This window comes from Neodiprion pinetum, chromosome 1 (genome assembly GCF_021155775.2).
Source record: "Neodiprion pinetum isolate iyNeoPine1 chromosome 1, iyNeoPine1.2, whole genome shotgun sequence".
Lineage (NCBI taxonomy): Eukaryota > Metazoa > Arthropoda > Insecta > Hymenoptera > Diprionidae > Neodiprion > Neodiprion pinetum.
Window position 1 is genome coordinate 16,972,300 of NC_060232.1, and position 72,089 is coordinate 17,044,388.

Genomic DNA, 72,089 nt, shown 5'->3' on the forward strand with positions numbered 1-72,089 from the left:
TGTGATTATCTCGTCAACAAAGAATTTATAACCTGACTGTCAGCTCCTTGGAGCGAGGATCGTAAGTAGTAAAAATTTTGGATATCAGACAAAGACGTGCACTCATCGGTAAGTGCTTGAAACGCATCGTAAAATGACAACCACTGGGCGTAGCTGCCATCAAACTTTGGAAGATTTAACGATGGTAACTTAATGTTAGATATGCTCGGTTGTTCCGCTTCGTCGTGTGCTGGTAGTCGATTCCTTGCACTCGGATTGTTTGCAATCAGAGGTGGTGCTGAGATGCGTTTCGCTGCAGCTGTAGCTCGATAGTAGGACGTCGCGAAAGCTTCACGCTCTCTTAGCTATTCGTTTTCGTCGAGGCCGTCGGTATCCTCGATTTTTGACTGAATTTTTTCGTACGAATCCCATAATTCTTTAAGTTTTTGCTGTCTCGTGTCAACTTCTTCTAGGTTGATTGCCTCGGCTTCAAAACCTGCGAAGAAATTTTGAATGCGCGTAACCTGACCTTTGATAATACGGCGATCTTTTTTTGGTGCCGCCAATGCCGCCTCCGTCGTCTTGAATCTTTTTTAACTTACAAAAGAAAAAGAAAAAAAGTAAGTAATGCACACTGAATGCGTATCCCTCGATGACAGTGATGTATCGGTGTATGTCACGATCGACAACTGTGTTGATGTGACAACAGACTCGTGATTCTCGATACTTCATCTTAAATGTTGCGATTAAAAATTTCGTATAAATCCGGCTCGAAGGACCATAATGTTTTGGCTTGGAATATTAGGTCGATGTGAGAATTCATAAGACTGATTTAAACACTTTGATATTAACTTTTTTTAAAAAATACAAACTGAAAAATGAAAAAGCGACGCGGGACAGGTTGTGCTCGTCGCCATGTTATTCAAATACTACTTTGTCCGTGGCGCGGCGCTCTCGACTTTCGCAACATTGAACAGAATGTTCAGAAGTTGCTGAATGGTTGAAAGTAAAAGCAGATGAATTTGTGGTTCATTTCGAACACGATATAGAAAATTATGAAATTCAAAATGTGTACAATTCCAATTAAAGCGGATTCCAGCTGAAAGTGCATTCAGGAAGAACTTTGGCTATCGGAGGAGAAAAGCATCTGCAGTATGTCAGGGTAGTTCCGTCCAATATTTTTTTTCGATAAAATCCAGAAATACGTAAATTTTCTTTTGTGCACATACGCAACACACATTTTTTAAATTTTTGGATTTCGATTGGATCATTTTTCACGTAAGCGCAAGATGAACAGCGTTCAAGGGTTGTTACCCCCTGCAATATTTTTTTGCGGAAAAATCCAAATATATGTCGTATTTCCATCGTGCTCATACGCATTGTATATTTTTTCAGATTTTCAGACTTGAATTCGACGATTTTGTGCATACGCGCAAGATAAACAGTGTTCGGGGGTAGTTACCCCAGTCAATATTTTTTTTTGGAAAAATCGAAAACACACGTGAATTTTATTTTGTATTCACACTCGCAATATATATTTTTTTAGATTTTTAGACTTGAGTTTGACAATTTTTCGCATAAATGTAATTATATTTGGGGCTGGCCCAAGCCCTTAGTCTTCATTCTCAACATTTCAACGTTACTTGCCACTCCAGACCCACATTGAATCGACGAGGAAATAACTAGGAATTTGAATGACACCATATTTTTTTGAGTTGAATTAATTGAATTTATTCATGTAATTCGACTTCATTTTTCTATTCCAAATAATAATCATTATTTTTCCTCAAATTTAGATAGATTTATTAAATTGAAATTGCTTCATTTGAATTCAGGTATTTGGGAATTTCCTTCTTCTCGATTTGAAATTACTTTTTTATTTGAATTTAATTATTTTTCTCGAAACATAAAATTTTGGCATGAATCTGAAGTAATTCAAAGTAACTTGACTTATTACAACTCTTTCTAATTCAGTTATATCTCAAATAATTCTCATGATTTCAGTTATCATTTTTAGTGATTCAGTGAATTCTCATTTATTCAGTTATTTTGTGTTAACTCAGGTGAATCGTAATTGATTTACAAACCTATTGACACGTCAATTCAGCGAGTTGTTTATCTCTCGCATTATTAAAAAATCGGATGTCAATGATGAATTTAAAACTAGTGGAAAAATTATGTTGCAAAGACACAAAAAATGTTCGGAAAGCATAATTCTGAAGATCTCAAGCCAGATTGATTGTATGAGTAATTATGAACCCTAACGGCATATCAATCGTCTAAAATCTCTAGTTTTATGCATACATCGATGATTGGAAGTGTTTTGTAACATTAAATCTTAAATCCGCTGATTTATTTCGAGATTTATTTTTATTTTCACTCGTAGATGTGTGTTTCGTAGTATTGTGTAGCTGGGCATTCGCTTATTTTCACACACGCAAGTGTGCGTCCGTGGGTGTGCGGCCGGCAGCGTGTGCCGCGGCAACAATACCGAGGTCAGCGCTCGAGAAAGGGTACAACAGGGAGAGAGGGGGGGTGCCGATATTTAATTCGTAAACGAATAATAATAATTCACCCAGATGAACAAAACAGCAATTTCCGTGGCGGCAAATCCAGATGAAATGGTGCACTCTGATTGGCCTAACGCTATCGCTTATAATTCAAAAACAATGCGTCGCACGAGCTTGCGGCAAAGAAATTCTCGGTTGGATTCCGTATATATTTAGACATCCTGTATATATTTAGAGCAGACACACTGTTACAACTTATTTCCTAACCTCAAGGTGGCAAAATTCGTGCAGTGTTTATGTTTACATGTGTAACACGTTTTGTTATTAATGTGCTGTGTTATTTAATTTATTATGTTTATTGAAATGGGTGTATCAAATTTCGTTGAATAAAAATAAGCTGAAAGATTAGTGAATGACATTAGCTTGCTCAAAGAAGAAAACGTCGAATCGTACGATGAAAACTCGAAATTGAAATGTTGATAAAGATTGTGACACAAATCACAACTGTTCTCACACGGAAAGCACGGCACAAAATGCTTTACACAAGCACTGATAAAATAAAAATTCTCTCTTTAACCTCCAATATACTATCATTTAAGTGCGTCACTTTTCATTCTACTGCGCAAGCGTAGATCGGTCACTAATTTTATTACTATATTTACGATCTTTCCGACCCATGCGATGCTAGTGGCAGAGCAGAGAACTAATTGAAGGGCGGGTTTTTGAGGACGCCGTTACTACTTATTCTCCTATGCTGTATCGACTTCTTCACTCTAGTCTCCCTGGACGAAATCACGAACAGCGCATTACGCAACATCTAGCGGTAATCTTCGACAACCAATGACCACGTCGTAACCGATATTCGCCACAGGAGGATGACCGAATTATGGTGGGGGTCAAAGAACCAATCAAAGGAAAGAAGAATCCCCTCACGACAGCGGCGAGATCGGCGAGCCGAAGTCCGACCTCCGTCTGTTCTACGCTTGACCCGCTAGGAGACAGCTACGACCACAATCATCCTGTCGTTTCGAGCTACCGATCCTTCCTCCTTTTACCGCTATCGCTATCATTCATCACTCCTCTATCGTTTTGCCTACCGCTAGCTTCTTTCCTTTCCTGTACATCTATTGAAAAAATTGTTTTTTATGCTTTGTACTCTTTTGCATTGCGCACGCTAGCGTGCGCGTCGAGGTTGGGCAACATGTCGCTCTGTGGCGCTGTAGCGCTGTAGCGTTATGGTGTTCTCGATTGTCGCGTCAACCGGATGTCAAGTTATTTGTAGACACCCAAGAGAGAACACACACGAGAGATTTTTATTCAATATACATTCATTCTATATCGTATAAAGGAAGTTTCTTGTAATCCTTAAGCATCCCATTCCACACTGTGTTAATACAAAAATTATTAACGAACATTTGTTTTGTGTTTCAAAACATTCTACTATCTTCCATCCTTCACGTTTTCTTCTGTTATCTTTACGTTATTTCTGAACTAATGTCAGTGATGTATGCCTAAAGTCGCTCGTTAAGGTAAGGCTTCTGCCGTTGTATTGTATCGTTACGAAGCTGCTCATAATTTCTATTTTCTTTCTGATTGTGTTTATCTTTTCTTGGTTGCATCGTGTGATGCCGATTTTGTGTGAATCATGGTCCACGGCTTAGAGTTGCGGTAAGCCGCTGTGTGACTGCATGATTTCAGTAATTGATAAATTTCGTGTCTGCCGAATGATTAATTGTTTCGTATTTATGAATTTCTCTGATTATTCATGAATTTCTATTAGTCTGCTTCTGTATTTTCTAACGTATTTTGAGCCCTATTGGCTTTATCTTCCGTTTCATAACACCGGCCCACGTAAAAAAAATGTGGTCTGTACATTCAAACAGTCCCACCTACCTTCATGTATTTTAACGCGCTGAATCCGAATCTGAGGTCCGTTTGGTCCGTATACCCTCAAAATTTTGAGAAAAGTGCGAAAAACCGTAGAAAATGGAAAAAACTGTAGTTTTGATGATAAAAAAAATTTCTAAATATAAATCATATAAGTTTTACATGTGATTCGATCCGCTGAGTATGAATCTGAAGTTTATTTTGCCTGTAGGCTTTCAAAAATATAAATAAATCGCAAAAAATCCCTAAAAATTGCTATAAATTGTATTTACAGTAATAAAAAAATTGATCAAACATGATTAAATTTATTTCTCACGTTACGTGGGGGTGGACGTGTGCATAGTGGTGGTGGTCAATGATTGATGAATAATTCAAGATGCTCCCACGTAACAACAATGAATAACAATTAAAACTATGAAAGACTTACCTCTCGATAAGCCAGTAATGTGGGTACGTTGTTGCCTAGTCCAATGCAGGTCTGTGAGAGTTGTTTAAATGGTTGAGGGTAATTTATAATGGAATGGGATAGGTTATCATTCAAAATAAATGGTTGAATATGATTTTGATTGATAGAAGATAACCTATATTCTTCAAACGATTATTATGAAATGCACGAATGATTAAACATAGACAACGTCGACGGACGAATTCATATTTAAATACAGAGAGGTTAAAGAACTAGTTGAATTCAACCGTTTACGCTTCTTTCAAAACATAGGGTTATTTCAATGATATTTGAATAATAATAACTAAACATGATGCTTGTTAAAAACATCTATCCTGAACGACAGTTACTTCTACTTCTGGTCGGTTGTTATTAAGATGGATTTTTTTAGATTAAATGTAACTTATGTTTAGATTCCAATTTTACGCTATGGATCAGTCGATCCGTAGAATCAAATGCGTTACTGAGCTCGGATTTGTGCCTGCAAAAATATGGTTTGGGGGCCGAGCTCAAGTTGGGGAATGTTTCTCTAAATAGCCAAGGTTATTATCGACAGCTAGGCGCCAATTCTATCTTGCTCAATTTTTTTATGGAACTCTATGAGAAAATTTATATTGATACTCTCGAAAAAAAATAATGAACGTTCGACAGTGGCTAGTGAAGTTTGCCACTCGTTTCTGTTTAATAAGACGTTATGCAAAATTTGGAATGATGTTAAAGAAGACTACTCGAATTACCTTATCTTTGGATGCGAAGTTCGGCGAATTGAGAGCCGTCGGTCGTGTAGGTCGGTGTCCGTAGAATTCTGGGGCAAACCCACATAGCACAAGTACATCCTTAGGATATCTCGTGGACATCAGACTGGGATATTCTGGATATCCAGGGATCATCCCACGATATCCCACAATATCCCGTGGATGTCCTAGGGATATAAAAATGTCCGATCCTACAATATCTTCAGGATGTCCACGGTGGATAACTCACGACCTCCTGACAATATCTATAGGACGTCATAGGGATATCCTTTTAATGACCTTCCCGGAGCATCTGGGATTGGTTTGATTTGATATTTTCGGTAATAATTGTTACATCCTTTTTTCACTGGTATCTTTCTGGTGTAAAAAAGCCATGTAAAAAAGCAATGAAATTAAGCTCTGGTAGAAATTATGTTTCGACCCAGAAGCGGTCTCTTGTTAATATATAGGGACGAGGATAGCTAAAATTATTATTCATTGGTTTCAGCAAAAATAACAGAATACGATCATGTAATAAATGTATTATTTTTCGCATGTATCACTGTTATTCTTGCTGAAACCAATAGATAAAAATTTCAGCTTTCAGAGCACCCTTCAGGGCCGAGACGTAACTACATGTACTGAAGTATAATTTCGATTATTGTGGCAGTTTCACACAAAACGAATATCAGCACATTTTCGGTATCACATATAACAATGTCTTCACGGAAAAATTTGATCAGACTTTCCAATTTTGGGCCTTCGTCAAGTCAATTTTTGACGTCATGGGTTTTTCGACACATGCAATGTTTCAAATATTATAGCATTTTGCGGTAAACGCGTGAATACTTATTTTGAATTGGTTGAGAAGCCAGGCTTCTTATTCGAATTGTTTTCGCAAACAATGATAATTTTTCAGGGTGAGTATTTTATGTGAAATGAAAGACAAGTTAATTATATAAATGTAATTATATTTACTATTTATTCAAACAGCCTAATAAGAGTTCTGTACTGAAGCATTTATTGCACATATGAATCACTAATTGCTACTGTCATTAAAATTAATTGGCAATTGGTTTAAGAGCAAACAAACTTTACGTGGTAGGTGCATAAATATACATATATTCAGTCAAGTTGCATAAATTTGAAAAATGTGATTCCATATAGATCCTTTTTGTAACAAGATGAAGTACAGCAAATGACTTCATTAAACTATTTTGATCATAATCTTTTTTTATGACACGATATTTGGAATTTGAAACATTTTATAAAAATGTCAATTCATTTTTTTTATAAAACTCCAGCTATAAATAGTTGTCATTACGGTAAAAATATGAAATCGATGACGCCATGAACCTCCTTAAAAGAAGACTCTGCTGAAACTTGGTTGAAAATGGCAAAAAAATTAATTTCATTACCAAAAAGTATCGAATCTCGAAATCGATCCCTAAAAATATAGTCGTGGACATTATGTATAATGGATACGTACTTTTTAGAGATAAAATTAATTTTTAGCCGTTGATAATCAAGTTTAAGAAGGGTCTTCTTTTAACATCAACCCAAGATGTTCTCATTTGTCAGATCATCGCCCGCTGGAAAGTAATTCAAAATAAATTACCAATAGTCATATAAGAGACGTAAGCAAACTATGAGCGACATTCAATGTATTCTCGGTCTAACCTATTGATACTACATTCCAGTTGATAGACATCATTGCACAGGTTCTTGCATTGTACCTTCCATGCCTTTCATTTCAATACCAGTAAAATTAATTTTCAAATTAATTCATTAATTTGTAATGCTTCACATCAAATCTGACTTTTTACATCGACTTTTACAATGCAATATTGCTACACCCGATAGGATTTGAGTGGAATGAAACAATAGAAATACTACATAGGACATCGGAATATATAAAAACGTACGATAATAAATAAAAAGCTACGAATGATACGGTTAACAATATCATTGTAGAACGATCATTAATCTAATAATCAAAGCACGGTGGAATGTAGTGCACAGAGCATTTCCAACCTACTTTCAACGATAAATAGTGAAACAAAATTGAATACTAGTAACATAATGAGAATGCAGCCAATACCTAATAACTATACCAAAAAAATACTAACACATTACCAAAATAAAAACATACCATCTTGTTTAATCAACACAGAAATATGGGAAATAGTACGGAATCGTCCATAAGGAACTTCAATAATATACTTACGATTAGTTTGGCTACATCATGTAGTACGTAGAGTCAGTCATTATCTCATAGTATTATTTGAAACATAAAACTTGCTTTGCTTGCAATGTATTGCAATAAATAATATAGTATTTGAACCGCTGTTTAAAGCGCTGTCGAACTTAAAGGATAATAATACTTAAAAGGCATTAGCTTTATTTCCATCCAACCAGCAGACGGATAGAAATGTGCCACTTAATTTTATAATCACAGTCGCAGAAGCATCAGATATTTTCATCATGTAATGCCAATTTAGGCAGTCATTTGGTATGTGCGTGTATTTCTAAAAAAAAATATAGTGATGCATTATCGTTATAATTGTATTAAGCTATACATGAAGTCGCTAAAAAAAAAAAAATGTTGCCGCCTATTTAATTTTTTCAACAGATAGATTCTATTCAATTCTTAGTACCGATTGGTTCAAAATTTTTGAAATATGAAAGATTTGAAAGATTTTTTCTCATTTAGAAGTACTGTGTAATGATGTAGCTGTACAATACATTTATAATGTGATAAGATTATAAGGGTAAACAATGTATACATTGAGCGTAGAACGATACATAGTCAAAAGCGCTGCTTGGTAGAGCCAATATGTGTATAGGACTTAGGACTAGATTGATTCTTTAAAATGGGTTTATCCAAATCAATGGCTTCTAATAAGAAACAATTATCTCATGCATTAGGATAAAAGAACACGTATCATCTGCGTAAAAGGATAAGAAATACGTGGTATCTTATCGGTAGGTCCGAAGTACGTGTTTCTTATTAGCACACATTGCAATAATGTCCTAGTTACTGAAAGTACGAAATCCAATGTTTTAAAATAAAAGACGAATAACCTACGTTAACGTTCCCCTTCTGAACAACCGAACTTTTGTATAAACGGGTCCGTTGTTGATTCTCAAGCTGGTAAGAGAAGCTAAGACAACACAAGGACTCTGATTAATATCTGAATCATTCCCTACTAAAACATCTCACTATAGGCAAGTTTTGAGAAAATAATAATTTTGTAGTAAGAACAAGAAAACGTACTAGTTGGAATAATCAGTCCCTTCAGCTACTCCAGGAACGTTAAGTTCTACTTCGGCATCTGGTTCTCTGGCGGAGTTTTCTTCTGCATCTGTGTGCAAAGATAGGGGCCTGAAAGTGTATACATTATGAGATTTACAATTCAATTTGGAACAGATATTTCTGAGAACATTCTGCTCGACATAATGCAATTATTTGTTTGTTTCATATTGATAGGAACAAACATGACTAAATAAATCTAATATTCACGGTTTCTCTCGTGACAATCGTTCCTTCGCGTGCCGTAACCAATCTTTAATGACTTTCGCAATCATATCTTCTGTGACCAAATTTGTGGTCGATGCTTTCCCGACAACATCTACAATAACGTTAGAATGTAAATAAGTTATGGACATTTTACCAACGTGCATGATAAATGTTACAATTAATTTAATATGGTATGAATCAGTTTACCTAGAATAACACGACACAAATGAAGTGTTGAAAAAATTCTTTTTCCTTTTGACCCGACCCAGCTAAATTTCTCAGCTACATAATTGCTGAAAGGCCGTTCCATCAATCTAGTGGTAGTGTTTTTGTAATGCTGTCATCTGGAAAATGTTCAATACAATTGATCAAATTGAAATGAATAATACCAAATTTTCCACTAAATCAAAACTCACAATTCACAATATTTTTGAATTAACGTTTTCAGTCACAAGTCATTTGTCTTTACTGTTATAGGGATCTGGTATAACTGATTTTTCAATAACAAATGAGAAAAATGAGTAGACTCGAGAAGAATGTGAGTGTAAACGTAATGTTACTAAAAAGGAAACAGAAGAGCTGAGAAGTCAACAAAGAGAAAGTGATCAAAAAGCAATAACCTGCAAGTTGTCATTTCAGAAAAAGGTATTTGAACGGTTATTTTGGTATCTCGAAATTCTTTGAACTGCAAAAGATTATTTGGCAGCTTTAAATGTACATAATCATATCCTTTGGAATTGATTGTGAAAGGTCTATTTCAAAATGATTGAACTACTCCATCGCTTGTGCATGAAACTTGATTCCACTTTAGAAAATTCTGTGCTCAATAGTGTAAATACTAACGAAGTGTCCTCTACAGAAATGCTCAAACGAACCTCCTCAGCTAATAGTTTACATCGGAGGTGCCTTTGTGCTTCACCTGTTATACTTCGGGACATGTATGAAACAGATATAGTAAGGGGAGACCTCACTTAATGTCAATATTAATCTTTTTTACAATATTCTTGCGTAAATATTTCATCTTTGACTACTTGTGTGGAACTTTTGAAGTCAATATGTGTGTAAATTTCAGATCATCTGGTTAAGGCAATGCTATGCTTGATTAAATTACTATTACTGCAGGTTATTGGGTTACTCTTGAATAGAGCAATAAAATAGAATTTTTATTTACCATCTAACACCTTGGTTGTTACAGAATGGTGCTTGCTGTATGAATTCATGAAAATCTGCCAAAAAAATTGCTTTTTTTTACCATGTTACCAACAAAACAAGCAATTTCTTTCAAATTTCAATTGCTTTCTATAGCAAACGCCATTACAATAGTTGTAAATTGTTGAATGCCAGAAGGAAAATCTATTTTGGTATATTTGGAATAAAAAACTATATACTCACCAATTTTTGTTTCATCGCATTGTTCGTTAATTCTTTTTCTACTCTTTGCAACATTTTTACATGGCAAATTGGGAAAAGATTCATGACTTCAAGTTCGGGGTTATCAGCTCCTTGATTCGCATCCGGAATATTATCAGTACATTTTATACCATCTAGCTTCTTACTCATCACCTCCACAACATCAATAACATTATTGATTTTGGCTTTCAGCATAGTGAAAGAGCGTATGACAAAGCGTTGATAAGTTCTGAAATCTGGAAAAAAAAGTTGATGTCTCAAGATATGGAATTACTTAACGTATTTCATTTTTTACCTTCATTGTCAAGAGATATAGTAGGTTCATTCATATTTGTCTTCCGCATACAGCTTTCCAAATCTGGATCAACATTTTTGGGTTGTATTACTTTCTTGGCTGGCATTTCCCTATGTGCGTGTGTAACTTGTGGATTACTGTTATGTTGTTTAGGATTGATTGACGCTGTATTGTTAGTATGTGGAAGAGTTGCCGTTGCAAGTGTGTTTGTAGCAAGTGAACATTCTGATTCAGCATCGTCTTCTGAGTGCTCTTGGATATTAAGATATTTGCCAGTCTGCTTGGGGCAATGGATTTCCGCATCCTCGAAATCTGAGTTGTTATTGTTCAATGGCTCGTGACATCCCATTTTCCTTGAAGTGACAGCTGATGCTTTGCTGTTTTTTATCGGTTTTTGCGGTGGAATGAATGGTTCACTCACATAGGGCTTAGGAAGAGGAGGAATTTTGGATCGACTGTTATTTTCCATACCCGACTCCTCATCATCGCTATCAGAATATACTAAGCGAGCATGTGTTCTTCGTCTCAATTTTGGACATGTATCATCAACATCCGAATTGAGATCGGAAAATATTTCCGCATCTTTTAAAATTTTTGTTCCTTTCTCATAGTTATCTAAAATTTTGTAAATATATTTGAGGTAAAAAAATTCATCATTGGCAATTACTGAATTACATTACAATTCTTTTTCACAATACACGACTTAAATACAGCTTGTTCATTCAGTTAAGGAAGATGGCTACGTGAGAGAAAGTGACGTCATATCAGAAATGGATCCGAAGCTCAAAATATTAATGTCTAGAATAGCAGTCTAGTAACGAAAGCGGTCAAACAAATGTTTATAATATGATATTGAGGATTTCAGATTACTCATAATTTCTCGTAACCTTATTGGTTAATGTCCACCTAAACCGAACGGACAAACTATAATGTTTTATCTGTACCCAACTCGTTCAAAAAGAAAACGATGGTAGACTGAATACTAATTCTGGTCATCGTAGTACATAGTTGAGCCTATACCACGGGTGTGAAGAAAAATTAACTTACAAGTTTTGGCCAGTATACGTTTTACTTTGAACAACTTCCACGAATCTTTAATCGGTTCCAATACTTGCACAGCCTTGTAATATCGATTCATCGTTGTAAAATTAGGCCAGTAAGCTTCCATGGTCTCTTCAATTAGCCAATTACTCGCTATCAATTGAATTCCATCCTCGAACTCTACAATGACATAATTTTTGGATTGCGCCATGGCTTTGCTTAAATTACACTGTAAAGAAATACTCTAGGTAATCAACATTTTCAAATAATAGTTACAGTTTTTCAACAAGATAATTTCAGCACTGTAAGCAAATCCTGATCATGATTTTTGTAACAAATATAGAACCACCTACACAACTATACTAATATGGGTGTATTGAAACGTGCATACGTCTTCAATGCTGAATATACACATTCAATAAAGCTTTTCGATTTTAAATTCTGCAAGTGGTTTGCTACTTTGCCAATAACTGGAAATGAAAAATGATACTTCGTTCTGCTAGCAATGCTTGAGTCTGAAATGGGAGTTCTCACAAGTTCTCAAATTTATCTACGCGAATACTATACAAACCAGTGAACAAAGAACTTTAAGAAGAGAAACAGGCAACACAACAATCTGTAGAACATTATAAAATCTCGAAACCTCTGAAATGACTATGAATTGAGAAAAAATAATAATTTTTTTCATAAAAAGTAATAAAACTGGGTTAAAACATGACTTTTTAGCTTCAAGAAGTGTCTCTACGTTTTACCCGAAAGAATGCATACTTTTTGAGGTATATGAATTTGAAAATTGCTTGGAGTTATTTTGATCTCGTGTGCACTTTATGTAATTCTACGAAGGTGTGCCCTCGAGGGGTCAAAAAGACACAGAATAATGCGGAACACAATTCGCAACACCTCGTATCAAGTTTTTTTCGTATAGGTACTTCAATTCTTCGAAACAAAACTACTATTCACACGGTTCGACACTCTATTCGAGTTACGCAAAAATTTCCCGTGACTTGGCACTCACGCGTGCGCGAAGTAGAAACCACGCTATCGGTGTTACTTACTCTTAATGAGCCAAACTATGGCTATGACCGTAATACCTCGTAAATTTTCACGTGAGATTTAGCGTGATTCTACCTCGGCTACCTGCCCGTTTATGTTAGCCAAATATGGTTACGGAATCGTCTTAATAGCCCGAAATATGAGACATCTAGATGTTTTGCACTGATGCGTCGCCATATTCCATTTTCGTTAATGTGATTTTTCTGTGTATATCAAGAATATCGCACAAATCGTGTAGCTTACAAGAAGAAAAATAGGAGTTAGAATGTTATTGCACTTACCCTGCATAGGTAGAAACAGCCCACGTGTCTTCTCGTTCACAAAACAGTTTGAATCGCTCGTCAACACCGTGACTGTTACAACGTGCCGAGCACGTGCCGAGTTTCGTTAGCTCTTGCACCAGTTACAGGTTAATACCGGCCGGCTAACTGCCACGCATGATTTTTGCGCATATGAGGGGGGGCCCTGTTGCGCTCACGATGACGCGCTAGGGCCGTATGCGATGATAATGTGTACAAGGTCCCTCAGCGCAGGTATGTACCTAACGTGGGTACATCCATTTTATATTCCATTTTATTTTATTATTCATTATTAACATATTGATTGATGATTTCCTTCTTCTAATTCTTCTTCTTTTTCTTCTTTTGATTATCATTATCATTATCATTATCATTATTATCATTATTTTTTGTTTTCAAATTAATTAAGTTCTACATGTAGCATCGGAAAAACCGCGAAGTTGTTGGATCCATATGTCAATCTCACGTACTTTTGGCGAACATCTTCTAAAGGCCATGTTTTCAACTCTGACAGTTTTCCAACTGACCATATGTCAAGTGATGAAGAGTCGCATGGTTCAGTGTAAAAATTGTTTTTTTCCTCATACTCATTTCCTGTTAAAACAAGTATGCCTTTACGTGAGTCATACACAATATTTTTCACCAAAATTATTTCCCCATTCACTAAACCGCAACAGTTGTCCGCCAAGCTGTCCACTTTTAATTTAAAGTCTAAATAGTTAACAATCTTATATTGTGGATTCTCACAGCCGTCTGGCAATGGCCCATCGTAATGAGAAGACTGTGTGAGTACTTCGAATTTACAACTTCGTTTTTTTGATGTGGTACTTTCTGAGCTGTTTTCTATTTCAACATAGCGCCTAAAAATTTGTTGCAACGGTTTATCACTTTTCCTTAGTAGTCTCTTTAAAGTTTGCATATAATTCTCAAACTTGAAGGCACTGAAGCTATCCAAAATACCCAAATTCTTAACATCTTGTACAATGTGGATGAGGCCGTGAATATTGTGACTTGCGCTGTGCCTTCCATAAAGTATCATAAATGATGTAACGAAATGTTTGAGTAGGTCGTGAGCATAGTTGAAAAGTGAAGTTGTATTGGTGCTGCACAAAATTCTTATTGCAACGTGAAGTGTCAAAAAATTCATGTAAACATCATATGGCAATACATCTTTCAGAACAATTGGACCAGTATATAACAAGAGCTGTCTATATTCTGTGGCTTTCCACTGTTTCACAAAATCAAGAGACCGTGGCTTCCGTGCAAATTCTAAAGGGATAAGCCCCTTGAGTTTTTCTAAAGCATTTGAAATTGAAAAAACATTGCGATGTGGCAAACGGTATTTTAGGTCCCCAAATAACCACAAGTAAAGAAGCTTTCGCACAACTCCCAAGCAGACTAGATGCATATAGTCCAATGGTACATTTTTGATGATGTCAAAACGTGGAATTTCTTCAAGGCAACAATCTCCTGCATGATAATCATCGTCCGTTTTGTTTCTAAAATCTGTATCGGTTCTTTCCCGTGCAGTTAATTCTGGAAAGCAGATGCGTCCATTGGCATAGGTACCTTCAATTGTACATTTTGTGCAACTAGAATACACAGTACATCCTTTGACATTCAAAACAAACGACTTCGCTGGAGCATCGCATACAAAGAATTTTATACTGCACGTGTACAACGTATCCTGAAACGATAATCCATTTTCACATAGGTCTTTAGCTTCTTGTATAAAATCTCGCATAAAGTCGCCGGCGACACCAGGCTTTTCATTGCCATAATATGCTCCAATCATAAATACATCATTAAACCCAACGATTGATCCCAGAATCGGCCATAGAGAACCCCTGGACGACTTTGATATGGGGAGACCATCAATACCAATGGCTAACTCAATATCGGTATCTATTTCACTTGAATACTTGACAAGTAATTGATTCAATCCACGAGCAAGGCCTAGATGAATATATTTTCCTGGGTGAACATCCGTTGTAATCGTAGACCTTGGTGTTTTTAGTAGAGTTCTGGGATCAGATGGTAAGTGCGAATGACATGGATGCTGCCTTAGCTTCTTCAATAACGACGATATAGCCACATGTGGAATTCTGTTGCATACCGCCCACTGAGCAAGAAAAGATTGCAGGTTGTAATCCTCAGACGTAGGTACAGGAGGCTTTTCAACATATACTGACTCATTGTCAGCAGTAGCTAACTCGCTGCTCTCCGATGAGTCAGATGAATACCAAACTTCTGGTTCGTTATATGGCTCTTCAGCCACAATGGATTCATCTGGATGTGTGGCGTTTTCATGATTTTATCAGAGATATAACAAGATTCTCTTACATTTTCACTGAATATATTCTTCTCAGCGCAGCTTGCAAAATCTGATGTTTCTGACAACACGGAAGCATTATTATCAGAAGAAGATATCAGTCGCATTTAATCCATATTCGCATCATTACGTTGGAAAATGTTTAGGTACTCTAGTGAACTTTCCTCATTGACCTGCCGCCGGAGTTGACGCTCAGATATTTTCCGGACAGGCTTCAAAGTTTTTTCTTTGGGCATGTTTTTAGAGATATTGTATCGACTGGAAACGGAGCACAAAATTCGCGACGATTATGCCAATCTTTTCTCAAATTGTTAGTGTAACGGAAAACGTAACCGCTATTCATGAAGTTCAAGTTTTTATTTCAAATTCTGGATCACTATTCACTTTACTGGTAAACGTTATTATATGAAATTTGTTGAAGATTTTGATATTTTTTTCAAAATTCTCTTCGAGAATTCGGAAAACTTATGTGCCTGAAGTTCTGAAATTTCATGTCAACGTAAACTGTTCTGTGCCTTCTATGCTGTGAGATTCCCGGTTTTTCCGTGGAAAAGTTCCCACAAATGGAACCTCGAATATAGCAACATTAAGGATTGGTTGTTATAATCAAATTCAAATTTGGGGAACTTTTGTTGAACAACTAATCATATTATAATATGAAAGCCTGTTGACATTTTCGATCAAATTCAGAACTTGAAGCACATGAAAAATTTTGAGATCTGAGAATTTTTTATATTATTTGGAAAAAAAACATACCAAACCACAGCTATATAAATGCTGGAATGAAATTTCAGCAGTAAGTAGGGAGTTTAGAAGAATTTAATATGATAGTAAATTTTTTGTTTGAGAGAAACACGAAATTTGTCTGAGAATTTCAGAACTTAAATTCACCTTGAATTTTTTTTATACTTTATATTATCGTTATTATATTATTGTCACTATTACTATTGATGTTACTGCTGTTTATTGTTATATATTATATTATGTATTATATATTATATGTAATTTATAGATCTTTGATGTTATGCGATCAAATTATTAGTTGCACGTAAAGACTGATGTGAAAACGGAATATAGGTTAGGTCGGATCTGCTACAACGGTGTTGCGCACATATTCGGCGCATCCTGTATATATTTAATATTACGAGACAGCAAAGCGCGCAACATGTGATGTGCCTCAACCAAAATACCATTGCGGTCGATAATTTTCAAAGTTTTTCCGGCTTTATAAATGAGATACTCCCACATTATTTTCTCGTAGTAGTCTGATGCAACATAATTCACTACAAAGATATCGTCAGAAGATATCATCAGGATATTCTAAGGATGTCCTATTTGTGTCAAAAAACCAACCAACTCATGAAATCTTGTGAGATATCCCTGGGAGCTCCAGAGGACGTCCAAGACATTCCCGGAATATTCGGGACCTCCTGAGGATATCCGGGATATCTTAAGGACATTTGGGATATGTTTGGGATATCCCGTGGACGTCCTGTGTTATGTGGGAAGCCTCACCTCGAGATCGAAAGGGCTGATGAATACGAACTTCGATGAACGTCAGGCACTTAGTCTTTGTGAATTTCGAACGGTACTCTACTATCGAAAGCTACTGTTTAAAAATGTCGATTTGGTTTACTCACGGTTTATATAAATAATGAAAATGATTCTAACAATGATGAGACAGGCTATTCTTTTTTTGTTTTTTTTTTTAACGGCACATTAGCTAGTTTTACTCTCTTGAAAGCCCTTCACCTGGCGCGGCTTGGGTCAGAGCTGCCGGGGCTCAAGAATCGATTTAACAATAAATTTCATTAATTATAACAATCCTCAGAATATTTGGGCGCCAGTTGTTTTAACGATAAACAACAACGATCGATTAAATCTTAGGGAGTGAAAGTGAGTTGGAGGACCCAGTGTATAGAAAGAATGAAGGAGGAAAACTCAATAGACAGGATCAAATAATTCTTACTTACAGTTTCGTTATACTTGTACGTTTCTCGTACTTTCAATCTTAGTCCGGGCTTCTCGGGGATCGACTCTTTTAATATTCTTCGTTACATGATGTCAATAATCGATGTTACGATACTAATCGGACGCAGCACAGATACAATTACAAATATCGTTAAAGCTCGTTCTTCGAGGGTTCGGCACAGAGTGCCCGAGTTAACCCCCACTCTTTCCGCGTGGGTCACCGATACGCTTATTCGGAACGGTACCGATTGGTTTACTTATTCTCCCAGCTCAAATTCGGTCACGTAAGTATGAATTTATAATCGATCCTTATTTCCTAAGATTCCCGAGGAACCCCGAGTAATGTGCTCCGACGGTAAGCCCAATAATCGACATCTCCTGTCACATCCCCCCTTTTGATCTTAACGTTGATGGACAATTACCTGTATTTCATCCCACCTCTTGTATGACCTTGTAAGTTATTTCTTCTTACTGAAAATAATGAACAACAAAAAAAAAGCAAAAATCTGTATGTAAGTTTGATATTTTCATTCTTCATTCTCTCATGGGATGTGGACGAGTTGGATTTAGGCACGCAATTTTTAATTTTAGTCAAGTTCGACTTTTATTTATTTTACCTTAATTCAATAAACATAACTGCTCTAAAGTCGTTCCGAAAGCAAGAAATTGAAAATCTTAGAAAACAAAACAGACATAAAAGAAAAAAAATCGAATGATAATCGATACATAAGAAAAATAACGTTTTTACGATTAAAAAAAAGAGAAAAAAACCTGCCAGGTCGTTCACACGCTGGGTTTCTTGTATTTTGATGGAACGAGGACCGTGTATTCCACGTTATCGTCGAGTTCTGGACGATCTTCCATAACATTGTCGAGATGTCGATACGTGGGTCGCCAGTATAGGGCTTCCACAGCCAGTTGGCGTTTTTCCTTCGAAAGTTATTGAGGAGTCGGTATTCGAGGGCTCGCGATTACCGGCTCTGCCTCCAAAGCGTTTTCGCGTAAGAGGAAGGCCCGTATCTTGTTTAGTGGATCGTTGGGTTCAGAGAATTTCATCTTGATTCTCTTCTTCAATGTCGAATCTCCCTCTCCGAGTAGTGCTCGGTGATCTTCCGGGACTCTCCAAGTGGGCCATGTGGCATAATTAAGTATCAGCCAGTCGACGATGCGTTAGTATCGAATGTTACAGTCCGGTCACTCCGGGCAGAAAAGTGACAGGTCTCTAGATCATCCCACGCATCTCTCCAGCATCTTCTCATGTTTGACGTCATGGGGGTATATGCAGTCTTGAGTATCGAATCCCTCGGCTCCGCATATATGGCAGAATCCCGGTCTGTATGGGAGCTGACACTTCCACAAGTGGTGAGTCTCCGATCGACAGTTAAAGCAAACCGATTACATGTTGTTTTCCTACCTGAGTGATGTAGGTTTGTGTACCACGATCGACTTTCCGAGCGGTAATTTTGTCGACGAGGATTTGTCTCTCCTCATGACCAGCTTGGCCAATTGTTCTTGGGTGAGGAATCGACAGTCAGTGTAGAATAGTCGATTTCTTCTCCCTCTTTCTTGTGGCTGGATGATGTTCAATTCTTCCAGGACTTCGTAAAACGACGGCAGTATCGTTGTGGGGGCTGGTTTGACCATTACTGACGGCGCAAGCAGTGCCCTTGGGTTGTCAGTCGAGAGCCTGTCTCTTGACAAGGCCGCTGATTTCTCCTTCGGATGGTTGGCACTTTTGTTACGTCGACGCAATCGATTTTCCTTCTCGATGTCCTCTGGAGTACAGATGGTGTAGGTCGACGTAAGTTCTGGCGGCAAGAGATTTTTGATCTGCTCGAGGATCTTTCCTACCTCAAAGGCGGTGTCTGGAGTCTTTTAGGTTTTGGGGATTGCTCCGGTCGATCGAATGGCTCCTTGTTGAAGAGGGCTAAGCTTCAATTCGTCCCTCCTCGCTAGGGCGCACAGTTTCTCGAATGGAGACCCTGACGATTCCTCGACGGAGAGCTTGCTGCGTGACGTTGTATGTTCTGCCGATTGAGAAACATCGTCTCACTCGTTCGATGTCGCTCCTTCCTTTTCTATCGCGTCGAGTGCGGGGTCATTTACTGACCAACTCTCCGACGTATTGCCGCTCTGGAGACCTTTGATTTTGCGGCTCACTTCCTCCAGTTGAGCTTGGATCGCCAGCTTCTGTTGTAGGAGTTCGTCCAACTTCTCGCTCGACCCTTGCGTGATTTCGGAGTTCTCCGGTGACAATAACATCGTTTCCCTCGATGACTGTTGTTTCTTCGTTAGTTTCGTTCTGTAAGGTAATTTTTCAAATTTTCCTTAAGCTCCGTCGCAGTGTTTTTAAGTCGGATATATAATATTTTCCAAGCTTTTTATTTTTATTATCAACCAGTTCGACAGTCATTGGACCAAGAATCTTTTTTACTCTAGCTGGACCTGGATAACGGTGCGTCAGCTTGGCATTGTAACCCTCTGTCTTGTTACTTAATTTTTTATTCGGGAGAAATACTTCTGTTCCTTCTTTTATATCGACCTGAAGAATTTTATCTTCGTTTCGCCTGGTAAGTCTACTGTTGAGATATTTTTTGAGATAGATTTCAATTTTATGTCGAAACTCGTCGATTTTATTCATACGTTCAAAGTAGTATAGATATGACAGTTCTAGATCAAAACATAGCGGCGTGCCGGCTCCCCCCCTCCGCCCTCCCGGGCAGCCGGTATGTTACCCCCACTATAGCAAGCCTTTCCCAATGACGTCAGGTTTTTTCCGGATGTGACGTAACCGGCTGACGTGCCCACGGCGGCCATTTTGAAAATGGCGGTCATTTCGACAGCGGGCATTTTGACGGCGGCCATTTTGATTTTTTTGATGGCGGCAATTTTGATTTTTTGATGGCGACCATTCTGACGGCGGCCATTTTTGATTTTTTGATGGCGGCCATTTTGATTTTTGCTTAGTCAGACGAGCGGCCATTCACACAGCGGCCATTTTGATTTTTGCTTAGCCGGATGAGCAGCCATTTTGATTTAGCCGGGTGAGTAGCCATTTTGATTTTTGCTTAGCCGGATGAGCAGCCATTTTGATTTTTGCTTAGCCGGATGAGCAGCCATTTTGATTTTTCATCGTCCGACAGTTTGATAATATGATTTTCGCTATGACGTCATCAGCATAATCTACCGATTTTGCCGTCTGACGAGCAGCCATTCAGACAGCGGCCATTTTGAATTTTGCTCAGTCGGATGAGCAGCCATTTTGATTTTTCATCGTCCGACAGTTTGATAATATGATTTTCGCTATGACGTCACCAGTATAATCGACCGATTTTACCGTCTGACGGTGGCCATTTTGATTTTTGCTCAGTCGGATGGGCGGCCATTTTGATTTTTATCGTCAGACAGTTTGATAATGTGATTTATTTCTTGGTCGGACGAATAGCCATTTTGATTTTTCGCCGTTACCCGTAAACTTTCGCGCTAATAGTTTGCCTCGGGCGAAAAATAATATTTTCCACGTACTTCGAATACATTCTTGTGTGTTAATCGACCGGTTGGCGACATCGCAATTAGATAGGCCAGGAATGTTCACTACAATTAGATAGGTCGGGGAATGTTGACGACAATCCGTAAACTTTCACTCGCGCTAATAGTTTGCTTTGACTATCACTCCCCCAAATTCTTACCTTACCCAAGTGCAACACGATTGTCATATGCACGCAAAGAATTGGCACATTTGCGAAAAACCGTTTACCCCTGAGGAGAAAAAGTGCCACGACCACTGTCACTTCACGGGTAAATATCGTGCTCCTGCTCATAATCGGTGTAATTTGAATTTCAGAGAGACGCACACAATTCCAATAGTTTTCCACAATTTGTCCGGTTACGATTCTCACTTTTGATAAAATCCCTCGCGTCAACTTTTCCCTGTGAAATTACCCTTCTATAATTCTTGTGAGACGAAAGCGCTAAAATCATCATGATACGTAATAACCAGTTTACCGGCGAAGAAATAATTATAGGATTCAGCGATGCGACTTCGGAGTTTTCGCTCCAAGATCTTCGGCGACTCGTTGAATGTGTCCGGAGAGCTCGTGCGTAACCGCGCAGACAGCACAGGGTATATGTTCAGGACATAACATTAATCTTGCATTTTCAAAAATGGGGGAAATGAGGTGATCGCGATCTTTTCGGACATCGAACCAGATGACGATGAACGCGAAGCCAATTGGATCGAGCGTCGTCAGATCAGCGAGGAATAAGATACGTCCCGACGCACAGTGGTCCGAAAGCCCGAATTCTTGGCCAAAACTAATAACTCAAATATTTCTCAGTGAAAATTGCTAGTATTACTATACCTATAGTTTTTTGGCTTGCTGGTTTCGAAAATGAATGCAAAAATGCGAAATTCAAAATGGCGGCCCCAAAATGGCGGATGTTTTTCGCGAAAAATGATACCAATTCGCTGAAATTCATACTAGTAATGTTTTTGGGGTCGCTGATTCCGAAAAAAAGAACAAAAATGCAAAATTCAAAATGGCGGCCCCAAAATGGCGGATGTTTTTCGCGAAAAATGATACCAATTCGCTGAAATTCATACTAGTAATGTTTTTGGGGTCGCTGATTCCGAAAAAAAGAACAAAAATGCAAAATTCAAAATGGCGGCCCCAAAATGGCGGATGTTTTTCGCGAAAAATGATACCAATTCGCTGAAATTCATACTAGTAATGTTTTTGGGGTCGCTGATTCCGAAAAAAAGAACAAAAATGCAAAATTCAGAATGGCGGCCCCAAAATGGCGGATGTTTTTCGCGAAAAATGATACCAATTCGCTGAAATTCATACTAGTAATGTTTTTGGGGTCGCTGATTCCGAAAAAAAGAACAAAAATGCAAAATTCGAAATGGCGGCCCCAAAATGGCGGATGTTTTTCGCGAAAAATGATACCAATTCGCTGAAATTCATACTAGTAATGTTTTTGGGGTCGCCGATCCCGAAAACGAATGCAAAAATGCGAAATTAAAAATGGTGGACCGAAAATGGCGGGAATATTCCGTGAAAAATGATACAACTTTGTTGAAAGTGATATTTTGTAAATTAATTTCTTTAATTCTTACAGATTTTTTTCTTGTTTTGTAGAATCCTCACTTTCATTTGCAGTTGCTTCTTGATCCAGAAAGATGACCTATTTTTGTGAATAATTAAATTAGTTACTTCATATGCTGTTACACTTAGGTACATTACTTTGTATATAATCAATATTTACCGTAACGCTTATCGACTGATCCAACCAGCTTTTGTTATTTTTCAGAAAACGATTCTTAATGCGGCAAGCATTTTGCCATTTTATTTTGAAATTGCAAATAACTTTTTTTAACGCCTGTCGCGAACGATCTTCGATGCGAAAAAAATGTGGTGCTTTATTGAGCAGTTTAACGCCCAAATTTTCGATAAGGTCATCGAGATTTTCGTCCCATTCCTCATGCACGGCATCAAACAGTTGCTGTCGTGTCCACTGCATAACCTCCATCTTGGATCCTATCATTGAAAATGCAAATATTTTACTTACTTTTGATAATTTATAAATTAGAATTATTCACTTTCGTGATAATATTCAGTAGTGCGAGTCCAATGAAATTCAAATTGGACACTATGTACATTACATCAGATACATTTGTAACAGTCCTCAGGTATATGTAAACAAAAGAAAAAGTCTGCATCGCCGCGCTACACTAATCCCACGAGGCGGGACACGAGGCTCCGACCGAGTCGACAAAACACTGCTTCAAAGAATGCTTATTTTTGACCAATGGAGCAAAAACGAGCAGGCGATGCCAACGGTTTCACATTCTCTATACTTTTTCACACTAGGAATCGTTGAGATCTCCGCAGGATCTCCGGGGATCATAACTAATTCTCTACAGATAGTAATGCAATTCAATGAAATAGGTTATTTTGCAGCACTCGTATTGCATCATTAATATCATCGCCATAAATTCCGAAACTTGGTTCTTTCACAAAATTTATGTAATTCACTTACCTTGAGGAATAATATCCATTTTGGTTGACTCGATTTTGATGCAAATTGAAAAAACTATAGCCTTTTTTATCCCGCGCTCGAAAGCGTGCACACACCACAGTCCCGCGCGAGTCTTGACAAAGGTCACTTTCGAGGGTTTACCACAGGCCATAGAATGAATATAAACATCTGTCCTTTTGGATTTCAAAGCTCTAATGCTATCTATTGACAAATATGTGAAGCTTTACCCCGGATGATAACTTTCGGTTTTGGGGGTTTTGGCCAGGAATTCGGGCTTTCGGACCACTGTGCGACGTATGATTGTGCGCCCGGAAAACGTTCAAGGACTGCAGCAGTGTTAGCCCTCAGAGCGAAAATAATATTTTCACCATACTTCGAATACATTCTTTGTGTTAATTGACCGGATGGCAACATCGCAATTAGATAGGTTGGGGATGTTCACCACAATTAGATAGGTCGGGAATGTTGATGACAACCCGTAAACTTTCACGCTAATAGTTTACTCTCAGGGCGAAAATAATATTTTCAACATACTTCGAATACATTCTTTTCTGCTAATCGACCGGGTGGCGACACCGCAATTAGATAGGCTGGGAATGTTGATGGTGATCCGTGAACTTTGACGCTAATAGTTTACCTCTAGGCTTATTTTCCACTCGATGGGGTATATAAAACGTGGGCCTATTCCGATGATGACGCTGGTCTCATCGTCTCTTCGCGTCGTGAACTGCACTTACTAGTGAAAAACAAGAAACCGATTGAAACGCGATGGATCTAACAAAAGTTAACCACGTCGGCCGTCTGGAGAATCCGCCAACCAAGAAGATGTCGGAACTTGAAATTGGAGCGGCGTACAACATCATGGGCTTACGGCTGGTCAAAACGAAATTTGGGGTATGTGTTCTGGCGACGATCGATGAAGATTACAACGTCTTCTTACCACCGAGAATCGCAAGGGTCCTGCAAGAAGATTCAAATCAGCTGGTTGAAATGTGCAACATGGCTGGGCAAAATCGCCTGCAAATGAAATATCTTGGTGGGGAATTCAACAAGCTCGAATTTTCATACAGTTATGTGCCATAAATAAACTATGCGATCCCCAACCACCACCTCTACAAAAATTCATCCGCGAGGGGATGAAAGCAGGCGTGCTGGAGATCGAACTTTCGCCAACCGGATACGAACGGGAGTTGTAACGAATCTCGGAAATATCAACCGGTACCAGCCTCTCGCTGCGGGGCTTTCGACATTCGTTGAGCTGCCCAAGGACATTCAGCGGAAGAGGGCGGTGGTGAACGTGAAAAACAAAGATGAAAGATGCCTTCTCTGGCCCATCACTGCAGCCCGCCACCCGGCCAACACCCCCACCGATAGAACTAGCCATTATCGCCGCTTTATCTCCGAGTTGGACTGTACAGGTATCAAATTCCCTGCCACTCTACATGATGTGAAAAAGCTTGAGATTCCATATTGATACCTGGACAGACCGACACCCTACCTTGGGGGTTTGTCCCAGCCCCCTGATAGCTATAGGATAAAACTGTACACGTTTAATTATTGTGAATATTTACGCTTGACGCCTCGGGCGATCCGCCATCATGCGGAAACGATTTAGACTAGATTTGAAAATCTGAATTCATATACTTAACATTTATTTATTTATTTATTTATTTATTTATTTATTTATTTATTTATTTATTTATTTATTTATTTATTTATTTATTTATTTATTTATTTATTTATTTATTCATTGATTTATTTATTTATTTATCATCAATATATTGAGAAATTATTCATTTTTGTTCGTTTACCACGTGAAAAGTTTTCAGAAAACGAAAAAAAGTTTTCAGAAAATGAAAAAAAGTTTTCCGAAAACTTTTTTCCCATTTGATTAACACGTAAAAAAAGTTTTCAGGAAATGAAAATAAGTTTTCTGAAAACGAAAAAAAGTTTTCTGAAAATGAAAATAAGTTTTCTGAAAATGAAAAAAAGTTTTCTGAAAATGAAAAAAATAAAATGTGTAATAATCGTATGGAAAAATTGCAGATTATTATTATTATTATTATTATTTTCATGGCATCGAGTACGGCATATGTGCATGCGAAGGAGATAAGTGTGGAAATATTTGTATATTCAAATCTTTTATTGTAATTCAGAAAATACATACAAATTATGTTACATGGCTGTTTTATTTATCCAGCTATTGTGCGAACTATCAAAACCCAACCACTTCACATAGACATAGGTATTTTACTTTGCCGAGCTCCTCCTCGTAGAAGCCCCCCGCGATGGGATGATCTTGATAATCGGTAAGTTTGTACGTCGGCGGATTGGTATCTTTCACCTCACTCACGGTGAATATTTCTGTCGTCCAATTGGGTGTATAGCCTTTTTCGAATACATTCTTGTACTTGCTGATTCGAACTCGATCGCCTACGCTGAATTTCCGCGCTTGATCACTTCGTTTGATTTGCCGAGGCTTGTACACGCTACGATACAGCTGTTTTTCATTCTCCGTGCTAACATCCTGTAAGTTTTATTCGAATCGTGCGATGTTTGGTGTTGTTGTAGAACTTCATTAAATCATCGAAAATATTAATCCACTTGTGAAATCCTAGGAGAGTAAACCACATCCATATTTTATTTTTTTCAATGTTCGACTAAAAACGTTCGCATATCGACGCCTTTATGTTGCTGAGTGTCAAATACATGTTGATATTGTGCTGCATCATGAGGGCTTTCAATTTGCTGTTGTGAAATTCTTTGCATTGATCAACGTATAGATGTGCAGGTATACGGCTCTGGGTTAGTACAGATTTCATAGCAGCAGCCGCATCTTTCCCCCCACCACGGATGAGGATGAAACAAAAATGTGACAACGGTGTTAAAGTGGGTGAGCGTGTCAAGGATGCGAAAACTGCAACGATAAATAACATCACGTTTAATGATTATAAGAACCGTCTGAGGGGCTTACCAAGAGTTGATCAACCCCACAGTGCTTAATACGTAGTAAAAAAACGCGAGGTTAGCTCCAATGTACTGAAAAATTGATCATGAGTTGACAAGACGGTAATATGCAACCGATACCTGGGCAAACAGGTACCAGAACTTGGAGGGTGTGCTGCAACCCCGCAATAAACTAGCCGTAGGCTGGAACTGAGGGCATAGAACTGTTGTAAATATATGCGTTTGACACCCATGGCGACAGTTCATGAAGCAGAGACGTTTCGCAAGCAATACGATATTGAGCAGATCGAAGTTTTAAAATTCGAATACCGTGTAAATTCATGTATTCATCAATTATTTATTTATTTATTATTAATATATTGAACAATTATTCATATTTATTCGTTTACCACGAGAAAAGTTTTCAGAAAATGAAAAAAAGTTTTCCGAACACTTTTTTCCCATTTGATTAACACGTAAAAAAAGTTTTCAGAAAATGAATAAAAGTTTTCGGAAAATGAAAAAAAGTTTCCAGAAAACGAAGAAAAATTTCAGAAAACGAAGAAAAATTTTAGAAAATGAAAAAAAGTTCATCAAAAAATAAAATGAGCATTAATCGTATCGAAAAATTATAGATTATCATTATTATTATTATCATCATCATTATTATCATCATTTGAAGGCCTTTGATCACGGCAGGCGATGGTGGAGGTGTTCCCCTGCTACCAGGGTCCGGCACTATCGACGTCGAGGCCGCCTGCAGCCCCTCTCTTCCGCAGTCTAGGAGGTCCGCGATCCCCGCCCCTCCCGAGGTTGTCGCAAGAGCTGTCGTTGCTCGCGTAGTAATGACCCCTGGATTTAGAGTTCGCATGATTGAGCTACGCATACGACGTCCTGGCGCGGAGCTTCAGGGGCGGCTGTGTCCTACGATTTCACAAGTGGACTAATATTTTGGCTGTGCCGCCCCGAAGCTGCACGCCAGGACGTCGTATGCGTACCTCAATCATGCGAACTCTGAATCCAGGGGTCATTACTACGCGAGCAACGACAGCTCTTGCGACGACCTTGGAAGGGGCGGGGATCGCGGACCTCCTAGACTGCGGAAGAGAGGGGCTGCAGGCGGCCTCGACGTCGATAGTGCCGGACCCTGGTAGCAGGGGAACACCTCCACCATCGCCTGCCGTGATCAAAGGCCTTCAAATGATGATAATAATGATGATGATAATAATAATAATGATAATCTATAATTTTTCGATACGATTAATGCTCATTTTATTTTTTGATGAACTTTTTTTCATTTTCTGAAATTTTTCTTCGTTTTCTGAAATTTTTCTTCGTTTTCTGGAAACTTTTTTTCATTTTCCGAAAACTTTTTTTCATTTTCTGAAAACTTTTCTTACGTGTTAATCAAATGGGAAAAAAGTGTTCGGAAAACTTTTTTTCATTTTCTGAAAACTTTTTTTCGTTTTCTGAAAACTTTTCACGTGGTAAACGAACAAAAATGAATAATTTCTCAATATATTGATGATAAATAAATAAATAAATAAATGAATAAATAAATAAATAAATAAATAAATAAATAAATAAATAAATAAATAAATAAATAAATAAATAAATGTTAAGTATATGAATTCAGATTTTCAAATCTAGTCTAAATCGTTTCCGCATGATGGCGGATCGCCCGAGGCGTCAAGCGTAAATATTCACAATAATTAAACGTGTACAGTTTTATCCTATAGCTATCAGGGGGCTGGGACAAACCCCCAAGGTAGGGTGTCGGTCTGTCCAGGTATCAATATGGAATCTCAAGCTTTTTCACATCATGTAGAGTGGCAGGGAATTTGATACCTGTACAGTCCAACTCGGAGATAAAGCGGCGATAATGGCTAGTTCTATCGGTGGGGGTGTTGGCCGGGTGGCGGGCTGCAGTGATGGGCCAGAGAAGGCATCTTTCATCTTTGTTTTTCACGTTCACCACCGCCCTCTTCCGCTGAATGTCCTTGGGCAGCTCAACGAATGTCGAAAGCCCCGCAGCGAGAGGCTGGTACCGGTTGATATTTCCGAGATTCGTTACAACTCCCGTTCGTATCCGGTTGGCGAAAGTTCGATCTCCAGCACGCCTGCTTTCATCCCCTCGCGGATGAATTTTTGTAGAGGTGGTGGTTGGGGATCGCATAGTTTATTTATGGCACATAACTGTATGAAAATTCGAGCTTGTTGAATTCCCCACCAAGATATTTCATTTGCAGGCGATTTTGCCCAGCCATGTTGCACATTTCAACCAGCTGATTTGAATCTTCTTGCAGGACCCTTGCGATTCTCGGTGGTAAGAAGACGTTGTAATCTTCATCGATCGTCGCCAGAACACATACCCCAAATTTCGTTTTGACCAGCCGTAAGCCCATGATGTTGTACGCCGCTCCAATTTCAAGTTCCGACATCTTCTTGGTTGGCGGATTCTCCAGACGGCCGACGTGGTTAACTTTTGTTAGATCCATCGCGTTTCAATCGGTTTCTTGTTTTTCACTAGTAAGTGCAGTTCACGACGCGAAGAGACGATGAGACCAGCGTCATCATCGGAATAGGCCCACGTTTTATATACCCCATCGAGTGGGAAATAAGCCTAGAGGTAAACTATTAGCGTCAAAGTTCACGGATCACCATCAACATTCCCAGCCTATCTAATTGCGGTGTCGCCACCCGGTCGATTAGCAGAAAAGAATGTATTCGAAGTATGTTGAAAATATTATTTTCGCCCTGAGAGTAAACTATTAGCGTGAAAGTTTACGGGTTGTCATCAACATTCCCGACCTATCTAATTGTGGTGAACATCCCCAACCTATCTAATTGCGATGTTGCCATCCGGTCAATTAACACAAAGAATGTATTCGAAGTATGGTGAAAATATTATTTTCGCTCTGAGGGCTAACACTGCTGCAGTCCTTGAACGTTTTCCGGGCGCACAATCATACGTCGCGGCGTCGGGACGTATCTTATTCCTCGCTGATCTGACGACGCTCGATCCAATTGGCTTCGCGTTCATCGTCATCTGGTTCGATGTCCGAAAAGATCGCGATCACCTCATTTCCCCCATTTTTGAAAATGCAAGATTAATGTTATGTCCTGAACATATACCCTGTGCTGTCTGCGCGGTTACGCACGAGCTCTCCGGACACATTCAACGAGTCGCCGAAGATCTTGGAGCGAAAACTCCGAAGTCGCATCGCTGAATCCTATAATTATTTCTTCGCCGGTAAACTGGTTATTACGTATCATGATGATTTTAGCGCTTTCGTCTCACAAGAATTATAGAAGGGTAATTTCACAGGGAAAAGTTGACGCGAGGGATTTTATCAAAAGTGAGAATCGTAACCGGACAAATTGTGGAAAACTATTGGAATTGTGTGCGTCTCTCTGAAATTCAAATTACACCGATTATGAGCAGGAGCACGATATTTACCCGTGAAGTGACAGTGGTCGTGGCACTTTTTCTCCTCAGGGGTAAACGGTTTTTCGCAAATGTGCCAATTCTTTGCGTGCATATGACAATCGTGTTGCACTTGGGTAAGGTAAGAATTTGGGGGAGTGATAGTCAAAGCAAACTATTAGCGCGAGTGAAAGTTTACGGATTGTCGTCAACATTCCCCGACCTATCTAATTGTAGTGAACATTCCTGGCCTATCTAATTGCGATGTCGCCAACCGGTCGATTAACACACAAGAATGTATTCGAAGTACGTGGAAAATATTATTTTTCGCCCGAGGCAAACTATTAGCGCGAAAGTTTACGGGTAACGGCGAAAAATCAAAATGGCTATTCGTCCGACCAAGAAATAAATCACATTATCAAACTGTCTGACGATAAAAATCAAAATGGCCGCCCATCCGACTGAGCAAAAATCAAAATGGCCACCGTCAGACGGTAAAATCGGTCGATTATACTGGTGACGTCATAGCGAAAATCATATTATCAAACTGTCGGACGATGAAAAATCAAAATGGCTGCTCATCCGACTGAGCAAAATTCAAAATGGCCGCTGTCTGAATGGCTGCTCGTCAGACGGCAAAATCGGTAGATTATGCTGATGACGTCATAGCGAAAATCATATTATCAAACTGTCGGACGATGAAAAATCAAAATGGCTGCTCATCCGGCTAAGCAAAAATCAAAATGGCTGCTCATCCGGCTAAGCAAAAATCAAAATGGCTACTCACCCGGCTAAATCAAAATGGCTGCTCATCCGGCTAAGCAAAAATCAAAATGGCCGCTGTGTGAATGGCCGCTCGTCTGACTAAGCAAAAATCAAAATGGCCGCCATCAAAAAATCAAAAATGGCCGCCGTCAGAATGGCCGCCATCAAAAAATCAAAATTGCCGCCATCAAAAAAATCAAAATGGCCGCCGTCAAAATGCCCGCTGTCGAAATGACCGCCATTTTCAAAATGGCCGCCGTGGGCACGTCAGCCGGTTACGTCACATCCGGAAGAACCAAAATGGCTGCTCATCCGGCTGAATCAAAATGGCGACTGCTGACGTCATTGGGAAAGGCTTGCTATAGTGGGGGTAACATACCGGCTGCCCGGGAGGGTGGAGGGGGGGAGCCGGCACGCCGCTATGTTTTGATCAAGAACTGTCATATCTATACTACTGTTTAACCCATTGGTTCTCCGCGACCTCGTTTTCCTGAAAATTTTCGTTACTATCAGTAAATTCTTGTTGACAACAGCTTCGCGACCGTGATTCAAAAAGAACGGGGAGATTCGGGTGCCTGCATGGGGCACAGTATTGTATGCTAGTTGAAATCTCGATACGTACTGATCCCACTCGTTTTTCTTATTTTCTCTTATGAAGGCCGTGACCATTGGTTTCATAGTCCGATTAATCGCTTGACAGGATTCGATTGGGGATGGTTCAGGGCAGTCGTTAATTGTCTTACGTCTCTCGCCTGTAAGAAACTCGATACGACGTTATTGCGACATTCTGTACCGTTGTCTGAAATTAAAGTGTGAAGTGTGCCCCCCACTGATCGAATACGATGTCGAGTAATTTTACGATAGATTTTTCCCGTTTTATCTCGCGTCGGATACAATTCGATATATTTAGTATTTAAGTCTTGAACTACTACGATGTAGGAGTTTCCTTTCTTCGACCGAGTCATGTCAGCTGCGTCAATTGCAATTTGAGACCACGGGGTTTGGAGCGGACTTGTCGTTAAATGACCATGCTTGGGGGTCTGGTCGTGTTTCACCCTGACGCATATATCGCATTAATCTACAAATGATTTAACGTCCACGGTCATTCCGGGCCAATACCAATTTTGCCTGATTCGATCTAGGATTTTATTTCAGCCTAAATGTCCCACTTGAGGCGACTCGTGATTATCGCGGAGAATTTCTTTGATTTCATCCGGTTTGATTACTATTTTCCAAGGGTGTTCGTCGTCGATCAGAGCCTTGGCGTAATCCCGTCGATAATATTTGAGCTCATTGTTTTCGATTTTCCATTCCGGAAACCTATCGGGATATTTTGTGACAGATTTTTTTTAGTTTCATACCAATCGTTGTGGCAAATCGAATTTAATTTGATACAGTTTTTAATCGTTTCCTCGACTACGTCTTCCCAGCCTAAGGGGTCTACATCGATATCGGACATACGCGATAGGGCGTCAGGCGCCTCGTTTAATGTTCGCCGTTTGTGTTTGATAGTTGAATTGTGTTAGAGTAAATAAATTGCCCAACGGGCTAATCGACCGACTGGGTTTTTTAGGTTATAAAGCCATTTTAACGCATGATGATCGGTTACGACTTTAAACTTCATACCCTCTAAATAGCACCTCAGTTTTTCCACGGCCCGAAGACAGCTAAGCATACCTTTTCCGTCGTGGTGTGATAAAGTTTAGTACCCCTTAGAGGTCGGCTCAACGCCGAAATTAATATTTCTTCATCCGAGTCCGGATCCTTTTGAGCCAGTATCGCGCCTAACCCGAAGTCGCTAGAATCCGTATATAACATAAACGGCTCCCTCGGTATCGGCGTATACAGCCTGGGGACTTCGATCAACGCTTTCTTAACCTCATCGCATGATTTTTGTTCGATTTCGGTCCAATTCCACGGTGTTTTCGGACTTGTGAGTTTATTCAATGGGCCCTGGATTTTTGCTATGTTTTTTAAATGTCGATGGTACCAATTTACGAGTCCAGTGAATTGACGCAATTGGGTGCGATCTTGCGGTACTGGGTAATCGATTATCGGCTGAATTTTTTCCGGATTAGATCTCATTCCGAATTCATCGATAATGTATCAGAGATATTTTACCTCGCGACACGCGAAACTACTCTTTTCTCTATGTATTTTTAGTTTCACCTCGCGTAAGACCTCGAATAAAATGGACAACAACGTGAGATGTTCTTCTAATTTCTCGCTAACGACTATCCAATCATCCAAGTCAACAAAAATTTGATCGATCCAGTTATTTGAAAGCTTCCGCTCGATAATTATTTCTTTGATACGTTATTTGAGTTTATCCATTAATCGTCGAAAGGTTGATGGTGCTCCCGTTAATCCGTATGGCATCCGGAGCCATTTGAGCAAAACTGTACCCTCGACAACAAACGTAGGAATCGTTTTACTAGCCTCAGACATAGGTATCTGGTGAAATGCTTCACTCATGTCCAGTGTCGATATTAATTTTGCGTTACAAAGTTGTGACAATATTGACCCCATTTGTGGTAAAGGGTACGCAGGCTTTTTAGATTTTAGATTTACGACTCTATAGTCGATACAGAATCTGAGGCCTCCGTTAGCCCTGGGTGCTACTACTGGTCAACTAGCCCAATCGCTATTGCACCAAGCGACGTATTTCTTTTCGAGTAATCTATCAACTTCCTCATCGATAAATTTACGTATTACCTCGCTTCTACGGTACCGTTTTTGTCTGTGTGGGATAAGGTTATCCAATTCTATCTAGTGTTCTATTAAATTTGTGACGCCTATGGATTCCTTATAGAAGTTTGCAAATTCCGAATCAAGTTCTTTAGGGCTTCTGTTTCGTTCGTGGTTAACACTGTTAATTCTGTTCGCGAGAGGCATCGACGTGATAAGGGAAAAGAAAACTCGCTTTCCGTTAACTTCCACGTATTATTTTCTGGGTCGATTTTTACTTTGCAACTCAGATAGAAATCCATGCCCAGAATTATATCGTTAGATGCACCTCGCAGAATACTAAACCACTGGGGGCCATATACGTCACCTATATCGATCATAAAACACGTTCCTCCCTCGCTTTTCACTATCGAACTGTCGCCTAAGCAAGTGCCCGAAATTGACGTGGAATCTGGTCATACTTTTTGCATTTTATATAATTCGACGTGATCGAAAGCCCTAGGGCTTATATAACTTCGCTCGCTGCCACATTCGATAATTCCACTTAATTTTGGCCACAGATTTCGACAGTTACAGGAACTTTAGTGACGTATACCGATTCTTTTGTCCCTTTCTCGTTTCTCAATATTCGTCTATGTATTAATCGATGCGACGATTGAGTTGGAAAATTCTCCGGTTTCCATTCTTCTAAACTGTCTACGTTATTATTGTCTACCGAATGTTGATTCGAAACCATGCTCAAATGAGTTATTCGTTCGGTAATTTGATCTACCGATTGTCGACTCGACACGGTGCTTAGATGAATTATTTTTCCATTATGATCTTCGTCCAACGTTATTGCGTTTTCATCTTCCGACAATTCGCATTCCTTGCCCGAATCATTCTCGATATCTACGGTTACGTAATTTTTATCCGTGTGAGATGCCCCGATGAAATTTAATGGGTTCAATTCGGGTTTTTCCGGTGGATATTTTAACGTTTTAGTTTCATTGATCTTTAATATGTTTGCAGTTTCTGAGTTGTTTTTCTTTGAGGGTTGACTAACTTCTTTTCTTTCTCCCTTGCCCTTGGGTTCAATAACTGGAGACGGCGTTACTGTAAGTCTTGCTCGTTTCCCGGATGCGTGGGGCAATTTTTATTTACACGTCCCGTCTTCTGACAAATGCAGCATACCTCCTGTCGATTAGCTCTATAGAAGCGTGAGATATGCCCTATATTTCCACAGTTATAACAGAATGCCTTAGAAAAATCTCTTAGATTATTGGGACGTTTTCTATTCGCGTCGTCTTTTGGCTGGGACCTAAGGTCTGCAGATGTGTTTTTGTTTTCAAATCGCGATAAATTTTGTTCTAGGCATTGACGGACTAGAAGTTTAGCATTATTTACGGTCGGTGGTCTCGCGTTTTGAATTTTGGAATTTATCGCGTCTAAGTCCGTTTGCGTGTTCGCGTCGAGTTCGTCAAATTTTTCTTCCTCGTACTCGTCTCTGTCTCCGTTTTCTATTTCATTCTCGATACAATTCCAATCGACTTGATTTTTCACGAATTTGCCGCGTTTCCACTCGTTAAACTGTTTGAAAACATCGCCTCTGACGTTGGCAAAGTGGAGAAATTCTTCGTAGTTATTTATTCTCAACCCAAGAATTTCGAACATGATTCGCGGATTAAATTTCTTCACGATTTGAATAGCTTGTTTTTGGAATGGTGGCGGATTCATCATTCGTTCAAAAAGAAAACGAGCCCGGTAGGTAAATTCCGCGAGAGTTTCGTTCTTCTCAACTTTCCATTCGCCTACCTCGGTATAGAGGTCCATATCGTCCTTTTTGACGACCCAATTTTGTCGAAACGCACTCGCGAAATCTCTCCACGATTGCTATCTCGATTTTTTTATTGAATACCACGTTCGATGTGGTCCTTCGAAGATCGCGGATAAACAGTATGTCTCTTGTGTCGAGTCTTTCCTATAATATTAGCAAAAACTGATCGGGATCTCTCTCAGTTTTTGAGAAATTCAATTTCCAGTCGCTGACTAATTTCGTCACATGCATACCGGTTTTCAAATCCCACGGTTGATTTAATTGTCGATTAAATTCCCTATCCCTTCCACCGTACGCGTGAGGGACCTGTTTTATCGGATTCAATTAATATTCTTACCACGAAAGACTACCTTGTCTTGTTACTGGCTCCGGCTGTGCCTCGAAAAAAGACAAAGATGTTGTTTGTGATCACTGTTCGCTTATTGTTGCCGTGTCTTGTCGGCTTAATCGCAGCAGCTATTGTGAATTAGCTGGCATTAATACTCGATTCTGATTCTGAATATTCAGGTTCACAGTTTCGGTTCGAAAATTAATATTATCGTTAACTCGACTCGGGTTTTGATTATTCCCCGTTAATCTCAGATACTCTTCGTTAAACACGAATTTCTCACTAACTCTAATTTGACCGTTTGATGCCCCATATGCAATCTCGATTTGATGTAAACCTTGCAAATTATCTTCCGGGTTATTTACAAAATTAGTCAAATTGCTCGACCACAATTCTCTATCAATTGACGTGTCACGAAAACTCGTTGGTCCATTGGTTCGGAGTCCAGACGTTCCTCCCCGATTTCCCCCCAACTGAGCAAATGCACTCGCGTGTGACAATTGTCCTACTCTCAACTGTATCTCAACCCCCTCTACTGGGTAGTTTTGACTTGTCGCTGCCCTTTGCGAACTAAACTCGGGAAATGGAACTCCGCCCGACCTCGTTCTTTAATTATTTTCACGATTTTCCCCATTCCCCAGGGTTTCCAACGGATTTGCTCTATCCGCGTTTCTCAATGGTTGGTTATTCCCGTCCAACACATTTTAATTTTGACTTTGGCCGGTTATTACTTGCAAAATAGTTTCCATTCTTTGCTGCATCTCATTCAATCCTGATTAAAAATTTGCAATTTCTGTTTCAAATGATTCTATTCTTTAAAATATGTAAATTTGAACAACTGGTGAATTTGAAAAATTAACGACGGAGCCAGGAATCGAACCTGGTATCTAGCGATGCTTTACCGGAGACTTACTCCACTAGACCACCTAGCCGCCCTGACTCTGTTGTCATTAATTTCTCTCATAACCAGTGAGTTCAAATTTGTTTTCTCATTTATTAGACGGCATTGCCGTCTTACGGGCTTCTCATCGGAAGCAAAGGATTGAAAGGGTAAACATAACATCTACACACTACAGTCTCCTTACATCGCGCATGCAGAGAAGAAATTCTTACTCATACAAATCGGGCACATGAAAACAAATTTGAACTCACTGGTTATGAGAGAAATTAATGACAACAGAGTCAGGGCGGCTAGGTGGTCTAGTGGAGTAAGTCTCCGGTAAAGCATCGCTAGATACCAGGTTCGATTCCTGGCTCCGTCGTTAATTTTTCAAATTCACCAGTTGTTCAAATTTACATATTTTTAACAAAATTCTCTCGTAGATTAATGATTTGCACACCCGCATCTCATTTATTAGACGGCATTGCCGTCTTACGGGATTCTATTCTTGTTTCAATATTATTTTCATTATTTGCGTCAACTTCTTCGCGCATTGTATTATTTAAATTACTCCCTGGGCTACTTGGAGGCAGCCTGGGGGTTGTTGAGGTGAGTCCTCCTCTGCCCCTTCCTGCGGGTGTTGGCGGTCGCGGATTGATTACTGTATCCCCTACTACATTTGCACACGCACCTCCTGATATCGGCATATCTCTTGAATTTTGCATTATTTGTCGCGTGTTACTTCTCAGTTGGTGAGTCGGAGAGAAAAACATTGGGTTATTCATTCAATGAATCGACTCCCCAAACAATTATACATGTTTTCGGAATTTTATACAATGAATAAATATATAATTTACATAGATCGACAACAGACGGACAATCTTACGGTAAGTGAATAAATTATTTACGTGAATTGACAATAGATGGACAATACTGCGATATTTTGGTGATTCAGTGCCGCAAAGTTATTCTCAAATTAATAAATCACGATATATGAATCGACAACAGACGGACGATTTCGTATACGTGAAATTCCACACAAATATCACTTAACACATCTCATATTTTAGTCGAACGGTTCCCCGAGAATATTTTTGTCCCTTCAATCTGTCGAACTGGTCGATAATTTATATTTATTTGGAGAAATCTCCTTCCCACGTTTATATTTTATTAATATACATAGATAAGAAATACAGTCAGAAGGAAAGCGAGAGATCAAAAGTAGCAGCATAGAATCCCTTAGCTCGGTCTTTGTAGTGAAATGTAAACAACTCGACCTTCGCACTAGGTGTGAACACTCGACTGTTCGCTGGCGTATACTCTCCGGTTACGAGTGACACTTTCTGTCTTTCTAACGTACAGAAAATTTTTCAGTATAATTCAATCGATTTGTTACGTCCAGCATACCACTTCTCTCTATTTTTCCTACTCGCTAACTCTCCCACAGTTTTAACATATCTCACGGTCTCTGCCCACTCCTCTTATCTCTGCGTAGTCTCACGCTATTCACTATCGCACTTACTCATCAAATTCCATTCCCTATTTCTAGCATTGTCACACCTTTTCTGTACCCGTACGTTTCAAGTCTCGAGCGAAACTCCTATTCTAACTCTCGACAACTCCACATCTAGACTTCTTATATATCTTTCGCACCACACAATTCATTTCTACCGGTATCTCAAGTTCCACGCAATAAACATATAATCGATATATGAAACATACTCAAGTTTATTCAATCCTCATTCTGATTTCCGGTTGACTTGAAACGTAAAAGCGAAGCCACCCAGGTTACTCCTTCCGCTCAGAAGTAAACTCTACTCATGGACGAAACATTCGTGGCAGCGGTGGCCTTCGCTTTGCGGAAATCCAGTGATACAATTTTACGTGTGTACTACGCATAAAGTGCCATCTGATAGACCGGTTCCGAAGTGTGCAAGCTCAGTGATGTTGATACGAAAGTGATAACACTGTGTGATAGTTTTGAAGACGCTCTGAAAGCCATATTCTACGTTTAACGAAACCAACGATCTCTGATTCACACGAACATCACGAACAAATCCGTATCTCCAAATCGATATTGCTGAAAAACCATCTCCTGCTGCTACTACTACGACATCTTCATTCTTCACGACTTCTAGTACAATACAACGCACACCGACGTCATCATCGCCTACAGACACGAAATCGCTAGACCGACATCCTCACGGAAGAATGCAACATTTTCTTCCATTCCTTCTCTTCATCTTCACTTTGTAAGTCGCCAAATCCTGGATTGAAATTTACAACATGGCCACGGAAAACACTTTTCCGCACCTGCCTCTTAAAGATGCACTGGCTTGATTCCCACATTCAATGGCACTGTTATGCCCGTATCCGAATTCATAACTAAAGTAGAATGCGCAAAACAAGCTGTCTTAGCCAGAGAACTGATTCTATTCTCCACACTCATTCGCACGAAAATCGAAGGCGACGTGAGTGAATATGTAGAGTCAGATAATCCGGATTCTCTTCGAGATTTGCTAGACTGCCTAAAACAGGCCTACGCATTTAAACGACACCTCCCAGATATCCAGCTAGACCTCGCACAATCGGCACAGAGGCGAAACGAGAGTGTTCTAGATTACGGTGCTAGAATAAAACATCTATTAAGACAAGCGTGCGAATCAATACATGTATCAGAATCTATTAGTGATGCTCAGGTGCTAAAGAAAAATATCAAAGAGACCGCAAGACTAAGATTTATGAAAGGGTTAGTAGACGAATTAGAAATGGGAGTAGCTCATGAGAATCCACAAACCCTACAAATGGCTATAGACACGGCCACCAAGACTGAAAAACTATTATCAGATAGACTTAAACTAGCCTCATACCGTGATACTAACTACGAAACACAAAACCATATGAAATGTAGTATATGTAAATTAACCGATCACATCGATAAATATTGTCCTGAACAACCTTCTGTATTAGTAGTGTGTAGATACTGCAAGAAGGCAGGTCATAGTATAAAAAAGTGTGCAGAACGAGGCAGCGCAACAACACAACTTGCACGGAGTGTGGCCGCAAAGGCCACTCAAACGATGAGTGCCTTTCAAATCGGTCCCAATATCCCCAGAATCCGAAAATCTACCAAGATTTAAGAGTTTTCCAAAATTACACTAATCGTTAACAACAGAACAATCCCAACACCCAATATCGAGCAAGAGACCCGACAAACCAACCTTTAGACCAGACGCGAAATGACAGTCAACGCTCACAACAGTATAACACACCAAATCCTTCATAATCGAACTTCAGGGTTAATTACGTAACACAAGACTACTTGAACATGAATTGTGATGCAGGCGTCCACCCGGAAGTTCCATGCGAAGCAGAACAACATCGCAAATATTCAGGCAACGCGAGCCATTTGAACGAGTTCAGGGACGGCCGCGGGGACGCATCGACCGCCCGCAAACCGGAGCAGCGTCCAAACCAAACGTCAGCTCCGTACAAATAGAATCTGGCCCTCCACAGATTCGAACAAAATGCCCGCAGTCTTTGAATGGGTACGTGACATTATTAATAGATACTGGCGCTGATATTAATTTATTAAAAATCGATAAAATCGACCCAAGAGTCCACGTCACAAGGACAGGCATTAGGCAAATTTCAGGGATAACGGAAGAATCCATCAGAACAATAGGAAGTCTCTACATCGAGTTAGTTAGTACAAGCCACTAATTCCATCTTGTCGATAACTCCTTCCCTATCATAAAAGACGGTGTACTGAGTTCAGACTTTTAACGTTCGGAAAAGGTGACTATCTGCTTCAAAAACAACTACCTTATCTCTCACGAAACCAGCGTTATTCCCTTCAACAGGCATAGAACCAACACAAAAACACCACCGCGTATCCTCGTAACATCTGTCACACAAACACCGAAGGTTCGAATAACCACCGGTGAACTCACACGACAATCCATCACATTTATAGTTCACACCGGTGCTGATGTAAACATAATTGAACTCGGAGCAATACATCCGCATGGTCCGTGTAAATTACTCGAAGGTCAAATCCACGTTACCAGTGCTATACATGAGCCAATAAAAGTATTAGGAACAACTAGCATCCGAATCGGTGACAACCTTCATATATTCCATATGGTCGACGATCTGTTTCCGATACAAGAAGACGGAATCTTAGGATCGATATTTTTACGGAACGAAAATGCAACGATATCTTTCGATACAAAAAAAATAATACCGAATAATACTAGCAAACCATTCAAACTCCTAAACGAAGACTACATATTGATACCACCACGAACGGCTCAGGTGATTGCACTAAAAATTTCGAATCCCTCGGTAAAAACGGGATTCATAGAACAGTTGGAAGTAGGCGCTAACATATTCCTGGGACAGGCCCTGGTTACCAACCAACAAGGGTTTGCTTACGTTTATGCAATAAATTCCAACGAATCAGCTGTCGAAATAAGAAGACTAGTCGTAACACAAGAAGTAATCGATGAACTCGCGAGCACCGCCACGCTCAGTGCAAAAACACACCTAACGCATACAAGTACTGCAAGCAGCGGACAGGTCTTACTAGCACAGGTCTTACCAGCATAGGTCTTACTAGCACAGGTCTTACTTAAAAAAAAAGAATCGAGAACCGCATTCTTCCCACATCCCCAAATTACGATTCGAGACGCCTTGACATTTTGAAAGAAAACTGACGATTGAACCATTTGAACGACGAAGAAAAACAATTAATAGTTAATCTTGCTATCGAATTCAACCATTTATTTTTCCTCCCAGGTGACACCCTGAGACATACAAACTTAGTCAGCCATACGATCCCTACTATTATTGACGCGCCAATTCATACCAAACAATACAGACACCCAAGAGTACACAAAGATGAAATACAAAAACAAGTGACCAAACTCCTTGATCAAAACATTATTACACATTCTTTATCTCCTCACAATTCTCCGGTCTGGATCATCCCCAAGAAATCAGATGCTAGCGGCGAAAAAAAGTGGCGAACGGTCATTGACTTCCGGAAACTAAACGGAAAAACCATTGGCGACGCTCACCCTCTACCAAATATCGTCGATATTCGAGGTCAGCTAGGCTCCGCAAAATATTTCTCAACGTTCGACCTGGCTTCCGGGTTTCACCAAATTCCAATGCATCTCGATCACAGCGCAAAGACCGCTTTTCCGACTCCATACGGCCATTTCGAGTATACTAGAATGCCATTTGGCTTAAAAAATGCCCCATCCACCTTTCAACGTCTAACAGATCAGGTTCTATCGGGATTACAGGGTACAGATATGTTTGTCCATTTGGATGACATAGTCATTTACTCCCGATCCTTGGAGGAGCACGAAACAAAATTTTGGAAACCCATGGAGAGATTGTCTGATGCGGGACTAACCCTGCATCCAGATAAATGAGAATTTCCGCGTGAAGAAGTAGCATACCACATCATCACTCAAAATGGATTGAAACCTAATCCGGAGAAGATATCAGCAATAGCAAACTACCCAGTTCCCAAGAATCCCAAACAGATTAAACAATTTCTAGGCCTGATAGGCTACTACCGAAGATTCATTCCTAACCTTCCAAAAATTGCTAGACCTATTGATAATTTGCTAAAGAAGAATAGCCCTTACCTATGGACAGCAGAACATCAATTTGCGTTCAAAACTCTACGCGATAGTCTGTGTCGAGAACCGATATTGCAGTATCCCGACTTCAAAAAACCCTTCGTCCTAACAACCGACGCTTCAAAGTATGCAATAAGAGCAATACTTAGTCAAGACAAAGGTAGCGAGGATTTACCAATCGCGTATGCATTGAGGGTGTTACAAAAGGCGGAAATCAATTACTCGGTGTCCGAAAAAGAATTCTTAGCAGTCGTTCATGCCGTCAAATATTTCCGCCCTTACCTTTATGGTAGAACCTTAACCCCGGTAACAGACCACGAACCACTAAAGTGGATCAAAAACATCCGAGACCCGACTTCTCGTTTTATGCACCGGAGACTGAAGTTGGAAGAATATTCGTACGTCACAAAACATGAAAAAGGAATAGCGAACTCTAACGCAGACGCGCTTTCCAGAAATCCACCTGTCGACTTTTTCCGGATTCTACCTTTTACCTCAAAACGGCCACGACCCGATACAGAATGCTCGTCTAGTGACGCCCACAAACGCGCCAAAGTAGCTCACCAACACCCAACGCGTGCTCGCGAACCAGATACGCTATCTTCGTCTACCAGCGCTCACAAACTCACCAAAATAGCTTACCAACACACAACACGTGCTCGCTAACCGGATACGCTATCTTCATTTACCGGGGCTCACAAGCGAATGAAACATGTAGATAGGCATCCAATACGAGCGTGTGAATCTGCACACGAATCCACCAGCCCTTCCTCACGGTTGAAAAACAACATATACATTTTTACCCTCGTAGTGAAAAAAACGTCAATCAGACCCGGGCAGACTTGACGACATTTTCTACACGTTAGTTAACTTGAGGATTATCTTGTCCGGACTAGACATTCGGCCCATATCATTCCCCATGTCAGGACCAGGAGTAAATAATATTCTACGATCTATCTTCAAAAAACTCAGTCATCACATTTTTGCGGATTCAGACATCCGAGTAACACTTTATAGAAATACTACAGTTATACCAGACGAACGATTACGCGAAGACATGATCAAAGAGTACCACGAGTCACTCATCGGAGAACACCAAGGCGTTACAAAAATTTTCAATAAAATAAGAAAAAAATATTTTCAGCCAAAAATGGAAAAGCAAATCCAAAATATCATCAGATCTTGCGGCAGTTGCCAAAGAAAAAAACTAGTCAGGATCAGAACAAAATTACCCATGGCAATCACTGACACGCCCGCAGAGGCCTTTGACAAAGTAGCCCTAGATTTAGTTGGTACACTAACTGTTACGAAATCGAATAACCGCTACCTTTTGACGATACAGTGCAATCTAACCAAGTTCTTAGACGCCATTCCAATTCCCGATGCTACGGCAAAGACGATAGGGACAGTATTAGCTAAAAAATACATCACGCGCTATAGATCTCCGCGAACTATATTCACTGACCAGCGACGAAACTTCATGAGTACCGCTTTAAAAAAAATATGCAGGATCTTCAAGATCGAACAACTACGAACCGCCTATAGACCGCAATCAAACGGCTCATTAGAAAGAAGTCACCTTGTAATTACCGAACACATGAAACATTACACCAACGCAGGTAAAGATTGGGATGAATTCATACGTTTCGCCATTCTCTGCTATGATACAGCGAAACACGACAGTATACATTATTCACCTCACCAGCTGATCTTCGGCTCGGAAGCTAAACTACCGACAGATGCGATACTAAGCAACACATCCACGCATACATACAATACATTCCTCCTCGATCCAATAACTAATCTCACAGACATCCGTAAACGCGCCGCGTTGAATCTGAAACAAGCTGAACAGAAAATTAAAGAACACTTCGACAGAACGATTAACCTACAACGATTTGAAGTAGGACAAACTGTCTACGACAGAATGATTAACCTACAACGATTTGAAGTAGGACAAACTGTCTACCTATTGAACGAAACAAGGTCAAAATTCCAAGATCATTTTAAAGGCCCGTATGTAATCAAACGAATAACAGATGACGTTAACGCCGAAATATACCTTACGCTGAACAAAACTAAAATAGTTCATCTCAATAAACTGAAAATCGCAATACATAGTAAAATCCCACACCACCCCTTTAAATATCACACACTGTAAAGCTGAAAAAAAAAACGAACCAGACATTTAGAGCCAGCGAAACAGGGTATGACAATCCAATCGAGCTAAATATTATCTACCCACCTACTTCTTCTGTCCTACCCATTCCCAACGAAATAGAAACCCATGATGCAGTTCCTTACACACCACCTCCGCTTCCTTCAAACCCACCAGTACTTCAAACCTTACGAAAACCTCATTTCACATAGGCAACTACTATATTGCTACCAAGATCTGCTGTTGCGCTACCAAACAGACAGAAGTAAAATATAAGCTTGTACACACTACTGCATTAAAGTGATTGTAATGACGATCTTATACCCTTAGTTTACAATGAGTCCAAAATATATTTACACTTATAATCGATATGATTGTACGAATAGGTCAAAGTCTGTATCTCATAAGAAAAAAAAAAATAGTTATACTTAGGACCCAGCGAATCAAAGAAATCATTGTTGATTAATCTTAAGTGTACTAACCCGCTTCCATGCGCATCAACCCTAGGCGCCTAGCTTCAAACAACATTATGTAACCATAGTATTATAACTATATGCCTTACGCTCATACGCAATCCAGAATATGAACCATACTATCTCAAACATAAACTTACTATCACACACTTTTATCTTTATTCATCCAACTAATGTTGCTAAACGCATCAATCAATATTCAAACTATATTCATACTGCGACTACATACTTGTAAACACACACTAATTATCATTTTTATATATACCGACAACATATTAGATTCAGATTATAAATACCATACACTACCTATAATAAGAAAAATTGTGAAACTAATTTGAAGCACCTACTTTGAAATCATGTTTCACTACTGTATATGACATTTCCACCTTCTTGCTTTCCATATTCGGGACCATATTTACCGCTATGCTCCCTCTGACGGGGGGGGGTATTACGTCCAGCATACCACTTCTCTCTACTTTTCCTACTCGCTAACTCTCCCACAGTTCTTACATATCTCATGGTCTCTGTCCTGTCCTCTTATCGCTCCGTAGTCTCACGCTATTCACTATCGCGCTTACTCATCAAATTCCATTCCCTACTTCTAGCATTGTTACACCTTTTCTGCACCCGTACGATTCAAGTCTCGACCGACACTCCTATTCTAACTCTCGACAACTCCACATCTAGACTTCTTATATATCTTTCGCACCACACAATTCATTTCTACCGGTATCTCAAGTTCTACGCAATAAACATATAATCGATATAATAAACATACTCAAGTTTATTCATTTCTCATCCTGATTTCTGGTTGACTTGAAACGTAAAAGCGAAGCCAACCAGGTTACTCCTTCCGCTCAAGAGTAAACTCTACTCACGGACGTAACAGATTTATAATTTATCTCTCTCTCATTTTGCATATTCAATTCTAACAAGTTTTTTCTGTTACAAAAATGTTCAACTGGTCCCACGTTGGGCGCCAATTGAGACTGGCTTTTTTTTTTTTTTTTTGTTACGGCACATTAGCTAATCTTACTCTCTTGAAAGCCTTTCACCAGGCGCGGCTTGGGTCATAGCTGCCGGGGCTCAAGAATCGATTCAACAATATTTCATTAATTATAACAATCCTCGAAATATTTGGGCGCCAGATGAACAACCACGATTGATTAAATCTCAGCTAGTGAAAGTGAGTTGTAAGACCCAGTGTAGAGAAAGAATGAAGAAGGAAAACTCAATAGTTAGGATCAAATAATTCTTACTTACAGTGTCGTTATACTTGTACGTTTCTCGTACTTTTGATCTCAGTCCGGGCTTCTCGGGGATCGAGTCTTTCAATAATCTTCGTCAGATGATGTCAATAATCGATGTTACGATACTAATCGGACGCAGCACAGATACAATTACAAATATCGTTAAAGCTAAACATCTTTATTTGAGGGTTCGGCGCAGAGTGCCCGAGCTAATCCCCACTCTTTCCGCGTGGGTCACCGATACGCTTATTCGGTACGTTTCCGATTGGTCTAGTTATTCTTCCAACTCAAATTCGGGCGCGTGAATATGAATTTGTAATCGATCCTTATTTCCTAAGATTCCTGAAGAGCCGCGAGTAATGTGCTCCGACGGTAAGGCCAATAATCGACATCTCCCTTCACAATTATTAATTGGAAATAATAATATAGCTGGTTGTTATTATAAACACTTAGTATCACCTGATTATGTTTGAATCAGGGCCGAAGCTGATTTAATTCAGGAAAATGGAATGTCATAAAAATGTCTATTCGCGAAATACTGAGATTTAGTAAAGAACAGTAAAGATTAGAACGTAGAAGATAGTGAGTCTTATTCAGCTAACAGAACAACTGAATGTAGTGGTAAGTCTTGGTGAGCGGTCATAGAATGTCTTACGTATATTTTCGTTTACGTTTCGGCCCGGGTAGGGGCCCTCCTCAGAACGATCAAATTTTTATTCAACTGTCAAGAACATAAATTCCATCAGTAAGACATTAACATCTATGGATATAATACTATTAAGAGTTATTATTCATTGTCCATTGAAGAGAACATTCAGTACATCTATTACGATTAAAAAAGTATATAGAACTTAAGGGGTAATTTACCTTGTATAAGAAAGAGGATTAAAACACTGGTCAATATCATAAAATTCAAAATGGAGAGCAATGGTTCTTCAAATAAGATGGCAGTAGACATTGGCATCTTCTCCAATTGTTAAACAGTGTAGGTGTATAATTTTTTAATATTAATAAATAAATTAACAATAGGATATTCACAATGCACAAGTCAAAAGAGTCAAAACGTTAAAGAAGGGGTTTAAAAAAGTTAAAATAGTTAAAACGATGCCGACACAATAATAATGGTGTCATTATCTCCCAGTTCTCCATATCTGAACAATTTTACTCAACCCTTCGAACCAACTGGTAAACGACAACTACTGGGTGGATCACATGTGACCCAGAGTGAAGGCGAACCGGTATAGCAAAAAGTAAAAACAATAGCAACGTGAGGACATCAAATTATGTACAACTTATAGTTAAGGTTAGACATTATGAGGCATGTGGATGGTAATAAGCGGTTTGTTAATATTGCTAAGGTGTTCGACGTCTTGCCTAAGGTTAACGGAATCTGAATGCCCTACGATATTGCACATTTCTAATAATAAACGTTTATAATAATTGGGTTCTTCACCGAGGACGTTTACATTGTCATAGTTAAAAAATGTTCTTTGTTGATCACATGTTTATTTAGTGCAGTACGCCGATCATCATTCTCTTGTACATTACGTTGGTGTCGAGGGGCTCGTCACTATGAAGTGAGGTGCGGAAGAGATTTTCGTGTGAAGTCGATTTCATACAATTTTTGTGATTTCACAAATGATTCAAGCTATTTTTGAAGTCATGTGGTTTCACGTAATTTCAATTGATTTCAATTGATTTTATTTGAATTCATCAAATCGCTTTCAAGCGATTGCTGAAATCATTGGAGGGAGAAAAAAGTCCTAAAATGGTTACATTTTTTTTTATTGATCAATCTTGTGACCAAGTTTGAATTAAAAATTTTCAAAATGTAAAAAGAGATTAAAAAAGACACAGATATAGATATTAAAAGAAATGTTTAATTTTTTCATATGGAGTTATGTCAATACCCAAGACCCGTTTCGGCCATACAAGGTGACGAGATAGTCAAACATTATTGCTCAATACTAATAAATCCATGCACATCTATCGATACAGGTAGTAAATTTTGTAATTTTGGTACGACTTCATACCAATTACAAAGAACATCAATTTCTTTAGTATTCTCTTTCACGCGCGCGTAATGGCTCGAATACTCCTGACTTTTTCCTGTCGTACCATCTGTGTATGCGAAATTGAGAACTGAACCGATAAAACATTTCGGTGAACCTTTTTCAGTTTTTTTTTTCTCAAATAAGCACCATTCGCCGATGTAAATTTCATCATTTTTTTTAGTGAAACATTTCTCATCACGTTACTATCTCTTTTCTTTTTATATCGGTTCAATCCAGACTCTCTTACACGCTGCAGTCGGTCGCTGCTTGAATTCGCTGAATTGTTATGCAGGAGCCAACATATCGACGATTTCCTTACTACTAATTCGTTGTTGAGTCTGTCTTTTATAACAACGAAAGAACTGTCGGGCTGGAGTTTGAGTGTATACTGGTCGTAATTTCTAAGAAGTAAACTGCCTTGAGCATTGGAAAGAACGGACAAGTCTTGTAATAATTTTATCTGAGGTTCTCGGTCACTATCATCTCCGTTATTTCGGTACCGAGGCGCATTCGATCGATTCAACTGGGATATTCGGCTCGTTAGTAGATTCTTCTTCGTTGTCTTTTTTCTCGTAGTTATAACAATCTACTGTTTCTTTATATTGCATAGGAAAATTGTCGCATTCTAGCTCGCTGATATTCAGCTCCAACGATTGAACTTTCGTCAAAGCATCTTCTTTTGCTTGCCCAATTATTTCACAAATGTCGTTCGTACCCGGTAGTAAACACTGTTATCCTGTTAATCGACGGGCTATTTTTGCACGTGGATAATTAAACTCAGCGTTTTCATCATGCAAATTACCTGAGGCAATGTCGTCTTGTAGTTGAATTTTTTTAACTGTATGAATAATTTCTAGAAGACTACTGTTGACTATTGTTGAGTACGTCGTACTCATGGATCTTAGGAGACGGAAAAAACTTTCGCATGGTTGGCTACCGAATTGCCATAGCAAAAACATTTCCGAAGAGTTTTGCGTAGATGAAGCGTATCTTTTCAGTTTCAAAATAAAATTTACCAAGCCATGGGCATTAATTTCCATACATGTATACGTGTTAAGTGACAGAAAATTATCGGATACTGAATACTGTGGTACAATGTTCAACCATGCTCTCCATATTCGGAGTACAAAAATGCAGAACCAACAATTATACACGCGGTCTAAAGACTTTGTATCTCTTTTGAGCAAAGCGCTAGTGAAAAAATGGATGATTTGTAAGTAAACCATGGTTGCTTCACTTCCGGGAACGTTCTGTTTCAATAAATCAATGACTTTTGGGTCACTTGTTCTTTAAACCGAGGCATATTTCATATTATCTTTTGGTGATGAGTTTTTTCGATTTAGACAGTGTTTGTCCTTCGATACTGTATCCATAAGAATTTTGAGGTGGCTAGCTGTAATTATAAAGTCTCACATAGAAAGAATTATCGATGGTTTTAACAATCGTGTTCGAAGTTTCGCACCTATATGTACTGTATCTTGAATGGCAATTATTTCGGGTTCGAACCTGGTATGAAAATACAGGAAGCGAATTTTCGCTGCCATTGCATCTAAGTAAGCATCGTATCATTACCTACGTCAATAGGTTTTCGATCAGGGGCTGAGCAATGATTACGTAGGCTAAGCTAGCAACACTACCCGTTTGGAAGTGTTCTTCAATTTTAGAGGCCGACGTAGCCGAATATGTACCACTCACGGGCATTCCTTTTTCATCTGAAGGTAATACAAAACCAATGAGTTGGTTTGAGCGAGTATCGCATTGTATTCGACCGGTGATACGTGTCGCATCTTCACTTATCCATACTGTAAGAGGTAAATTTCGTGTGACTAGAAATTCTTCCAATTCTTTGGCTCGACATATTCCTTCCTTAATATTGTGACATAATCCCCCTCTTCCTAGACACGCCGGGTGTCGCGGGCAGTCAGTCGGTCGCTGGTCTGTTTAGCACACACACGATCAACGTGTCTGGTCTCAGGGTTAAACCAATAAAGAGTTGTTATATAAAGTGACTAAGTAGACACATACGCGTTATTACAATTTTGGCGACGAGGAAAATCGTTAAAAAAAATATAGTTAGTTAGGACAATAAGAGTCTAAAGGAACGGAGCATAACCTCAAATTGACCACGCGATTCGCGAATGTCCGAGAGTGCGGATTCAGAATCAAGTAGCGAATTAACAGACAAACCCACACGGCACGAAATATGTCAGAAATATTTCCGAAATGTTACAACATTTCAGATTCATTACATAATTTCAGGAATATTTCTGAAATGTTTCTGAAATATGTCAATTGCAATATAACATTCCCAATATTTCGGAAACCTTTCAGAAATATTTCAAATGCAGTATAACATCACTGGTACCTTCGAAACGTTTCAGAAATATTTCAAATGCAATATAACATCACTGGTACCTTTGAAACGTTTCAGAAATATTTCAAATGCAATATAACATTTTCGATATTATAAATATATTTCAGAAGTATTTCAAATGCAATATAACATTCTCGATATTATAAATACATTTCAGAAATATTCCAAGCGCAATATAACATCACCGGTACTTTCGAAACGTTTCAGAAATATTTCAAATGCAATATAACATCACTGGTACCTTCGAAACGTTTCGGAAATATTTCAAATGCAATATAACATTTTTGATATTATAAATATATTTCAGAAATATTTCAAGCGCAACGTTTCAGTAATATTTTCGTTTATGTGTGTATACATAAGTATTTTTCATAAAATTTGTCATTTTTCAAATTTTCCATAATGGACAAGTGCATAAAGTTTTTCAATATTTATACCTTTCATAAAGTTATGGATCTTTAATAGTTATGCATACTGAGCTACGTCCAGTCAAAAAGACCGAAGTGAAGACTTTTTGACGGAATACGAATTGGGCTTCATAATTCTCATTTGTCTTGTTGAATCTACCAATTTTCTCGAACAATATCTCTTAACTGGTATTTTAGTATAGTGATATTGGGGCGCTTGAAAAATCGCGCTTTTACGACAGAGCCGACCGGTCAACATGGCCGACTTCACCGAGTTACCCCATCGAAGTTACTAATTGTAATATGATTTCAAGTTGCGATTTTACGCCGCTAAGTGGATTCTGGATTCACCCCGGAATATTAAATTATTCCCGTTGAAGTGGCACGGAGATATAAGGATATTAAAAAATAGTCTCTGAGGGAAAAAAAATGTAAATTAGTATATATATTTCTCGAAATGTCAAAGATTGAAATAGGTCTGCACTAGTCTGCAGAACTCGTGTCAATGCGATCTAAACTAATTTCCTCCAAAACCTCAGAAAAATGTGTGGGCGAAAAAAGCCCAGCCCCTAAATCGAGAGGGGATCCAATTCTCCCTCGGATTCGCTCCTACTCTACACGGAAGTAAATCAAACGAACTCTTAAAGCTGCCAAAGGGACTCGTGAGAACGGGTCCGAAAGTGTGGTCCACACCGAATGCGTGTTTACTTTAAAACCAGTATAACATTGACCAGATACTTCCAAATTCCAATGTTTAGAATATTCAAGTATTGCAGGTGGTGGTTTCGAACGCCTTAAACGGATACATGAATATTCATTATTTACGTCTGAACTATATAAGAATAAACAAGCAGTGTTTATATTTCAACTAAATAATTCATCAACAATTAACATTCCTTTTTGATTCCTGGGTGACTGGTTTACACTAATTGTAATGTTATAATATTTATTCACATTCTTATTCTACGTATATGTTTATTAAAATTACCGTCGTACTTATATTAATTCAAATTAACGCGCCTTATTTATTCGCGTTTTATCCGCGAGAAAGCGCTGAAAAACCCTAAAAATATGGCATCACGTCGCATACTCGAGCGCACGTGCTCGAGCGTCGCGCGCCAATTTTTCGCGCATCACCGTCGCGCAGCGTCGTGCACTCTTCCATCCTTCATTCTCGAGCTTTCTTATTCTTTCGCGCCGCGTTTCACAGGTCGTTAGATACCACGGATCTCTTGAGAAAATTACAGAAACCCACGTGGCAAGAAAAGTGGATATTTGGTAAGTAAATGTTTAATTTCCAATAAATGTGTAGAGAATTAGACCAAAAAATATCCTTAGCTACTTGGCATAATTACATATTTACGTGCATATTTGCTATGTACGCGATTCTGCAGTTTGCTTGCTAAATCGGCTATCCTTGGCCACCACGTGTTGAATGGTATGCAATTGAAATACCGGCTGATGTGTGAACAGAAAGTACTATACTGCTTATAATTTTTTGGCAAGCTGTGAATTAAATAAAATAATTACGATCGTTGACTTCCCAACTATGAAACATCTATAATATTAAATCTTTTTATAGTTTACTCAACAAGGTTATTTCCTAAGCGCAGTTGACCTCTCACGAGTAAGTACTCGTTTGCTTTTCCATAGAATTGAAAAAATCATGCTACGTATTTGAAGGATAACTTTTTGTCAGAATAACTTTTCCTTTGGAGAATCATTGTGATCTGGATGAACTAAGAGTGTTTGACCAAATATTTAGAAAAAGTCAAAAATAGTGGAAATTGTGTGTGGAAATTTCTGGTTTTTTTCTCATATTTTTTGGTCAACAGATCTTCGTTCATCCAAATCAGAGAAAAATTCCAAAGAAAAATTCGTCCTGATAATTATCCTTCAAATTGCATAGTGATTTTCCCCCTTGATGGAAAATCACTCGATACGGCATAATTGCCTTATGCAGTAGTAAATTATGCATATTCCGATATTCGTATAGTGTCGCGATTTATTAATAATGGCTAATTTTAATTTATACTAAATTGTTGATCAATTGAAACTTGAAGATACGCCGAACGTTATCAAACTTCGGTTTACTTTTCACTAGTTAATTACTGATTAAGGCCTGTATATTCAAAACTGTACGTTTGTAACATTTCAACTATAATTATTATAGGATATTATTATGCATTATAATTATTTTTCACGCTATACATATAGACGGGCCCTAATGAAACACTTAGTGTATCTCGCTGGCCCAAATAGAACAAGGCTGTTTCATAAAAAGCTGAATAAGGCATGTACAGAGCTCTGTATATACGTCCTATGTCAGCTTCAGTTTTATGCACATTCCTATCATTGTTGACTATAAAATAGCAGAATATACTCTCACAAAACATTCTGCTTATACGTTATTTCAATCTGGCGTATACCACCTTGAGCCTTGTGTAATCTAGCTTTAGTTAGAAAGATATCAGACTAGCGTGGAGACCGCCGATCAGTAATTACATGTTATTTGCTTTGAATCACACTCATGTATTTACAACTAAATCTTGAAACATCTGTAATAATTGCAGGAAAAGGTTGAGCAGCTGACAGTCAACTGTGTATTCGAAATATACAACATACGTTTTAGGTAAGACTATTATTAACCAATCATTTAGTTTATGTTTGATCAAATGATTGGGTAACCAGCTACCATTCGATTGGCAATCACACTAATCTAATATCAATAGTGGCATTACGTCCATATTTTCAGTGTATATTTTATGTTAAACAACTTAACTTTGCAGTCAACTGTATAGTAGACCCTGACAAACATTAGTTCTCAGACTGTTTTCAGAATAAACTTTTATTTTCCTGCACATCAAATGAGAAATTATTGACTGACCTTTTGTTATTCAAAGTTTTATGTTCGCAACATTGAATATTATACTTTTTAATACTTGTATTATTTATAATATTTGATTTCAGAAAATGACACGTAAAAGAAAAAGTAACGACTGCTATTCAGATAGACATAAACGTCAACTCGTTGAACAACAAACTAAATTAAGTATTATTAGAATGAAGCAAGCTATGTCATTTGAACAGACAAACTTATCCGGTCAAGACAATGAAAATACACTCGAGCGTTCAGAAACCCAGTCAGACTCTCGAAATTTTGATGTTACTATTGATGGACCAAATTTTGAAAGTGTACCATCAAGATCAGAAATACATGATAATTTACATAGTAGCCAAGATAGTGGATATAATTCTGTAATAGGTAGCGACGTTGAAACGAATGTAGATGAGCATGTCGATAAAAATACACCTAGTATTGCAAATATTACAGAAACCCATGATTCAAATCATTCGGATGATTCAAATCTTGCAAATTGTTCAGGAAGTTCTCAGGAATTATCAAATAACAATAACTCACTGGTTGGCGATTTCCGCCAATGGATAGCAGTTCATAGACCTTTGAGAGGTTCTGTTAACGCGTTGTTAGGTATCTTGAGAAAACATACAAACGCAAAATTGCCAAAAGATTACAGAGCACTTCTCAAAACTCCTTGGTCTACAGATATTCACTGTATCGCTGGTGGCCAATATTGGCATAATGGACTGGAAAAAGCAGTCAAATCTATTGTCAAGCATCGAAAGCAAGCTGGACACAATATTGGGAATATTAACTTGATGATAAACATTGATGGCGCTCCTGTTGGCAAATCGTCACAATATCGTCTTTGGCCAATTTTGTGTTCGGATGATATTTTGAAAAAAGTTTACGTTGTTGGGGCCTTTTTCGGAGAAGGAAAGCCTAACAATGCTAACGAGTTTCTTGACATGTTCATTAACGAAGCAGTGACTTTAATCAATAATGGTCTTCTATTTGATAATCAACAGTTTGATGTCAGAATTGAAGCCTTGATATGCGACGCACCTGCTAAAGCATTTATTTTACAAGTCAAAAATTTTAATGGGTACAACAGTTGTACAAAATGAAGGAGAATATTTAGAGCATACCATGTGTTTTCCATCAGCAGGTGAAAATATAACTCTAAGAACCGATGAAAATTTTAGAAATTATATTTATCAGGACGACTATCAAATTGGAACGACAAATCTTTCTAGAATACCTCACTTAGGATTGGTTACAAATGTTCCACTAGACTACATGCACCTAATATGCTTAGGGATTGTCAAAAAATTGCTTTTGCTCTGGACATGTGGGCCTCTTAGCGTGAGGCTATCCGCCTACGACATAAAAAAAATCTCTCGTGCATTAATTAGGCTGAGAAAGTGGGTTCCATCGGATTTTGTGCGAAAACCAAGGTCATTAAAATTTGTCAAGTTGTGGAAAGCGACAGAGTACCGTCAATTTCTTCTGTACTTAGGTCCCATAGTTTTAAAAAATGTATTGAAGAAAAACTTATACGAGCATTTTTTAGTTCTGCATGTGGCGATAACAATTCTGATCAATCCGATTCTGGCAAAAAATCCTTCAAATATAAAGTATGCAGAAGAACTTTTACAATATTTTGTTGAGTCTTTTGGAAATATATATGGATTTAAGCATATGTCCCATAATGTTCATAATTTACTACATCTTGCTGAGGACGTCGGAAAATTTGGTCCTTTAGATGAGTTCAGCGCTTTTAGATTCGAAAATCATATGTCTACGATTATAAAAATGACTCGGAAAGGCGAGAGACCGCTTCAGCAGATAGCTCAGAGACTTGCCGAATACGATTATATATCTACCACTGATACGACGGACGAAGACGTGCATATAAATGTTGGTTTTCACAAACGTCACTTCGAAGGTCCTTTAATTGGTGATTTAAAAAAATGCAAACAGTATAAGGTTCGGCGTCAGAATTCTTATTTCATTAATTGTAATAATTCTACAAATGATTGTTGCATGCTTAAAGACGGAACAATGGTAAAATGTGTAAATTTCGTAAAGTACAAAAACACATCATATGTTATCGGTTACGAACTGGTTCGATTTGAAAATGTATATTCACTACCTTGTGAATCCAAGACATTTGACATCCAAACTGTAAAGAAAGATGCTAACCTTAAGTCATGGCCATGCGCTAATATATGTCTCAAGCTGATGAAGATACATTTGGATTGTGTAACATCTCGTAATGAAAAAATAGCTATGTTTCCAGTACTTCACACAGCTAGTAATCTCTGAGCAGAACAAACTGCACATTTTGTAAGCAACATGTTATTCACATGCATTTTTATGTACATGAAATTTCAGTTAGTTTAGAAATTATTGATTTCTTGAAATGAATGCACCAGCTTTTTTTATTAACCACGATCTTCAGTTGAATTTTCCAAGACCAGCTAATACTAAACAATATTAATTTGCTTTGTATATTCTCTGTACAAAATATTTTTAATATATTTCTGGCCGTGTGGCTAGAGATGTTCTAAATTCATATCAATTTATATCCTGCAAACTGTATATCTATATCGTGACTTCACTGCAACAATTTCTTATTTGAGATCGTTTTCAATACGCCGAAGAATCATGAATTTCAATATAGTCGAGTTTCATGATGGTCTGCACGTGATTCCGTTTAGCTGGTTGACCGATGATAATAAGACAGCTTATTGGCCTCCTTATGAGGATCCGATAAAAATGTGTAGGGCGGTGGTCAATATAGAGACCCCGGTCAAGGACAAGTGGGAGCTGTTGAAGGCGTTGGCCATACTCGGAAGTGCAGGTATTTACTATTCTGATCAAAGGTAACGTTAGGAACAACTGTTGTCTACAATCATATTTTTTAGTGCATGTCCGTCATCACACTAATTTTAGCATGCAAAGTAAACGATAATAAATAATAATCATTTACTAAAAATAATTTGTACATTGTGATCCTTTTTACATATTGGTTGATCTGAAATTATAAATCTGATAATTTTATCTTTGATTATGTGTTTGCCCAGCTGTTAAGTATGAACTACATTAAGGGGAGACTTCGGTAAAATAAGAAAGTCCCACATTTTTTGATCAATTTGATTGAAATTTGGACCATTTATTTACATAGCAAAACTAAAACTGGAATCTGGTCTAAGTTTCTGCTCAATATAGGTCAAGTAATTTGACAGTTACGCATTTTTTCCAAGATTCCTCGAAACATTCCTTGCTCATTAGGCTTCATCGTAGAAGGTTGAAGTTGGTTGTCGATACACTTTCTACCATAGACTAAAAATTGGTTGAAGAAATTTTTGATTAGAGTTTTTCAAGTCATTTAGGCTATTACTTAAACAGTTTGAGTTTTTATTTACAACAATTTTTGGTGCACGGTAGGCTGGGAAATGAGTTATATTCATCGGAGCTCAAATTCCTTTCACCAATTTCAGGACAATATACCTAATTGTGAAAATATTTCTGCTGAAGGGCAAAATGATTCGATAAAATCTAATGCGCAAGGAATTTTTTGCAGCGATGGGCAAAATCTTCGAACGGTTTCTTGCGCATATATTTTCATCGCAGGAGGTTGGAATTTTATTTCAAGGCCTATACTAACATTATCTAAAAATTTGTCGAAGGATTTTTTTGTACGACTTTCTTCAATCATGTAAAAATTAAAAAACCGATTTTTGTCCAAAATTTGACTGAAGTCTCCCCTAATTATATTTGTGACACAAAAAGTAATTGTAAAGCAGCTGCTTAGTCAAAACGGTATACTACTGGAATCACTCTTAGGTTTCCTATCATGGAATCAACATAATGAACTGTCAGTTTCATAAATTATCCAGTATCAGATTTTTGGTTCTAGATTTCCGTATAGTAAATTCAAAGACGTTCTCATCGTATACATAATTCATAGTTTGATTATAAAATGATGATTACGCAATCTATTTTGTGTTAATGGTGATGTATGTAGATATGATGTGAATAATGTATTAATTATATCAATTGTCTATTATTTGGTTTCATACAGATAATTACACTGACGCAACACAAAAACTGAAGCTCGTGCAGGATGCTTCCGATTTAGAGAATTTTGCAACGGAAGAGAGTTTGAAAAAGTCGAGATCTAAGCGCCATCGAATATTGCCTATCTATCCGGACACATCTGGGGATGAGGAAGTGACTGTGCCTAAGCCGACAGAAGACGCAGCCAACAACAATAAGAAAAAAGCTACATGTGGAAATGGGGAAAAAACGATGAACTTGCCAATAAAACCGGTTGATTTTGTTACTATCAGAGAAGCAAGAAGAATTGATAATGTTGAGGCGCAGGTTACAAATCATTTGCCATCCAAGAGTGTGAATTCACAAGTTGGTAAGGATGTATGACTGTGAACCATGGTTTTATTTCATCCATCGCTTTTACATTTTTGTGTAAAAAATTGTGTAAATACTTTTTTCTAAACATCTAATACTTGTAGGAAGGGGGTTGGCGAGTAACAAAGGCATGCAGCGTCCAGCCAAAGAAAACAAAGAAACTATTATTCTAGAACGTAAATGTATATCTACTAATGAATAGTTGACATAGCAATTGCAGGTGGATGGTCATTGAATTAAGATTATGTTACGAATTAAATAGCTTCTTCAATTAAATTTGTTTTGTAAAGAGCATGCCCTGTATTCCAGGTACCCTATATTATTGAACAGGTTAGATTAGTTTTGTGTAGATTCGATTTTCCACAGTCTCTCTGTAGTTTCTTAGTTGCAAAAGGTTCCCTACGTATATCTATATTTCCATTACAGACCATAAATATTTTTTCTAAGACTTAAACTATCATAATCTATAAACTTGTGGAGTCCCCTGTCAAAGATTTATATTTTATTTGCAGATATTGTCCAGTCGAATATATGTTCACCCAAATTTATATAAATACGATTTGTTCGTTTCAGACTTCCATAGAGAGCTACTAATCACTATTAGCAAAATTTACCACACGACCCAAGAGGTCGAAAAACGACTCAAGTTCATCGAAGACTCACTAAAAGCAAAGGAGTTACACCTTCCAGGGGCTCAAAATAACGGTCATGGTGCGGACGGAGACGCACTTGAAGCTATGTTGCCATTGGGGACTCTTCTAGAAATCGATGAATTCGATAATAAATTGCGAGAAAAGGAATTTGCATCACGAGTGGTAAGAGAATCTGTTATCATTTGGAAATTGTACTCGTTTTACAAAATTAGTCCTACACAAATAATTGTGTTTCAGGAACGAAAATGCCCAAATAGTTTGAAAAATTGCCAGCAATACCTACTTTGAGGCGTTTCATCCCTTATCAAATTTAGTACACCACTTCGTTCATCTTTTGTCAATTTTAGAAAACCCTCAAAACCTTTTTAAATCCTGTGAAATCTCCTGAAATTATTTGAGATCATTTGAGGTCCGTTGAAATCTCTTTGTATCTTGAAAAATATTTTTTTGCAACCTTCTGAAATCTGATGTTTCTTGAAATTTGTTGAAATCTTTTTTAATCGTAAAATTCCAAAATTGATGAGTTGATACAACCCATTGTCTTGCACATTATTGGCTCTAGAATTTCGCTAATTTGAAATCAAAGTGACAAATGCAAAATGTATGCAATTAAATTCATGGTATATATGATCAAATATGTAGCATACAGTGTTGAGTTAATAAACAATAATCTTCCACTAATGATGGAGAATTTTAAACTATCGTAACCATTCTCCATCTGAGTGCAATGAAGAATATACGTATAAATACGGTAAATTCTAGTGCTTGGCGTTCCCTAGCTAACATCCAGCAGGTACAACAGTCAACGACTAAACAAACTATTTCATATTTCAGGTTAAGGTAGATAATGGCGTTTCAAAAGAGAAATTGTGTGCAACAGTAAGCGATTTTATAATTATAATACATCGTCTGTGCACGGCTTATATGTGTTGTAACGTTTCGCGGTTATGGGGTCCAAAGGACTAAAGTAACCGCTGCTATTGTGAGTGTCTTTGCTCGAGTTGAAAGTTGTTATTAATGAATTTAGTAAATCGGAGCTCTCCTCATGTAGGTAAAGAAAGAATGAGTCTGCCAATTAAAGAAAACCTGGGCTATGTTAGCTATAGAGTGTTCGTGGAGTCGGACAGGATTCGCCTGCCAGAACCACCTTGCAATAGACTTGGGTTTTTTAGGCCGAAGCTACGTGTTTTGCAGACTCGGGCAGAATACCAGAGGTGCACTATCGTTAGTTACGGAATCAGGTAAATAGATTACCGTCCCTGCTTTCCTGAGATCGGACTTAAGTACCTGCGTACCAAAGCGGTTCGTTTTAATCGCGAATTTATGATGATGTTGATTTATCCCAGACCAAGGCGCGAGCCGTGGTTGTCCCTCGGACTTGGGATCACCACCAGGGAGAGCCGGACACAGGTTTTACCCAGTACTGTCAAACTGGCTGTTTATCCAAAGCTGTTCCCTGCCTATAGTATCCCCAATTGATTGACCTCAATAATTTGGTTTATCAGAAAAGGATGCAGTAGATGTAGTTACGAAAGAATTCTTCAAGTTATACTTACAATAAACAAAATGGTTTAACAATAGAGGACTAAAGAAAATAGTAATGTTAACAGAGAAGAAACAACTAAAAATAACTAAGAGTACAATCGCTGCTAAAAGCGATCGAAAAGAATTAAATCTAAATACAAAGAATATTAACAAACAAAAGAAAAATAAAGAAATAAGAACTCAAGTTTTATAGGCTGCGGTCAATCAGTATGCCGTAGGAGAGTTTAAAAGAGTTAAGTTTAGAGTTGAGTATGCGAAGGTCGTTATAAGTTTTCGGTTTGGATTTCAATATTCGAAAATTTGGTTGGTTGAAAGTAGATTGAGTAGACTGCTTTAGTTCTAAGCTCAAGATTTGGTTTCTGATAATTTATGTCTCCTAGAGAGAACAGTGAAATTTCACAGAGTTAAAGTTTGAAGTTAAAGAGAGTCAGCTGAGCGTTTTGCTTCAGTGCTCGAAGAATGAGTGATAAGTGGAACAGCTGTGCGCTTTGCTACAGGTCTGAACTTGTAATCGAAGAGTATTTAATAATTTCAATAGAGTCAATTGGGCGCTTTGCCTCAATTGCTCGAAGAAGTTAAATATTGGGTGGAACAGCTGTGCGCTTTGCTATAGGTCTGAACACTAGGTCGTCGTTCGTGCTCAGTTTTATACTTGTCAGGCCTATTGTCCAGGGATTATCCCCGCCGTTGGGTCCTGGTCCGTCGTGCTGTCCTCACACCGCTCGCTGGTGTGGGTGATGATGAGATACAGCTGGTTGTATGTAATGGTCATACTCGGCTGACCGTTACAGTATTGTATGTTATTGCTATAGATGTTTGAACAAGTACTTTCTTCCAGGAAATATTCTGCATACCTTGATTCTGAGGCTGACTATAATTGAAGGGGTTGGTGCAAAAAGGATATACGTGATAGACAAAAACGTCCTTTTTTTTATATTTTGATACTCTTTCTACATTAAGGCCCTCACTATATAAACCTGTATTCAATATTCCAGACCTATAATTCTACAGTATAGATTATATCATTTATTGGATTGTTCTATTCAATGAAAAGATTTAGAAGGCACCAAGACTTTCATTTGAGAAGTATTACAGATTAGGAGTATAAAGAATATTTGATTGAGCAAGAATATTGATTTAATCCTGAATCCTAATCAATCCAATTAATTCGGTCATCTGCATCGGATATATAGATACAGGGTTTCTACTTAACCCGAAAATCAATGAAATCGGGGTAGTCAGGGAATTTAACCGGAATATATACCTACATTGTGAAAAACAGCAACTATGCTGCACATTTTGTACAGTGCGCGAGTAATAATCATTTGTACACAGCAATAATTGTTGATACATACTGAGGCTCACATGAATAAAAATTTGTAACAAAGTAAATTGGGATTAAAATATTTTTGAACAAAATTTTACGGCTATAATCATCAAACAAATTAGAGAAGTTTTTTATACTTCTGAAAATTTCAGGAAATTTCTGTTTTAGGTTAGACTAGACACCCTGTATAATCGGCAAGAGCTTCATTCTGGTTAATCACATACTGATCAAAATAATGATTACATATATTGCCCCTCGACAAACTAAATTCTCCACTTATATTATACTAAATTAATAGCACGCAATTATAACTCTTATTATGTTCTATTTTGTCCTGGATTACCTATCTGCACGCATTAATACAATTCATTTGAAAACATTTTAACTGTATAAATTTATATACTGGTTGCTAATCTAAATGGTGAGGGAATCCTATAGTGAAAATGTAAAGTGACAATGGGAATTGTTGTGATTTTTCTATTTGGCTTGCAATATTTTTTTGACAAGTGCATAATTTACAAGCACTATAATATGTGGTATGAAATAATTTACTATATTTTCTCAATATATGTTTTTAGGTACACTTTATGAAAACTCTTGGCGGAAAAGACACCCATGATTTTTTATTCAATGCCTTGAAACGCTGCCTCAGTAATTCCGTTGCCAAAGAGTACAATATGGATGGCAAAAAAAAAAGAAACCGCTGAGACCGACATATTCTTTGAGAACCATCCTCAGTGAGTATTTGCGCTATATGTTGGAATAATATAATTGTTTCAAAAAAATATAGCTCTTAACTGAAAATTATTATTTTCTCCAGAAGCTGCAAAGATGCATAGGGCTGAATCTGATGAAGATCTCGCCATAAAAATTATAAGCTCCTGGCTCGCTGGAGCCAAATTGAGATTCGATAGAGAAACGTACGACAAATAAAAAATCTTCTTTACTGTGAACGACTACCTAAGCATATGTTGAAGGGTATAATTCAAACCTGGGATTTTTTTTTTTTTTTGCACAGCGCCAAACTGGGAGTGATTGAACCAGAACAAGAACAACAAGAACAAGTACAACAAGAACAACGTGCGGATTGAGAGTATATGACAAAACGTAACATTTCTTTGTAAATATGGTGTATAGCAAAAGACTGCCCTATATCAGCTTAATTATTATAGCCTATATTTTCATGTGCATTATTGTTTCCAAAATAATATAAACATAATAATATAATAATAAGTTTATATTGAGAAAAAGACTATACTTACTTTCACGTATATTTCGAAAGAAGCCTTTGGTTCACGACTTTACATTTCGTACTACGCACTAGTATAGTATGCGTAGTAACATTTACTACGTGTGTTGCGTAACATTTCTTTGTAAATATTGTGTAAAGCAAAAAACTGCCCTATATCAACTTAATTATTGAAACCTATATTTTCATATGCATTATTGTTCCCAAAATAACATAATTATAATAATATAATGATAAATTTATATTGAGAAAAAGACTATACTTACTTTCATGTATATTTCAAAAGAAGCCTTCGATTCACGACTTAATATTGGCATGAGTCTGTACGATTTTATAATGTATTTGAAAATAAATAACTTTATAAGATACCTATATAATTAATCATTTTACTCAGATTCAGGACTTTCTTTATTACCTGAAAGATTTTTGAAATGTATTGTGGAACATATCAGAAATATTTTCACTATATCTTTCGGAAATGTTTCAGCAATATATCAGTCACGATTTTCAGATATATCGCTGAAAAATTTCTGAAATATATCGCGGAAATATTTCTGACATATTACCGAAATGATTCTGACATATTTTTGACATATGTCAGCTATATATTTCTGACATATTTCTGAAATGTTGCAGTAAATAATAACGTGTTTCAAATGAGACGTTTCTGAAATATATCGCGGAAATATTTCTGACATATTACCGAAATGTTCCTGACATATTTCTGACATATATCAGCTATAAAACGTTAGTTATATATGCGGACATGGACATATTTCTGACATATTTCTGAAATGTTGCAATGGAATATAACATGTTTCTGATAAGACATTTCTGAAACATTTCTGAAACATATTGTGCTGTGTGGGTGAAGAAGAATGTCAATCCAAAAGTAGATATGGGTTGGATTTCTAAGTTAGATAAACCACAGCTATTAGAAAAACTGTTAAAACGAGGGGTGACAAAAACACCAGATACTAACATCGACGCATTAAGAAAAGATCTCGTCAAGTTATTACGTCATACAACGGAAGCAGAGAGCTCTCAGCAAATGGAGCAACGTCAACAAAGGCAAGAGTTGACTGAACAAGAACCCGGCGACATTCAGAATCCAGTGCCAAGAAGAACGAAAATGGCATACAAAGCTCCAAGTCTATAATTTCAACTCGGTCAGGACGACTATGATATATTTATTGATCAACTGGAGTTGTATAATTTGGCGAATGATGTGGCGGACGACAAAGCGGTGGCCGTGCTACTCACCAAGATGAGTCCAGAAGCATACAAACTTATTCGGAATCCTTGTGCGCCAACAGAACCGAAGTCGGAGACATTTGCAGAACTTAAATCATTAATCAAAGAACACTTGTGTCCCAAGCCTTCGGAGGCGATGAAAAGGTACAGATTCCATCAAACCCGGCAAACTTTTACAGAAAGCGTCGCAGATTACGTGGCTCGATTGAAGAATCTAGCCTATAATTGTGAATTCAGCAATTTTAAAGAAGCTCTTAGAGATCAACTAGTCTGTGGGTTGAGAAGTGAAGACACAAGGACTGAAATCTTCAAGGAAGAAAAACTCACGTACGACTCAGCGTACACAATTGCATTCGCTTCAGAAAGAGCAATTCACATACACCCCGTTACCTAAGCATATCAGTGATGAAAAAGCTGTCGTCAACATCCGTAACAGCGACTCATATTGCTTTCTATGGTCGGTCACCGCAGCCCTCTCTCCAGGTAACAACAATCTCAGCGTAATTACTTTATACCTAGATTTAGCTCATTACTTTAATACGAAGGTTTGCATTTTCCAATGTCCTTAGACCAGATTTCAAAATTTAAGAAAGTTAACAAATTTTCAAACAACGTTAATGGTGTAGATTGTACGGAAAAACAGAAGCGCAGTGAAATTGTAGCCATTCATTCCAGCCGAAACAAGTCTGATGAATCAGTATTCTATTTTTTAGTGATAGAGACTGAAAACGACGATAAAGATGTTGATGATGGTATGTAAAATATTAAAAAGAATGTAACACATCATTTTGCATGGATTCGAAATTTATCGAGATTGACAAGTTCCCAAATTTCCAAACGCTTACATCAGACGTGGTTGTGCGATAGGTGTCTATTACACTTTCAATCTGAAAAGTCTTTGTTCAAGCATAATGTAGATTGCATGAATTTGAACAAAACCAAAGGTATCTTACCAGCAGAAGAGGACAAGATTCTGAAATTTAAAAATTTTCAACATAAAGTATCCGTTCCGTTTTGCGTTTACGCAGGTCTAGAATGTTTACTGCAGCCCACACATGAAAGTTTTGGGGAAAATAGAACAATTTATGAGAAGCATTTTCCGTAAAGTATAGCTTACTATTGTTACGCCCCGACGTACCGCCTTGGCGTACCTTTTTTTAAATTCCATTTCATTTCATTTCTTTGATTACTTCAATGCACATATATCATTTCATCAAAATCTCATATTCTAATAACAGCGAGTTCCACCCCTCCTGGCAAAAGTCACGTAGAGACCAACGATGATTCCTAGTATAAGGTTCAACTGTATTCTATTTAACTGGTACCAAGAACTGAGATAGGAGACTGCTGAATTAGCATCAGTAGCGCTCAGACTGGAAATATCCCTCTTTTTAAGTTAAAACTATAATCAATAACTAGGATAAACCACTACCTTTAGAACCACCAAATTAAAATAGATTACTTATTGGAATGTATGAATGAATGTGTGAACATTGCATGTAAATATCTTTTGTTCATATCTTCAATGTGTCACCGACGAGATTGAGAATCGTCGGAACACCGTCGAAGAGCGAGAAGTAACGCTGACCATGTGGATTTGGGCACCAGGAGGTCGCCCTCGCACCTCATTGGCTAATTACCGTTGTAACTAATTACAACTGCAGCTCCTTGGACCCTCGGGCCCAAGAAGCCGCGTCTTTCGTCTGTCAAGTCGCGAAGTGCGTGGACGTAAACCCGGATGAGCCCTTCTCGAGCAAGAGTAGCGTTTGGAAAATCTTAGTTGTGAACGACCTAAAATCTCGTGCTAATTCGTCAAATTCGAGCATTCAGTTATTCTGTTAGCTGCAAGAGACTCACTATTTCCTACGTTTCCATCTTTTCTGTTCTTTACTAAATCTCATCGTTTCGCGAATAGACATTTTTATGCAGTTCCATTTTCCATAATTAAACTGAGTTCCGCCCTGATTCAATCGAATCAGGTAATCTTAAGTAATAATAATAATAATTACACTATCATTTTCAATAAATAAATCGTTCCAATCAATTTCATCATACATTAAAATCAGAAAATTGACACTTTCAACTATAACTTTCGATAACAAGATATCATTCCAAATCTAAAAGACTAAGTGACCGACGTTCAACATCATTCGATTCATCAACTCTTCCAAATTTGAGGTGAGGCCCCTGGCCCAGCATTCTACCGACGCAGACCGACACGATCCGACGGCTCTCAATCTCGTCGACCGATTCACCTAAAGCTAAGTCAATCCGAGTGTTAATCTTCAAAATTAGACGAATTCTTGTTTCACCTTGATAATCAAAAACTACTTCAGTAATATTCATTCAAAACCAAGTCTAGAATTGGTGGCTAGCTTCACTACCCCCAATTAAATTGTACTTATTGTTTCCAAGAATTAACGAATAAGACTTAACAATAGTATATATATAATCGATTTAAGATAATCTAAAAAGAGAGATACAATACAATAATCACGACCAGCTAGTTATAACCATCGTTCAGAGTAGATGTTCCTGGTACCAAATAATAATATCCTCTAGGATAGTATAACACACGATTTTTTATAAACTTGAAAACTTTATAAATTGTTATTTTCGGCTCATATATCATTATCACCATCGATTGTTACCAGATATTTCAATAACCAAATTGAAACAGAATATACTTCATCTTTTACCAGTTGAATCATATTAAACATTTATTTTGAACGACCTTCTTCCTATTTTCTTCATTATAAAATTGCTTCAACAAATTAAACAAACCTCACAGACCTGTACAGGACTATAGCAACACGATCCTACACATTACCGGCTTATCGAAATGTAGGTTTTCTCTTAGTTCAATAATTATTCATTGTCGTTACGTGGGAGCTTGATTATTCAATTAATCATTAACTACCACCGCTCAGTACACCCTCACCCCCACATAACACTATCTACATTCTACGTTTGACGATTTGCTTTCAAAATTCGAAATTATTCGTAGAGAGGCTTGCATTCAATGGTTTGTGGAATTGGCACATTCGTTAGAAGATCATTTTAAAACTGTTGTACCGATGGAACCGCTCAATTTCAATCAAATCAACGAATTTCATTCAACAACAGTGTGTCACATTTGTGAAAAACCGTTTACACTCACAGACGTGAAACATCGTGATCACTGCCATTTCACTGAAAAGTACCGTGGTGCTGCTCACCGAGGTTGCAATCTAAATTACCAAAATTCGTACACTATCCCAGTGATATTCCACAATCTGTCGGGTTACGATTCGCATTTTCTAATCAAAGCGTTGGCTACATCGTTCGAGGGCACAATTAAGCTTCTACCCGTAAACAAAGAAGAGTACATTGGTCTTACAAAATATGTCAAGGGGACAGACGTAGAGTTTAGATTTATAGATTGGTACCGTTTCATGCCCAGTAGTCTTGAGAAATTAGCAACGTATCTCGGTGATGATCAAAAACACCGGCACACAAAAAAAAAAATTTGTCTGTATACCGGGCGCCACTTATCTACGGGCATGTTTTTCGACTTGCTGAATATGAATTTCAAGTCAGTTTAGGCCGTCCAGCCTTCAATTTCGAGTAAATTACAAAAGAACCCCAAAAATAGCGAAAATTCGATGTTTTGGTAAGAAAAAAAATTATGAGATCTAAGGCAATCATAATTTCCATGTATTAGAATCTGTTAAATACTTATTTCGACCGTACTTTAATCATAAACCGTTTTAAATCTAAAAAAATTGTAAAAAATCATCAAAAATTGCAAAAAAAAAAGAAAATTGGGATTATCTTGGTATAAAAAATTTTGTGGACCTGGATTAACAAAGATTTCGATGTAAATAAATCTGCTTGATCTGATTCTGCAATAAATTTGGCCCATAGTCCCCTCAAACATTAATAAAATTGCAAAAAATCGACAAAACAGCAGAAAATCGCTGCTAAAAAATGGCAAAAATCTTTTAAACACAATTAAATAAATTTATTGTATTTTTTATTAGCAAAATACAAGATTAAGATCCAAGAATGTACACAAATTGGACTTTCAGCGGTTTTTCGAGGGTATTGTACTGTTTCATTCTCAAATGATCTACGACGTGGATACCTCTTTCTTCAACTTTTCCTTTATTTAGTAAAAATTTGCCATCGTGTTGGGATTTCCACTTCTTCGATGTGCAGACTTCATTTTATTGCATGATCGCTTGTACTTGCAACCAGGGCACCTCCTCGGGGTGACGGTGGGCAACAGAACCATCTGGCAGAGTCCCTGGGTTAACGGCGTGTGTGCCGTCATGGCAGGTATGAGTGATGAGTACTTTACGATGCAGGGATTCGGAAACCCAGTATCGGCGTCTGGTCAGGGTGAGAAAGCCGGCCCGCAGGCGTCGTCATCCAGCGACTGCAGCTCTTCAGTAGTGGGAAACTTGGCTACTGGAGAGTATACTATTACAAGAAGCAATTCCCATCTATGCAATAAGAGTCCTTATCTATTTTGTTACGTTTGTGGGGAGTTTGAGCCGGTAAAAAACCGCAGAACGTTTTCAGATGGATTAAAACGAAATTATGAAGAATGCTTTTGCATTCAAATTACAAATTTGGATTCATCCTAGGTCCCACACTTTGTTTGTGGTCGATGTAATATTATGTTGACACGATGAGAAAAAGCCAAAAACAGAGAAAACTTGAAATTTACAATTCCCATGATCTGGACTTCATCAACTAGTTCGCATAACTGTTACTTCTGTATGATTGAAATTGCCGGTTTTCCTCCGTCGAATAGAAGTAAAATACAGTACGTCAATGTTTCATCAGCTGTTAAGCCACAGAAAATAGTTATTGTTGATGAAACCGAAGCTCTTGAAGAGATCGAAGTAGAAAAATAAGAAGTGGCAATGGAGGAAGAAAAGGAAGAAGAAATTTCTGAAAATGAAAATCCCAAAGATAAAGATTTCATGCCAGATGGGAAAACGAAAGACCCTGAAACATTTGATCGAGAAGGACTAAATGATCTCATACGAGATTCAAATTTGCCTAAGGATTGAGCTGAATTACTGGCATCAAGACTGAAAAATAAAAATTTCTTAGCTAAAAAGGTAACGGCTTACTTTTATCAGAATAGAGAAGAGGAGTTCCGGAAGTTTTGCACAAAGGACGATGAAAACTCGGTGGTGTACTGTTCCAATGTTAAAGGCTTGGTTGATGAATTAAAACCTAATATCTATAAAGACGATGGGTGGAGACTCTGTATCGATTCATCAACTAGAAGTCTCAAAGCTGTCTTGCTTCACATTGGAAACATAGTAGCGCCAATTCCAATAGCCCATTCGACGAAGCTTAAAGAGACCTAAAAAAATTTGGAAATTGTATTGGATAAGGTAAAGTATTCAGAACACCAATGGCAAATTTACGGGCATCTCAAAATCGCAACACTACTTTTAGGCCAACAATCAGGATTCACAAAATATCCTTGCTATCTATGTTTGTGGGATAGCAGAGACAAAAAAAATCACTATGTGAAAAAATATGGCCTACGAGAGTGCAATTAAATGTCGGTACTCATAATGTAATACAAACACCATTAATTCAGCCTTCAAACTATCTGCTACCGCCACTTTACATCAAACTAGGTCTCATGAAACAATATGTCAAAGCTCTGGACAAGGATGGTGATTGTTTTCAGTACTTGTGAGAAAAGTTTCCGGCAACAAGTGATGCCAAATTAAAAGAGGGAATTTTTAATGGACCCCAAATTAGAACTCCATTTCAGGTTGCTAATTTTATAAGTAAAATGAATGATACGGAGAGAGCAACTTGGGTAAGTTTCAATAATGTGTGTCATAACTTTTTTGGAAATAATAAAAGTAAAAATTACAGGACAATAGTCGAAGAATTAGTGACAAATTACAAAAATTTAAGATGCTCAATGAATCCAAAATTACACTTCCTAGATTCTCACATCGACCACTTTCCTGAGAATCTTGGGGAGTACAGTGAAAAACAGGGAGAACGTTTTCATCTAGACACAAGTGACATGGAAACTAGGTATCAAGGAAATTGAAATATCAACATGACGGCAGACTATTGCTGGACACTCAAAAGAGATATGCCAACAGAAAATAACAAACAAAAGAGAAATCCACTCCGTAGATCATTTGAAAATAAAAGAGTTCGATACCACCGGAAAATAGTTTAGAAGTTGGGAAAATCTTTCTTCTAATTCTGTTTATACGTCATTTCCATAGATTTTACAATTCTTTTGCATTTTCACATTTCCATCTTGTATTTTGTTGATAAAAAAAACAAGAAATTTATTTAATTGTGTTTATGTTACGTCCTCCAGACTTCTCATTCCTTTTCCACCCTCTTAGTTACCTTACGCTCTGTAGTCAACTCTTATCGTTCGCGAGTCAGCAGGTTCTCCTGTAACTCGCGGCTAGCTTGCCTTCTACATCGCGCTGAACTAAGCAGATCCATCCCAGCACTCAAGCAAGACACCTATCCCTCTAAACCAGGACCATACCCTTTTCCCTCGACCGACTCCGTTGCATTGACCACTAATAAACAATCATATGCTTCAAATCGTTTACCTTCCCTTAATATCGATCCCTTTCTATTCCGTTCCCTTCCTGCATTGGGAGTAGTAGCACGCGAGTGCATAGTCGACGTGAACGGACCCTACAATAGCCAAATAACACCTTGGCTGGGCGTGGAGTAAGCTGCGATTACCGCTCATCGGAGCCTACGCAATCTACCCCGTAACATTTTCGTGGCAGCAGTTTTTTCCGTCGACCTACCCGTCAGTGCAGTGCTGCATGTTTTCTACGAAAGTGTTCAGTGCTCAAAATTTCTAACGCCGTACCAATCAGTGATAGCCGTGTTACGAACGAACTCTGGCCTACAAAGTACTGTGACAGACATGCTGAACCTATTCAACTCGCCACGAACAAAGGCTCTGCAAAGAGTCCCCAATTTCAATAACTTGTGACGTTGCACCTAGAGTGCAAGTCACACAAACCCCAAACCCGCGGGGAAGAGCCGAACGGGTGAGTCCCGTCCCGTCGAGAAACACCCGAAGGTAACCGAAGCCCACCGAGCGCCAGCGAGCAGTACGATCACGGCCTGCAAAGCAGCAACAAGTCTACCCACGAGAAGCCAAGAGGATTGAGCGAGAGAGAGAGAGAGAACGAGAGAGACACACAGTTACACACCGCCAGAGAAAGAGAGAGAGAGAACGAGAGAGACACACAGTACACACCGCTACACACCGTTACCCACACACGCCGACGACACCAGGTTAGCCTGCAATCTACAGCCGATCTGCCGCTCCCCTCGCAATACCAACCCTTTCTACCTCACACTCCCCATCACCCTACACCACCCCCCCCCCCCCCCACCGCAATACCGACCCTTCCTACCTCACACTCCCCGTCACCCTACACATTCCCCCCCCCCCCCGCCCCCGCGCGCGTATCAGTAAGTTAGGATTAAGTGACGCTAAGGGCTGAGGCGTGATCAGCCCCCGTTGATGTCTACAACCCCTTTGTACCTTTAGTAGTTTTAAGTCGACTCACCCCCCCCCCGATCGCAATACATGTATCCCCCCCCCCCCCCTCACAAATATACACACCAAGTTTTACCTATTCTATCGGCCCCGACTTTCTCGCCCCGTCTCTAACTGTTCCCCCCTTCCACATTATTAGTGCGGACTCAAAACCCGTCACAAACTCCGTCACATTTTGGTACTATTGAAATTTCATCGATACCTACGACGTCGAATAACTGTGTAGCGAGTGGAAATTCAGTGCGATAGCCAAGTTAAGCCGCACACCGCATCTGAACACATCACCTTTCGAACCGACAAATATTGAATGGACCCTTCCCGCTCATTCGGACTCCTGTAACCCTGTTAAGACGAGAATCTGGACCCAAGAGTGGCATCTTTCTGAGACCTGAATTATCACTCTAATTTATCAACACACCACGGAGTACCTCATCTATACCC

At 38.4% G+C, this 72,089-nt stretch overlaps 2 protein-coding genes and 3 long non-coding RNA genes across 5 annotated transcripts; 2 read left to right on the forward strand and 3 right to left on the reverse strand.

Annotated features, from left to right (window-relative positions):
- Positions 1-7,741: 7,741 nt before the first annotated feature.
- Positions 7,742-9,373, reverse strand: LOC124211554 (uncharacterized). Its single transcript, XR_006881478.2, has 4 exons — positions 9,283-9,373; positions 9,079-9,187; positions 8,833-8,940; positions 7,742-8,083 (listed from the first exon to the last, which is right to left on the reverse strand). It is a non-coding gene; the product is annotated as an uncharacterized lncRNA (long non-coding RNA).
- A 16-nt stretch (positions 9,374-9,389) lies between these two features.
- LOC124224743 (uncharacterized) lies at positions 9,390-13,297 on the reverse strand. Its single transcript, XM_046636945.2, has 5 exons — positions 13,156-13,297; positions 11,828-12,001; positions 10,781-11,395; positions 10,468-10,721; positions 9,390-9,419 (listed from the first exon to the last, which is right to left on the reverse strand). Exons 1-5 carry the CDS (start codon positions 13,160-13,162, stop codon positions 9,390-9,392), a joined length of 1,080 nt encoding a protein of 359 aa, XP_046492901.2. The 5' UTR covers positions 13,163-13,297.
- Positions 13,298-23,294: 9,997 nt separating this feature from the next.
- Positions 23,295-23,557, reverse strand: LOC138190932 (uncharacterized). The gene is made up of 2 exons (XR_011177055.1): positions 23,519-23,557; positions 23,295-23,396 (listed from the first exon to the last, which is right to left on the reverse strand). It is a non-coding gene; the product is annotated as an uncharacterized lncRNA (long non-coding RNA).
- Positions 23,558-51,938: 28,381 nt separating this feature from the next.
- Positions 51,939-53,766, forward strand: LOC124214067 (uncharacterized). The gene is made up of 3 exons (XR_006882061.2): positions 51,939-52,019; positions 53,315-53,373; positions 53,712-53,766. It is a non-coding gene; the product is annotated as an uncharacterized lncRNA (long non-coding RNA).
- A 10,313-nt stretch (positions 53,767-64,079) lies between these two features.
- LOC138191385 (uncharacterized) lies at positions 64,080-64,460 on the forward strand. The gene has a single exon (XM_069138131.1). It carries the CDS (start codon positions 64,080-64,082, stop codon positions 64,458-64,460), a length of 381 nt encoding a protein of 126 aa, XP_068994232.1.
- The last annotated feature ends 7,629 nt before the right edge of the window (positions 64,461-72,089 follow it).

Bases quoted from the DNA above. Each gene is read 5' to 3' on its own strand.
- LOC124224743 (XM_046636945.2), bottom strand. The intron at 11,396-11,827 runs GTAAGTTAATTT...ACAAAATTTTAG, and splicing joins ACGTATACTGGCCAAAACTT to ATAACTATGAGAAAGGAACA. The intron at 10,722-10,780 runs GTAAAAAATGAA...TTTTTTTTCCAG, and splicing joins TATATCTCTTGACAATGAAG to ATTTCAGAACTTATCAACGC.
- LOC138191385 (XM_069138131.1), top strand. From the start codon at position 64,080: ATGAGTCCAGAAGCATACAAACTTATTCGGAATCCTTGTGCGCCAACA.